This window comes from Dama dama, chromosome 1 (genome assembly GCF_033118175.1).
Source record: "Dama dama isolate Ldn47 chromosome 1, ASM3311817v1, whole genome shotgun sequence".
Lineage (NCBI taxonomy): Eukaryota > Metazoa > Chordata > Mammalia > Artiodactyla > Cervidae > Dama > Dama dama.
The window spans coordinates 42,029,953-42,102,041 of record NC_083681.1 but is presented as its reverse complement, the minus strand read 5'-3'; the positions used below and the strand labels follow the sequence as shown (position 1 = coordinate 42,102,041).

At 40.2% G+C, this 72,089-nt stretch overlaps 1 protein-coding gene across 4 annotated transcripts; it reads right to left on the bottom strand.

Moving 5' to 3' along the window:
* Positions 1 to 19,807: 19,807 nt before the first annotated feature.
* Positions 19,808 to 25,505, bottom strand: ZBED5 (zinc finger BED-type containing 5). 4 transcript variants are annotated; one of them, XM_061147750.1, is made up of 3 exons: positions 24,914 to 25,505; positions 23,183 to 23,294; positions 19,808 to 22,132 (listed from the first exon to the last, which is right to left on the bottom strand). In XM_061147750.1, exon 3 carries the CDS (start codon positions 21,957 to 21,959, stop codon positions 19,875 to 19,877), a length of 2,085 nt encoding a protein of 694 aa, XP_061003733.1. In that variant the 5' UTR covers positions 21,960 to 22,132; positions 23,183 to 23,294; positions 24,914 to 25,505; the 3' UTR covers positions 19,808 to 19,874. The 4 variants fall into 4 exon arrangements, with proteins under 4 accessions (XP_061003733.1, XP_061003741.1, XP_061003720.1 ...); XM_061147758.1 differs by having other exon boundaries at positions 19,808 to 22,095; XM_061147737.1 differs by having other exon boundaries at positions 19,808 to 22,100; positions 24,914 to 25,504.
* Positions 25,506 to 72,089: the final 46,584 nt, after the last annotated feature.

The following is a 72,089-nucleotide window of genomic DNA, read 5'->3' as shown; positions in this document are numbered from 1 at the left end:
CATCTTTAATTTTTTTTAAGTGGATTAATTAAAACTTTTTTTTAATGAATTATTAAAACTGGGTTTTTAATGGATTAATAAAAACTAGGAGATGGGGCTATTGTCCTTTAAGAGCTTACAGTCTGGAGAGACAATGTATAAACACAGAAGAAATAAAAGAAGCATATTAAGAGACTATAAATTAATAAAGCCTTATAGAAGGCAGAGGAGGAAGTTGCTATGGGCAGGAATGATAAGTGATGACATGATAAAGATGTCCTAGTTTAGAACTTCTGGGTGAGTTACGACACTCCAAGACAAAGTTTGGTGTGTAAGACTGGGGACTAAAATCAGACCAGGATTTTATCAACCTTAACATATTTATCAACCTCAACACCACTGACATCTTGGGTCAGATAATTCTTTGTTGTAAGAAGCTGTCCTGTGCAGTGTAGGATGTTTAGCAGCATCCCTGGCTTCTACCTGCTAGACCCAGCAGCAAAATTCCCCCAGGTTGTGACAACCAAGAATGTCTCGTGGCATTACCAAATGTCCCCTGGGAGTCAAAAATCACCCTCCAGTTGAAAACCATTGCATTAGACCTGCCACCATGTTAAGCCTGACTAATGGTAAACGGAGGTCTGGCAATACAAGGAAGATTCAGTATTCAAAAATGAGTCGATCTACAGTTATGATGAGATAAATAGTTGGCATCAAGATGTTATACTCTGGTATCTAGAAAGCGGGGGCAGGAGGGCACTGCTGGACTCCAGAATGCCAGACAAAAAAATTCCCTTTCAGAATGAGACATATGGGGTGAGTTGTCCTTGAGACTAAATGGCCAATGATCAGGACTAGATAGCTATTTGTGGATCATTTGAATGGGGAAGACAATTCCATACTAAGTCTCAATCAAAGTGAAGATAAAAAAAATCTACTCAAAGAAGTATCCATGAGGGATCTAAGATACAGTTATGTCAACACATATGGAGATGAGTGGGTCAAGTTGTGACCAGTGGGATAGGTAGAAACAGATGTAAAACTTCACTTCTTTTAGCTTTGGGCTTATCCATGGGTATTAGGGAGATGTTCCTTCCAACTCCGAAGTTATATGTAAAAGTTGAGAGAAAACATTTTAATAGCATTGCATACTACTTATGAAGTGTGTACTATATGCTTGGTACTTTACAACATTATCTCACTTAATCCTGGCAACAATACTGTGAGGTAAGTATTACTATTGTCACTGTAGAGTTAAGTCTAAGTGGAGTTATTAAGTGAACAAACCAAAAGTCAAACCCAAATTTGTCTGACCTCCAACACCTTAACCTAATTACTATGCTGTACTCCAAGCTGTGATAAGACAGGAAATTATGTGAAGGAAGTTTTAGTTTCAGTAGGGGTAAGGGTGGAGGAGGGCGCTTCCCAGGTGGAACAGTGGTAAAGAACCCACCTTCTAATTCAGAAGATGCAAGAGATGCAGGTTTGATCCCTGGGTCAGAAGGAAAGCTATGAAAAACCTAGACAGCCTATTAAAAAGCAGAAATGTCACTTTGCCAACAAAAGTCCGTCTAGTCAAAGCTATAGTTTTTCCAGTAGTCATGTATCAATGTGAAAGTTGGACCATAAGAAAGGCTGAGTGCCGAAGAATTGATGCTTTTGAATTGTGGTGCTGGAGAAGACTCTTGAGAGTCCCTTGGACAGCAAGGAGATCAAACCAGTCAATCCTAAAGGAAATCAGTCCTGAATACTCATTGGAAGGACTGATGCTGAAGCTCTAATACTTTGGTCATCTGTTGTGAAGAGACAACTGGTTGGAATAGACCCTGGTGCTGGGAAAGACTGAGGGCAAGAAGGGGGTGACAGGGGATGAGATGGTTGGATGGCATCACTGACTCAACGGACATGAATTTGAGCAAACTCTGGAAAACAGTGAAGGACAGGGAAGCCTGGTGTGCTGCAGTCCATTGGGTCACAGAGTTGAACAAGACTTATCGACCTAAGGACAACAACGGTGGAGGAAATACGTAGACTCTGCCTGAAAAAGGGATTGTGTAAGGGCAAGTCTTTACTTGGACATACAGAGGTTCTGAGCAAATATTTCAAAAAATTTTGTAAGACAGTAGTGTATTTAATTGTGAGATTATGTTTAAGAGAGGCAATGATTAATGCTGGGTACCTAAATATGAATAAAATTTAATGTCTATTTTTAAAGAACTCTCAAATATAGCAGACATAACAATTCTATATATTAATACTGTTTGATGTACACAAAATGCTATGGAAGCTGTAGTTTAATGCTCCTAATTTGAAAAATTAGATCGTAATCACTTCCCCCAAATCACTTCCTAATCTGAAAAAGCTGCATAGCTGATAAGGGGCATTTCCTAGAGTCTTTCAGTTAAGGTTCCTGATATGATTCTGTTTGATGTTATCATGTGAGAAATGAATTCAGAACTGAACCATGTGAGGACACAGGAAAGATACATGGGATCTAATCTGCTTGTGCAGATTTGACAGAGGTGGTATGTGTGATTCTGGAGCTAGCATTTCCTAAGAGTAGCAGCAGCATAGGCAGCAGCATAGGTAGTGCAGTTCTGTGTTGAGCATCAGTGGCAAGGGTTTCCCACAGCCATGTTAGCATGAGCATTTCTAATCATGGTAGAAATAAAGTGGTTGTGAGAGCTGGAGGTTGTTCCAAGGGGTTGGCTCTAGAGCTTGCCCCTCCAGGCCTTTCAGTGATTGTGTAAGTACTTGATTTCTTGTTTAAATCTCATTTTGCCTGTACTAGACTGGATTCTATATTATGCAACTGAACACTGTTTGATGAGTACTAAGAAAAGTTGTAAACAACTGAATTTCGAGGAAATGGGAATGTGAGAATTATTATCTGAACTTCAGATGTATCTGAAGGCAGTGAGGATCTGGTTACTATTAGTGGACATTGTTAATCCATTACATTTAATGGAGAAATAGTTATTTAAATCATCATCTATGGGGACTTCCCTGGAAGTCCAGTGGTTAAAACTTCACGCTCCCACTGCAGAGGGCATGGATTCAATCTCTGGTCGAGGAATTAAGATCCCACATGCCGCACGGAGTGGCCACAAAAAAAAAATTATCATCTATGGATTGCTAAGTTAATAAAATGTTAAGTCAGAGACCATTTCTGCCATAGCTTGGAGAGTTTCTCTGGGAGTAAAGACAACGGAGAAAGGTGGAGCCAGGAGACGGCAAGGGATGGAGTCTTAGTGATGAGACTTGAGTACCTGGATTCAGGTCTATCCAAAGACTTTTCAGTTACGTGAGAAAACATATTACATTTTTGCTTTAAGAAAGTTACCATCTTGGGTCATCTGGAATGAAGTGCCTATTAAAGGCAAGTCTTTGGTGGACAACTGGCTTTTGTACTAGACCACTATGGAAGGTCAAGGAATACAAAGGCAGGGATAGTGTCAGCTGCTCTTATCTGTGCTAGAAAAGTTAAAGAAAATTATAGGCTCTAGATTTCAATTTTTAGCTCAAGATATGTTTCAAAAACCATGGTTTTTCTATGACTGTCCTAAAAACATTCCTTATCTCTTATAGCCACAGGTCTAACACATCAAATATTACAAGCAGAATCTTTTTTAGTAAAATCCTGAATTACAACAGAGGTAGAATTAACAGCTTCATTTGATCTCTGTTAGGGTACTGACTAGAAAAGGGGAGTATTCCAAAAATGGTACCATATGTTGCCAAACTCCAGAGTGTTTCCCTGCCTGCAGAGGCAGCGCCCTTCTTGCACTGATGAGGCTGATCTTACCTTTCTTGAAAACACTACAGAGACCTTATGGTAACCAGTCTCCTACAATTAATAGGATATTGTAGAATTGATGGTGTGTGACTTCTGAGGCTAGGTCATAAGAGATTTTACATTTTCCACTTTGTCCCCTCTTAGATCTGAGGACACCTAGATGCTATGCTGTGAAGACACTCAAGCAGAATTACAGAGATGTCCACATGGTGAGGAACTGAGTTCTCCTGCCAACAACCAGCATTAACTTGCCAGGTATGCAAGTAAGTCATTTTGGAAGCAGATCTTTCAGAATACTGGAGCCTCATCTGACATCTTGACACTAACCTCATGAGACAACTTGAGATAAACTCCCCCAGCTACGCCATTTCCAGATTCCTGACCTACAGAAACTGTGTGAAATGCTTATAATTTTTAGTCGCTAAATTTTAGGAAATTTTTCATACAGTAATAGATAATGTAGACCTCATCTTGCACAGTGATGTCAATTCTCAATTCCCCTCTTTTCTACTCTGTAACCTCTCACTAACTCCAAACTTATAAACAGAGTCAGACCCTAGTGTGCTCTAGGGGATCAACTACAAAGTAAATCTAGGAAGAGAAGGATTACATACAAGAAGAATGGCAAGATTTTGCTAAACCGCATTAGCAAAAAGGTGGGAAGTATGTGTAGGAAGATTATGAAGATTCAAAACCAAGGAAAGAAGAATGTATCGATCTGAGAATGGTTACCAGAGATTTTGGAGTCAAAGTACTAGTTTGGGTATCTAGGAGTGGTTCTGGTTATGCTCAGTTGGTTAATTAAAAACTAGACAGGTGACTGCAACTAAATAAAGTTGGGTTGCCATAAATTTCTTGATTCAATGTTGAAGACAAGCTTCAAAGTTTTGTGAAGAAGGCAACATTGAAGAGAGCTGTTATTTGTATTAGATCAAAAGAGCTTAGAGCATATACTCTCTTCACCCAAGAATGAAGAAATACTTTGGTGACAATAGCACTAGGATCCCTGAATATAACTGTAATGGCTGTCCTCTGGGAATAAGGGCAGCATGTGTTGTCACTGAAATGCCATTGAAATGGGTTTTCTAGTTTCAGTGAAGGTGAGAGATCCTGAGGTGGCAGAGGTCAGACAGCAGAACCACCATAAACACGGCAGTCACACTCACCAATACAAAGCAGTAACAGAGGGATAACTGAAAGCATTGGTCTACAGAAATCTTTGGTGGTGGTTAACTGATCATAGAATTTCCAGTACCAAAATAGAGGAAGAAGATCCCTAAAGACTAAATATTTCTGCAATCAAAGAATTCTAGGCTGGGAAGACAGAGGCCTGACTAGAGGGACCATAAGAGTAATAGCCCTCATCCATTTCCTAGTCCTGGGAAATTCAGAGACCTGGAGGCTTTGAATACAGTGTGATAGGCACCTCTGAGAAAGGGCCTTGTTATCAGTATAACATCAAAAGTATGATGTATAAATCTTTCTCTCACTCTTTCCCCCAAAGGAATATATAGCTATTTGCTAGCGTAAAACTGTGCACAAGGGTTGAGAGGAGGAGAGAACCACCTTGACCTTTAAGGGATTATCAAACAATGGTGTTAATCTGTTAATGGTGACCCAGAATACTGTGCACACAGGACTCACTGATTTTACTGTATATCCCCATCATCCAGAAGCAGCAGGCCTTTAGAACTCTTGAAAGGTCTTTGGAAGACTCAGTTCTAGCACCAGCAAGGAACGGGATACTTTGCAAAGTTAGGTTGTTGTCCTATAGCAGGAATTAGCAAATTATATTAAAAGTCTAAGGGTCAAACCTGACCCACATCCTGTTTTTATACAGCCTTTAAGAATGGCTTTTTTTTTTTTTTTTAACTTTTTAAGGGTTGTAAGCAAAACCAAAGAATATGACAGATCCCATATATGGTGTTTAAGGCTAAAGCCTGGATTATTTACTATCTGGCCTTTTACAGGAAAAAATTTGCCAACACTTGTCCCGCAGCATTATGTGTTGTGAACTAGCAACCAAAACACAGTGCAAGTTCTCCTTTGTCAATGATTTGCAAGCTGGGGAGTGAGATGGACAACTCGCACTATTAGTACTTACTGATCCACTCACAAAATGTCTTGTGAAGTTCTAGTCCTGTGACTTTGAGCTCTGCCTATTTAAAGGTTCAAGGAAAGAATACTCTCCCCTAAAAATCCAATAATGGTTCCAATTAATTGAAAGTTTATATGCCTAGTTAATTATTTTGGACTCTTCTTGACATTGCAATAAAAGGAGGGGGGGGGAGAGTTTACAGCTTTGGTTGGGATGATTTATCTTTTTTATCAAGGGGAAATCTGATTGCTACAACATAACAGAAGCAAGGATAAGAAGGTCTCAAAGCCAGGTCACTTCCTAGTACTGATATGTTGTTGGTCACTAAGTCGTGTCTGACTCTTTGCGACCCCCATGGACTGTAGCCTGCTAGGCTTCTCTGTCCATGGGATTTCCTAGGCAAGAACACAGGAATGAGTTGGCATTTCCTTCTCCAGGGGATCTTCCTGACCCAGGATTGAACCTGCGTCTTCTACATTTGAGGTAGATTCTTTACTGCTGTGCCACTGGGGAAGCCCATATACAGTGGTAAAAGTCAATAGGAGACTACAGCAATCCAATTCAAATATTAATAGAACCACCAAGGACTCATTACTCAGGGATGAAGATCACCACATCATAAGAAAATTTCAACCAGCTATGTGTGTGTGTGTGCCCAGTCACTCAGTTATGTCCAACTCTTTGTGACCCCATGGGCTGTAGCCTGCCAGGCTCCTCAGTCCATGGGATTTTCCAGGCAAGAATACTGGAGTTGGTTGCCATTTTCTTCTCCAGGGGGATCTTTCCAACCAAAGGATTGAAGCCTTGTCTCTTGCATCACCTGCACTGGTGGGCAGATTCTTTACCACTAGCACCACCTCGTCAACCAGCTATGGATGCTGGCAAAATGAGTATGGAATAGATGATAATGGAAGAATGCTGTAAACAGAACCTGGAGATGTTATAGAAATGAGAATGTAGTAGCAACCTTTTCCTTTGTTTTATATATATTCCTTTCCTTTGTTTTGTGTGTGTGTATGTGTGTGTGTGTGTATATATATATATATATATATATATATAAATATAAATCATCAGTGATTTATTTTTCCTCCTAGTTTATTTAAAGTATATTTGTTGTTTAATGGCATTGTACTAATGTTAATTTATAAATTTTTATAATTGTACAATGATTATATAAAATGTTAACATTATGGGAATCTGGGTGAAGGGCATTTGTACCATTTTTGCAACATTTCAGTAAACCTGTTTCAAAACAGAAGGCTACATAAAGCATAATTATCATGAAAACATATAGCATATGATTTTGAAATACATGTAATAGGGGTTTCCCTGGTGTCTCAGTTGGCAAAGAATCTACCTGCAATGCGGGAAACCTGGATTCGATCCCTGGGCTGGGAAGATCCCCTGGAGAAGTAAATGGCAACCCATTCCAGTATTCTTGCCTGGAGAATTCCATGGACAGAGGAGCCTGGTGGGCTACAGTCCATGAGGTCAGACAGGACTGAGAGACTAACACTGGGAATTAAGCTCCCACAAGCTGTGAGATTCAGGGCGGGGCTGGGGTGGGGAAGGACATATAATAAAAAGTGATAAAATTTCAGATGCAACTGGGAAAATAAAAATAAGATGCACTTACATAATGTTTGATTTTTAAAAATAAGAATGGCATTTAACATTTCTCCTAAACTACACTAGTCATACAGGTATTTTTCTCATCTTTTCAGTTATTGTTGCCTTATAATTCTGTTATCTCTTCTTTGGAACTATAAGAGAAATACTGAAATCTCAGTACTCATCTTGCAGGTTTCTTAAATCACTGTTCCCCCATATCTTTGTTCTTTTGGGATGACTCTTCAGCTTATCATTTCAGTTTTGTTCTTCATCAACGCCCATTTACTGTTTAGATCATCTTTTAATTTTTTTAAATCGTCTTTAACTACTTCTTTTTCATCTCAGTTAGATGCTATTTCTCTCATAGTCTTCTGGGGATATTCAATGTAAGTACTAAATTAAAAAAAAAAATGAGAACAATGCCTGATACCACACCCAGTATGCACTAAGTAAACAGTAATAGTTATTGTTTCCAAGATCCTCCTTTGTTTATTCTAATAACTACCTGCTTGAGTGTTAGTTCTTTTGTTTGTTGATTGGTATCACCCTTCATGGTTATTGGTATTCCTTGGGTATTTGATGGTTCGTGATTTTGTTCTCATCTTGGTATTCCTTGTTCTCGGTGCCTGAGGTTGTTTCTGTTTATCACAGTTTGCTCTGATGATTGTGAGGAAGGGATAAAATGCAATCTTGGAGAGTGCATATCAGTGACTGATATTGTGGGTGTGAAATGAGGTTTCCTTCCCTGGACGTAGCCACCTGAGGTACTGCCTGATTTATCTGCCCCAAGTTTCTGGAGTCACTGTGACAGTCTAGGGGAAAATACCATTTCAAGATAACCTGAGCTTTGAAAGTGAACTGAGAAGCCAAGCCAACCAAAGGTTTCAAATTCTGTTCCCCAGTTACCCTTTATGGTTGCTCTAGGATATTGCTCTAGGATTCCCCCACACCACCCCTCAACTCCTTATATCCTTTGGCTCTGAGACTGAAGTCTGACTCTACCTCTGCCATTCTGACCCCTTCTGACCTCTGACTTTTGGGGAATCCCTCAGATTCCAACTCTGCTTATAATCTTAGGTCATGCTTTTTTTTTAAACAACTCTGCCTGGTTACCTTGCAAACTCAGGCTCATGCTTCAAGACTCAAAACTGTTTTTTCGTCTTTGAATCATACTTCTTTAACTGTATTTCTTTTCTGAACTTACAGAGCCCCTGGTATACACCTTTAATGTCAATTACAAATGTCTAAGTCCTCTCCCACAACTCTCTGAATAACCACCGAAAGATACTCTCTCCAGAGGTCCACTAGTAATCGTCCACCAGATTATTTTTCTTAGATGGTCTTGCTGAGAGGTAACTTATACTTCGTAGGTTTTTTAAAAAAAATAATGAAAATTCTTATCACTAAAATTTTGAGTTTAAGGTACCATGGGGCAAGAGTGAAAAAAGGTTTAACTTATCCTATTATAACAAAAATGACTAGGATGAACAATCCTAGAAAGAACAATTAGTATGGAGATGACTTTTTCTATCTTAGAGAACAGATTTTTTTTTTTCTTTTTAGAGAACAAATTTTTAACACTTTAGAAAGATTCATTTCTAGACAAGTTTATGCTAACCTTGTATTATTCCTATGTATTCACTGGGAGTAGTAGATGTAGTAGATGGAAACACTATGGGGTTTGTAGTCAGGCAGATGTGATTTGGAATGCAACTTGAACACTGAGCCTGCAGAAGGCAGCCTTCTAAAATGGCTTGAGGTGATCTCTGCCTGCTGTTATTCATGCCTTTGTGTAATGCTCTCTCTTTTTGAATGTCGGCTGAATCTAGTTAACTTTCTTTTTTTAAATAATCAACAGAAATTTGTATCTCACAATTCTTCTGGAGGCTGAAAGTACAAGATCAAGGTACTAGCAGATTTGGTAGCTCATGAAAGCCTGTATCCTGGTTCACTAGTGACTTGTTTTAATGAATACAAGAAAAGTGATGGAATAACACTTCCAAAATTAGGTTATAAAAGTCTGTGACTGCTGTGCTGCTGGCCGTCTCTCACTTGCTCACTTTGATGATGCCAGCTGGCATGTTGTAAGCAGCCACAGAACGGACCATGTGCCATGGCGTTGAGGGCAGCCTCCCACTCAGTCCAGCAGCCTGTTGAAAACTGAATCCAACCAACAGGAATGAGCCTTGGAGTGGATCCTTCCCCAGTGGAGCCTTGAAATGACTGTAACCCTGGCCAACTATCTTCTTTGCAGCTGTGGGAGACCCTGAAGCAGTTTGAACCTAAAACTGCATGTGGATTCCTGATCTACAGAAACTGTGAGGAAATAAGTTTTTTAAGGTTAATAAATTACTGTATTGTTCAACAGATAACTAATACTGATGGCAAACCTCAGAAATATCATAATTAAAAATGAGTAAAAAGCATCTATTTTATATATATGTATGTATGTGTATGTAAGCAACAGAACTGGACATGGAACAACAGACTGGTTCCAAATAGGAAAAGGAGTACGTCAAGGCTGTATATTGTCACCCTGCTTATTTAACTTACATGTAGAATACATCATGAGAAATGCTGGGCTGGAAGCAGCACAAGCTGGAATCAAGATTGGCAGGAGAAATATCAATAACCTCAGATACGCAGATGACACCATCCTTATGGCAGAAAGTGAAGAGAACTTAAAAGCCTCTTGATTCTTGATGAAAAGTGAAAAGAGGAGAGTGAAAAAGTTGGCTTAAAGCTCAACATTCAGAAAACTAAGATCATGGCATCTGGTCCCATCACCTCATGGGAAATAGATGGGGAGACAGTGGAAACCGTGTCAGACTTTATTTTTTTGGGCTCCAAAATCACTGCAGATGGTGATCACAGCCATGAAATTAAAAGACACTTACTCCTTGGAAGGAAAGTTATGACCAACCTAGATAGCATATTAAAAAGCAGAGACATTACTTTGCCATCAAAGGCCTGTCTAGTCAAGGCTATGGTTTTTCCAGTGGTCATGTATGGATGTGAGAGTTGGACTGTGAAGATAGCTAGCGCTGAAGAATTGATGCTTTTGACCTGTGGTGTTGGAGAAGACTCTTGAGAGTCCCTTGGACTGCAAGGAGATCCAACCAGTCCATTGTAAAGGAGATCAGTCCTGGGCGTTCATTGGAAGGACTGATGCTGAAGCTGAAAACTCCAAGAGTGATGTGAAGAGTTGACTCACTGATGTGAAGAGTTGACTCACTGGAAAAGACCCTGATGCTGGGAGGGATTGGGGGCAGAAGGAGAAGGGGACAACAGAGGATGAGATGGTTGGATGGCACCACCGACTTGATGGACGTGAGTGTGAGTAAACTCTGGGAGTTGGTGATGGACAGGGTGGCCTGGCATGCTGCGATTCATAGAGTCACAGAGTCGGACACAACTGACGGACTGAACTGACTGATACGTATGTAACTAGGGATCTCTACCAGACAATGTTTTATTATAGCATTGTTGGTATTACAATAATGGTTTTTAAGTAATGCTATACAATTTTACAGTGACTTTACATACATATCTTATTTGACTCTCAGAGCAGAGCTGTAAGTAACAGTGTGATATAATGATATATGTGGTCTTAGTGCTGGGTTTCTGGCATAGAGGAGAGCCTTTTGTCTTTCAGCAGAAGTCTCTTTTGAGCATTAAAGCTTATGCTAATGAAGTGACCCAGGGTGAGGTCCCTAGATAACCTCAGGATGGGGCACTAACCTGTGGGAAAGGGAAAGTAGGGGAGGCTACAGATTAAGCTCTGTAGAAACTCTTGAACAAGAGTTGAGCTTCTGTGTTGGTGAGCACAGAGAACTTGGCAACTCCACACTCTTTCCCTCCTTCCTACATACTTTACCCTATTTCTGAGTTAGAGCCTTTTATAACAAACCAGTAAATATGAGTAAATGTTTCTCTGAGTTCTGTCAGCCACTCTAGCAAACTGAAGAGAGGGTCATGGGGCCAGCCAATTTAACCTGTACTTGCTACTGGTGCCTGAAGAGGGTTGGTGGGGAGTCTTGTTGGACTGAGACTTTAACCTGTTGGAGCTGACACTGTCTCCAGGTAAACAGTGTCAGAACTGAATTAAATTGTAGGACACCACAGATAGTATCTGCTGAGAACTGGAAAACTGCTTGGTGGTGTTTATAAAAAACATACTGGAAAAATGGAGACTAAAATATCATTCCTCTTTTACAGAAGAAGAAACTGAGGGTCGAGAGAATTTAAGTGACTTGTCCAAGGTTCTACAACTTTAGAAGTGTCAGAGTGGAGATTCAAACCTAGACTTTCCCCATCTCTACCATGTTGACATTTAACACTTATATAAGCACTAGGTGTCAGACATATTTGAGGCTCTGAAAATAGAGGCGGATAAGAAAAACAAGGTCTCTGCCCCCGTGGAGCTTACATTCATTTTTATACAATTGGAAATGAAAATATAAAGGTTTTGTTTTAATCTTTTTAAGTAGTGTGTTTTTAGTATTTTATGACTTGGAAATGTGATTACTTTATCATCAACTTCCTTCTGATTTGAGTGAATTTCACTGGCAGTGATGTAATACAAAGCTGAAGCATAGCTGTGTTTCAGTATTTGACTAGATAAAGAGACCATCTCAGATTAACTCAATTAACATTCTCCTTCATTAACCTGTTTTATTTACCTAGTAGCACTTAACAGTCTTTTCCACTAGAATGTAAATACTTTGAGAGTAATGACATCTTTACTCCTTTTTGTTTCTGTGGATTCTGACTAAATTTGGTATTTCTTTCATCGCGTCTATGGACTTTTAGGAAGGTAAGAGTCAAATGTAAGCATTTATTTATTTTTAAAAGGGGCATAACTGCTTTACAATGTTGTTGTTAGTTTCTGCTGTACAATGAAGTTAGTCAGCTATAGATACAGACAGACAGACAGACAGACAGACAGACACACACACACACACACACATCCCTTCCCTCCTGAACCTCCCTCTCCCACCCTCAACTCACCCATCTAGGTCATCACAGAGCAGTGAGCTGAGCTCACTGGACTATACCACAGGTTCCCATTAGCGATGTTTTACAAATGGTAGTATATTCATGTCAAACCTATCTACCAATTCATCCCACACAATCCCTTCCCCCTGCGTCCACACATCTGGTCTCTATGTTCACATCTCTGTTCCTGCTCTGGGACTAGATTGATCTGTACCATTTTTCTAGATTCCACATATTTGCATTAATATATGACATTTGTTTTTCTCTTTCTGACTTATTTTATTTTGTACAACAGACAAATGTAGGCATTTAGATAACCACCTTAAACCTGAAGTCCCAGCCTGTTTGGGGAAAGGTTTATTTTGCTCAAAAGTATTTGTCAAGAAAACCTTGCGAACTGTCACGTAACAGATTTTGCTTTGTCAGCACATAACTTTTCTGAGAAGTTAAAACAATCTTATAGGGAACTTGTTGACAACTTTGAAAGAAAATTATTTCTGGATGATCATTTCCCCTACAAAACATGTGACTTATTAAACCTTAAAAAGTTAAAAAAAAAAAATCCCATCACATTTATCTTCAGCAAATTAAAGGCAAACTGAAGATGTTTTCAAGTTTAATTTCTAATCTGAATTATATACCAGATTCCTTACTAGGCCAGCCTAAACTAATACATAAAATCCATTTATTACCAAGTTGTCCCATTAAGAGAAACAGCATTTGATAAAATCTCATAATGTCAATATACATGCCAATTTAGTTTCTGACCTATAAAATATAACCAGTGACAGAGTTTTGAGTAATAGCACTATGGTAGATGGCATAATAACCAGAGATCAGATTACTTGAGTTGGGATGGAACTAATCATTGCAGCTAAGTTTATCAATAAATTCTAGCTTTATATTGTTTTCCCTTTAGACCACTATATGTTAAGAGGATTCTGTCTATAGTAATGGAAAACCCAATGTAAAGGGTCTTAAACAGTAAAGAGTTTTATTGACCTAGGTAACAAAAAAATTAAAGGCAGCAAAGTGATCAAGTTTGGTTCCATCAGGGTTCTGATTTCTGATTTTTTTTGGCTGTGCCCTCTTCTACATATTGGCTTTATCCTCACGCTGGTAGCTAAAGAGTTGCAGCAATTCCAGGTCTCCCAAGCACACAGGATATTTATCTTTCTTAAGAGTGAGGAAGCATCTTTTGTCAAAGCCCCTGTAATACTGCTCTTGCCTTTCACTTGCTTGTATTGGGTCACAAGCTATTCCTGGGCCAATTTCTGTGGCCAGAGTAATAGTATGCTTCAACAAGCTTAGAGGCAGGTTCCCTGAACAATTTTTTTTAAGAGCAATGGCATTACATTCACTGATATTTTTCAAATGATGCATTATGACCTAAGAATGGATCAAGAAATTAATCTTTTGAGTCCTCATCATTGAAAAAGATTAAGTATATTTGCAACTACATTGCGCATATGAAGGATTAGTACTGTTTTATGACACTTTGGTGCTTACACATACTCACAACTAGATTATAATGTAAAATCTGTTTCCTATTGTGAACTGGGGTGAAAAAAACTATCTTAAAACAAGTTCATACCTAAAGCTGAAGTGGGGTCAGCTTTTACTTAAGAATATGGATTATGTAGGGGAAAAGTAGGTACCTGAAAGAAAATCAAGAGTACAATCTGGGAGAGAAAAAAAAAGATGCAGGGGATTAGTCAATAAATTCCACTGCAACCTGCCTGATGCATAAGTTATTCCTTAAACTATATTAGATTCCAACATAGTCATAACCAAACATATTTTAGTTTTTCCAATGTTTTCTAAATTTCCCCTTCCAAAAAAAAAATTTCATTCCTTTCACTTAGTAAGCATCCCACAATGGAGCAATTTATAAATTTCATCATTTGGTTGTTGAAAAGCATTATAGTTTAAGATTCATATAATAAGCTTGGTTTATGGGAATTCCCTGCTGGTCCGGTGGTTATGACTCGATGCTTCCATTGCTGGGGGCACAGGCTTGATACCTGTCAAGGAACTAAGATCCCGCAAGCCAAGTGGTTAGGTCAAAAAGAAAAAACCTGTCTTAAACAATAAGGTCCTACTATCAAGCACAGGGAACTATATGCAATATCCCATGATAAACCATAATGGAAAAGAATGTATATATGTGTGTGTGTGTAACTGAGTCACTTTGCTCTACAGCAGAAATTGATACAACACTGTAAATCAACTACACTTCAATTACAAAGAAAAAAAAAAAAAGCTTGGCTTCCAAGGGAAAAAACCTGTATTTCAAATAACTGAGCACATCTTTTCATAACTCTAGTCTTTATTTAGGTTAAAATTTTTATCTTATTTGACAAGAACCTTAGAACTCATTCTAGTTCAACCCCTTTCATTTCCTAAGCGAAGCAACCAAAGCCTAGAGGATGAACTTAAGGCAGTTAATTAGTTGCAGAACACAAGTCTCTTGACAGCTGCTTCAGAATTCTTTCCATTGCACTAATTAACGGTGCAATTATACCAACTTTAAAAAATTAAATAACATATGTATGTTCCAAAGGCATCTAGATTTACACAGCTATGGATTCTTTCAGGAGTTATATGTGAGTTTATTTTGGAGAATAAAAAATTGCACTTTTAAGGAAATAGGGGAGCTTATTAAAGAAATGCTGCTCTGGGGAGTCAAAAGATATTTGTACTCCTATGTTCACATGGGAGTTCACATGAATATATGAATAGTATTATTCATAGTAGCCAAAGACAGATATAACCCAAATGTCCACTGATGGATGAATGGATAAACAAAATGTACACACACACACACGGACTACTACTCAGCCTTAAAAAGAGGAAATTCTGACACATGCTACAACATAGTCAAACCTAGAAGACATTATAAGCAGAATGAAATCAGACAAAGGACAAATACTCTATGATTCCACCATGAGGTCCCAAGATTAGCCAAATTCACAGAGACAGAAAGTAAGAATGATGAATGCTAGGGACTAGGGGAGGGGAATTGTGGGGAATTAGTATTTAATGGGGATAGTTTCAGTATGGGGAGATGAAAAAAGTTCTGGAGATGGATGATCGTGATGGTTGCGCAACACTGTCAATGTCCTTAATGTCACTGAACTATATACTTAAAAGTGCTTAAAATGGTTAAATTTTGTGTACTGTATATTTTCCTACAAAAAAAGAAAGCTTGTATAGAGGTAAAAAAAAAAAAAGACAAAAAATTACTACCTGATTTAAGTGAGACAAGGATTTTAAAGCTAATTTTCATAATGTTATAGTATGAATTATATTTCACTGTAATACTTGTACCTTTCAAGTTAGGGAATTCAATTCACTGAGCACTTACAGTATGATTAGAAATTTTCTAAATTCTATGAGTGATCCAAAAGAATTCTAAGCTATAAGAGATTACCATTTGTGTATTTATATAGTATATGTGTGGTACTCAGGTGGCTCAGTGGCAAAGAATCCACCTGCCAATTCAGGAGACAAGGGTTCGAGCCTTGGGTCAGGAAGATCCCTTAGTGAAGGAAATGGCAACTTATTCCAGTATTCTTGCCTGGGAAATCCCATGGACAGAGGAGCCTGGTGGGTTACAGTCCATGGAGTTTGCTGCAAAGAGACCAACACGACTTAACAACTGAACAACAACATGTGGTACTACGGCAAGACTGACACAAGAAATGATCCTCATTAAGAAATCCAGGCAGGTGGAAAGGCAGTAGGGAGGGAAGGACTGGGAGTTTGGGATTAGCAGATACAATTATCATACTGTTATGTATAGGATGAATAAACAAACAACAAGGTATAGCACAGGGAACTATATTCAATACCCTGTGATAAATCATACTGGAAAAGAATATGAAAAAGATATAAATAACTGGATCACTTTCTGTATAGCAGAAATCAACACAACACTGTAAATCAACTAAACTTTAATAACATTTTTTAAAAAGACAAAAAAAAAAATCTAGGCAATTTCAATTACAGTTGACCTTTTAACATGGGGTCAAGGGTGCAAACCCTTTACAAAGTTGAAAATCTGCATATTATTTAGTCAGCCCTCTCTAGCCACAGATTTAACTAACCATGGATAGTGTAAATACTCTAATTTACTAATGAAAAAAATCTGGGTATAAGTGGACCCAAGCAATTTAAACCTGTGTTGTTCAAGGGTCAGCTGTACTTGAAACATGTGAATTAAAAGTGGGATAATGTACATTTAATATTGTATTTTAACTATACCTCAATACAACAAAACAAAAAGCCATAGAGATGAAGAGATCCCTGATAATATCATCTAAACAGATCCAGTCATCCCTGAGGCTACTACAAACACTGACCAGTAAGTAAACTTTCTTAAGCTGATTTGGCCTTTCTTGGGCTGGGCAGTGGTGGAGGGTATGGAGGGAGATGGCACAGCCCCATGTGGGATCTAGTTCCCTGGCCAGGGTTCAATCCTGTGCCCCCTGCAGTGGAAGCATGGAGTCTTAGTCACTGGACTGGCCAGGGAAATACCTGATAAGTTTGATTTGGTTTCCTATAAATTACAATTGAGAGCCTTGTCTAATACAAAAAACAACTGTTGATATTTTAAGGAAAGTGTGGATCCAGTTAAATTAATTTCAGGAACTGGCAAAAAAAAAAAAAAAAACAAAGTGGGAAAGCCCTCTTAGGTTGGGACACATTATGGGAACTTCACTGTTTCATGCATAGGCAGGGGAGCTGTCATTTGAAGGTGCCATGTTATTTAGGCCCTAATTCTCTCTTGCAATATTAAGAATGCCATCCATTTCTTCCTATGGTTTTCTTTTTTGTGTGAAGGGGTTTGTCAATCTTCTCTCTAGTTCCAAACAGAGTTTCTAACATCTAGAACCTAACAGAATACTGGCAGAAGGGTAAACAAAGGGCATTGGAGGTACAAAAGAAAGGGAATCTCAGTGCCCAAGGCTTAACTTTGTCTACTTTGGTTGTATTTAAGGAAGGCTGATTCTGAAGGAGGTAGAGTGTAAACATAAAGGAAAAGAATCTTTTGGGATTCAGTCATGGAATTTCAGTAGGTTAGAATAGTACAGAAATTGCTGTCTGGAACAAGACTTGCCTATCATTCAACAAGTATAAGACCCACGTTTATGTAGAAAAGTTTATTCTCACTAGCTGTACACAGTACCCATAGATTAGTCCTGATAGGTTATAGAGCAGGTAAGGAGTTGACATCAAGAACCAAGATGGGTAGTGTTGGCATTAAACAGATCTAGTAGCAGTTAGCAGAGTCTCAAGTCAATAGACTTGGGCTTAAATGCAGAAAAGGAGGCTCTCAGAGGAAGTGGTTAGGGACAAAGGATTAGAAAGTGAGGCCTTGTATCTCAAGAGGCTGACATCCTGGCCAGGTAACTTAAGCAAAGGCTTGGGTTCAGAAATCACACAGAGCGTCAGGTTCTTTCTTCCACTTGAGGAACCAGCCAGATGGACACATGAAAGCATCTTACATATTTCTTAAAATAGGATACATTTAATTCTGAGATTAGTACTGCATGTGTGAGTAGTTAGGATGAAATCTTTCTAGAGAATTAATTTTAACTTAATAGCAATTTAATCCCTATGCTACATTTTTTATATTAAAATAAGCAGTCATACTTTGATGTAGATGGCTATTTTGGATGAGTTTAGAGAAGAAACCACAACAGATTTCAAAGAAAGGTGCACATTTCAGTAGGGAGCTTTTAGCCGTAATCTCAAGTCATTGTCTCATGCTCTTAGAAACGTTTGAAATGCAATGATGGCTAAAGTACTGCCAGAAAAGACCATTTTAAACTAACCTCTGCTACTTATTGTGTGACTCTAGGCAAATTAAAAAATTACCTTATCCCACAGGATTGTCATAAAGATTACTGATAACATAAAATCACCTAATTGGGTGACTGAAAGATAAATAAGTGCTTAATGATGTGACAAAGGAGAAAAGAACCTGCGCTAAAAATACTCAATCTTGCTGTCTCAGATTAGGTCAGGTCCTATAGCCTGGTGTGCTGTTGCGTCTTCACAGAGAATAAACATTTAGACTGGAAGAGTCAGTGTGGAGTGAAGTTTGACTGGGACATGGTTGAGTATGGGAAGAACTAATGTAAGACACTTATCTCACTATCTACTGTTAGATTTATATACATACTCATTTCATCTTACTAATTCTTCAGAGAAGATGTAATTAAAATTTTACAAATGAGATAATAGGTTCAGGAAGGCTCAGACTGAGCAAAGTTGAAAAGCTAGTTAGGGAATTCCCTGGTAGTCCAGTGGTTTGGACTCTGAGCTCTCACTGCTGCGGGCCTGGGTTCAATCCCTGTTCAGAGAATTAAAATCCTGTATCATGTTTCACCTTGAAAGGGGAGACACTCCTCTTCCTCAAAATGGGAAATAAGTTTGAATAATTGAGATTAAATAAATAATGGCTATCTGTAGCTATCTAGTAGCCTACTACAGGAATAACACAAAATACTACTACAGGAATAACACAAAAATACTTAACCCTGAGTTGCTGACCTGAAAATGTTTTTCATACTCCATCTCCCTTAGTATTCAGCTTGAATCAAAGCCCTGACATTCTCCAGTAACTTCTGCCTAATGGCCACACTAAATTCTAGGTAACCGAATAACTGAGCCAAGACCACAGAGAGTAGTATCAATACGTAAGAACAAACAAATATAACTACCATATCCTATTTCATTTTTCACTGATTCACTTTCACCAACGATTTTTCCTTTATTTAGCCTCTACTTTAGCAAGGTCTTCTACCAGATAATGGAGACACAGAGCTAAGACCATATAACAGCTCAGTCCAGTAACACTGGGAATTATGAGAACACCAAGAGGATCACAGTTGAGACATACACAAAAAATAGATAAAGAGAATGCAAATACCGAAGATAAATTAAATCAATGGGTTGAAAAGCAAATATGAGTTCTTCAGGAATCAAGGAGAAGGAATGGTTTTTTGACACTTGAAAGCATGAAACAGTGGTATGTTTAGGCAAGAATGTCCCTGTGACTGGAGAGCTACAGGGTGGCATGGTTAGAAAGATTGGCACTGATGAGATCCTAAAAAGGAATGTCATGCTAAGGAACTGTAACTTTATCCTGTGAGTCAATATTTTCCACAGCCATCACCATGGAACCCTTTGAAATTACAATGTGAAGAAGAATCACCAACAGTAGTACATGTTTAAATCTGTGATTCTTTACCTTTCTTAAAATCTAAAGTGTAAAAATTTGAATAATTTTATTTAAAACCCCGAGATACCATCAGTGAAGTAAATCATCTTTTATTTTCATCTTATATTTGGCTATCCAGAGGCATGCATAACCCTCCAACTTTAATGAGAACAGTGTTTTTGTGTCTTTTTATCACATATTCGCTTAATATTAGGTGTAATGTTGCTAAGTCGGATCCGCATATGAGGTGCAGCATCCAGTCTTTTCCTGTATTTTGTTTTTGTGGCAGCATAATATGAAAAGCCTGTCTCACACAGGTGCATTGTAGCAAAAGGAAGAAGTACGCGAACTGCACGCCGTGCAACACTTGGGTACTCCTGAATTAGGCTACTCCAAAAATCATTTAGTGAAAGTTCACTGAAATTTTGTTTCACTTGAGAATCAGATGTTAAATCAATCAGGCTCTCATAGTCCCGTGCCACTAAAGAGGCTGGTTTAACAGTTACTGTAAATGGATTTCTAACCCAAGCATGACTGTCATTTGTTACAGGAAAATATTTTAACAGAGTAGAACGCAAACCCCTTAGGTGCTGCACAATGGCACTGCAAATATCTTTATCAACCGTGGAATTAATTTCAGTCAAAAAGTCACTGAGTGTAGGGAAACAATCAAAGTTTTCTTCTTCGACAGATGAGGCCCAAAATTCCAATTTTCTTAACAATGATGACATTTTATCAAATACTGTAAAAACTGTCACATTTTTTCCTTGCATTGACAGATTAACCTCATTTAATTTAGTAAAAATATCTGCAAGATATGCAAGTCTTAGCAGCCAAGATGAATTCGTTAAACAATCAGACAGTCGAAATGCAGAATCCATGAAAACCAACAGTTCACGACGAAGCTCAAAAAGTCTCACAAGAACTTTACCTCGGGAAAGCCACCTTACCTCTGTATTTAGAAGAAGTGCTGTATGCTGGGCACCCATTTCTTCACATAAAATTTTTAGTAGTCTGGATTGATGTGGTCGAGCTTTAATATAATTGATGATTTGTACTGCCTGATCTAGCACATTTTTCAGAGACGTAGGCATTGTTTTAACTGCTAGTGCATGTCTATATAATAGGCAGTGACTACTGGTGCTTTCGGGAGCCACATATTTTATCAAGGTGACAGCCTCAGCAATTTTCCCATCCATTGCCCTAGAAGCATCACTACAAACATCAACACATTTTTCCCATTCAATTTCATGTTTCTGCATAAAACTGTTGATGCAGTTGAAAATTTCTTCACCAGTGGCATTACTTTGCAAAGATTCACATAAGAGTAGGTCTTCCTCAATAGACTTATTAAACCTGTAACGAACAAACACAAGCAGCACGGCAAGTCCTGAAACATCAGCTGATTCATCTAGTTGCAGTGAAAACCCATCACAAATTTTCAGTCTACAAACAAGTTCCTCTTCAATGTCAGCAGCTAGATCCTTAATTCGACGAGCAACGGTACTGTTTGATAGCTGTACTGCGTCTATTTTTTTACTATACTGTTCGTCAAACATCCGCATCACGACATCTTTTGCACAAGGCTTGATAAGCAATTCTCCAATAGTATGAGCCTCTCCACTCAGGGCTATATGGTAACTTACATTGTATGATGCTTCTGTAGCACTTTCATTATCTGTATTGACAATTTTAGGTGTTGGGGGTTTATTATTTTCAGGTGAATCAAGATGTTGTTTGAAAAAACTTATGTCTTTGTCTTTATATGCAGCATGTTTAGTTTCCAAATGTCTTCGAAGCTTACTAGGGGCCAAAGAGCTATTTGATAAAATTTTCTTACATAATACACACTGAGCATGAGGTGCATCTCTATTTCCAAAGTAAGTAAATCCAAAAGACAAATAACTTTCATCATATTTTCTTCTTTTTGGTTTCTTACTAAAAGTAGTTATTTTGTTGGAATTGGACATAAATTTAACCCTGGAAAGCTCACCTTCTGAATTTTTAGAAACTGAAGGCTGCAACTGCTCATCTTCACTTTGTAATATTCCAACCTTTTGATCATGTGATTCAGACACAATTTGATAACAAAAAGATTCTACTTCTTGTTTAAGGCTTCCTTGTTTCAGCAACAGATCCATAGGCAATGAATTTGTGGTACAAAACATGGTTAATTTAGCATAAACATTGAGTATCACAAATGTGTTGACATTATAAGACAGGATACATAGAAGATGAGCAATCATCAAAGAGATGATATATAGCAACACATCAGTTAATTTGTAAATGCTGCCTATGCATCAATGCGCAGATGGAACATCACACGTTCGTGTATCAGGTGATCTCTCATTCGACTTCCTGGTGCTCTCGGGTATGGCACACCTTTTCTTAAAGGTAGATTATCACATAAAAATAAAAGCTATAGAAATGAGTTTAGTAGTCTTAAACTTACATTTTAAAATAAATTATAAAGAAAAAACTATTGATAGCATTTATCTTTTTCTCACAATGCTCATTAACTTAGCTAACACTAATACTCTATAAAACATAGTTTGGGAACCATTGGACCAAGAAATAATAAAGAGCTGATAAGTGTATTTTTAAGGAAGGGATCTTGAGGTCCCATGGCAGGGTTGGCCAATTTTTCCCATAAAGTACCATATGATAAATGTTTTTTACCTGATGAGCCATATGGTCTCTATTACAACTACTCAACTCTGTAGTTGGAGAATGGCAGCAGCCATAGACAATACATTAGAAGGGCACAGCTGTGTTCCAATAAATCTCTATTTCCAAAAACAGGCAGCATGGGGCAATAATCACCCACTGTATACTCTTTCACTGTACACAGTATCTTGGAATCTCTTAGCTTTCTGATGCCTACTGCCATTAGATACACTCATTGTTGACACTGTTTCACATCTTAAGGCTTCTTTCAGGGCTCACAACTATTCTGACCAGCTACTTCAAAAACACACAAACAGTTCAAAGTTTTGCAAGATATAGAATTCTGTTATATATAAATATTGTGTGTTAACACTGAAAAATAAAGTGTAATCCAAAAATTAGCTACTATTTCTTTGGACTTAAAATTACATAAATATTTATATTATCCCAAATTAGACTCATTCAAAATAATGCATATATTTTACTAAGTACTCAGCATCCCATTATTCTTTAGGTGAAGGCTTAACAAGGACCTAAAGAAAACATAAACTCTCATTTTAATAGGTTTATTCCTCACACAATACTTTTTAAAAAGCATCATAAAATGGAATGGTAATGCAAATTTTAGGACTTCTAAAGAATACTAGCTTTATAAGGTTAAAGGCATTCAACTTTAGTGTCTATCTAAATGTAGTTACTTTTGATTTAAACTTCATGATTTGGCTACAGAGTAATCTTTGGATTCTTTTATTAGATCCTGAATCAAAAGGGTTTTCCTATTAACAGCTAGAGGGTAAGATACCTGAAATGAGGAGCACTCTCTTCTGCAATCACTCTCCACCTTGGAAGCTTGAAATGCAGACTCTTCAAAAAAATAAAATTAAGGGATAGGGTGGAAGGGGAGTAACCAAAGCCTAGAATGAGAAAAATTAAAATTAGACACTGTAAAAATAGAACTAGCTACAAACCTCTAAGATGACCATTCTTTACAATTTATTTTAGAGCCGGGCAGTGCAAATGATTCCTCACTGAAAGGCAGATCTTAGACCGAAATAGACGTCTAACATAATAAAAGTGCTAATATTTTATCCTATTTAATACTCTGGTAATTTCATTGTTTTGAAATGCTTCCCCATCCACTGACTCATAGAAAGACATAAAACTCTCAGAAACTAAACCTAACTTTTTCAAGTATAGCCACAACTTAATGTCTCTATAACTAAGCATCTTAAGTAATCTAAAATGGAATTATACACCGAAACGTTACAAGAACTATGCCTTTTTGTTATAACCACTCTTGTCTCAATAACCAAGATTCCTTAAGGTTACTAACATTCACTGAGTGATCATTGTTTACCATATGCCAGTAACTGCGAAATCCCTCACAGATGAGCTCATTTAATCCTCAAAACGAACTTGGGAGTTAGGGGCTATTATTAATAATCCTTTAAGGATGAACAAATGGGAGCTTAAGTCCCCTGCTAAGTTAACGCATCTGTGAAGAACTAAGAACATACCCAGAAAGTTCGACTGCAGATCCCAAGTGCCTAGTCATTGCTTGTGTGTCCCCAAATATCTTAATTTCACAAGCACTAAAAATCTGGGACCAGGAGTTGGATGGTGCACAGATAAATGAATGATCTATACAATGGATTACTATTGCCAGAAAGTCGAGGGTCTCAAACTGGCAGCAGAATGCCGTACACCTTCATTATTGGCAGCAAAAGAGCAGACTGTTCTACCACAGTCCTGAATGGCCCTTAGTTGCAGAGAACTTCGTGGAGTCAATGGGTGACCTAAAAGTTTACAATCCCTCTCCCTTGCTGCTAGGGAAGGGCACAACGGAGTGGTGCGCTTTGTTTTCAGGAAGGAGGGCCTAATCTCCACCTTTTCAGAGGTGCTCGCCTGAATCTCTCAAGGACAAAGAGACTGGACTCCCTAAAGAGTAAAGTTTCTATTTGACTCCCTGAAAAGGACCGGGGGGGAACCCTCATCTTTTGTCTCTTCTGGCTAAACTGACCGGTAACACCATCCATTCACCCCCTCCCTCGGGTGGTTCCTGCTCTGAACAATACCCTTGGGGCAGGAGGGCTGGGGTGGAGTGCAGACTGTTCAAAAGGCTGAGGTAGGAAGTGGGCACGGACACCCCATCGAGTACCTAAGTGCTTTTTAAAACGGTCACTTCGATGGGCTGCCCAGCCAGCTATATCCCTCGGCTCCTCCTTGTCACAGGTGCGCGCTGCCAGCCACAGCTGGGGCTGGCTTCCTGTGGGAGTCCACCCTCGCCTACGGAACTCCTCTCGCGTCCCCGGGCGGTCGCCTTAGCTAACAACCACAGGAAACCGTCTCAGAACCCGACACTATCTTTCTCTTTCATCTCTATCAGCGATGAAGAGAATGGTCTCTGCTGCGGCTGGGCTGCAGAGCAGCGCCGCGGTCCCCAGCAGAGCCGGCGCCCGCCATTTTACAAAGCTCACAGCAGCGGCCATTTCAGAGCGCACCACTCAGCCGCCACGGCGGCTCTGGTCCTCACCTTCACCGAGGCCTGAACGGGGTCAAGAGCCAGTCGTCGCGGACTGGAGGGGGGAGGGGGGGAGGAAGGGGGAAAATGAAAAACAAAACAGAGGGAAGAAGGATTCGGGGGGCCGGGCGATGCTCTCAGCTCAGGGATATCGCCTATGCCACCTCCATAGACATCCGATTCGCGGCTGGCGCGGTCGCTTGTCTGAAGATAAATTTAGCACGCTAGGGCACCCCCACTTACAGTCTCCATGAGCGACTTTGCCGCCGCCCAATCAGCGCCAGAATTGCTCCCCGCCACCTATCCGCGCTGAGCAGTGGGGCGGGACCAAGGGAAAGGACCAAGCTCGGTTGAGGAGCGAGCCGGCCGCAGCCGCCGCTAACGCTCCGGATTAGGGCGTTCGCTTGAGGCTGAGCTAATACCCGACGAGAAGCGATAGTTTTCAAATGTCCCTGGGTTCGAGCAGCCCGGGCGTTTGTTTACAATGCAGAGTCCTGGGTGCTGCGAGATAGCACTTGTGATCCTGTAGCGCTGGATTGGCTTCGAGAAACCTGCGTGCCCTTATGCAGTAGTGCTCAGCCCCGGTGTTGATTTGGGTGCATTTGCAGAGCCTCGGCTGTTCGCGCTCTTTGTTTCCGGAGCCGCACCCCAAGCCCAGGTTGCGCAACCGCCTCCTCTTTTCCTTGTTTTCCCACTGGAATCCGGGCAGAAAACGCCCTCTCTCTTCCCCGCCCCTCCCAGAAGCTGGCGTGTCGGGGGCCCCTAGTGGGCCGAGCTGGGAGCTGAGCGTGATGTCCCCGGGGCGCTTCTCTCTCCAGAGCTCCCTGGTGACCGCACACGGGGTCGGGAGCCACGTGTAGGAATATGTAGGGATGGTGGCGTCTCAGCAGTGTCAATGGGAAAGAGTCCGCTTGCTGTGTCTTTGCACCCTCCGCTAGTGGCTCCCTCCCCTAGGAACGCCCAGCGCTCTAGAACACTTGTTTGATAGCTGCTACTTCGGGTGTTTTAAGCTTAGTTCTCCTATCCCCCTCCTCTGGTTTAAAAACAGCACAGCAAAAGGCTTCGAGCCGTGTGTTCAATTGCATTTTGTGTAAGATCCGTCTCTGTTTTTCCAAATTGGCATCTTGAAATATGCACACTTCTTGGAAGGAATTCGTTGAGGTACGGGAAGAATTAAGCAGTGAGTCCAATTGTTTGCAATATTTTAGATTTTCAAGGCCCCGTAGAAATAGCCAAGTCAAGAAAGTTGAATCTTGTTTTCACGCGCTGCACCAATGATAGAAAATTCCTAACTTGTGGTCAAAAGCAAGGGCAGCTTTTGTTTTTCCTAAATTTGCTCTTCTTGGACATATGAATAAATTTCTTCGGCATTGAAGGACGTCTAACATCTTATTTAACAGAATCTTTGGGAGGACTGAACTAAATGATTTCCTAAGATTGATAATAGATGTCAACATTTGGTTCTTAATGTTTTACAGTCATTTCAACATCTTCAGAACTTTGCCCCATGGTAGACTATCCATATGTCTTCATTATTATTTTAAAATTATTCCTGTTAAATTGGTTTCATTTGAGCTTTTGAACCACCAAGGGGGAAATCACTTTGCTGAAGAGGCGAAATTTTACTTGAAGAGGAAAGATCGTATTGTAACTGAAGGAATTGTCTAGCTCTTAACAGTGTTGGAAAAATATCCCACATTTTCATAAATTTTCTAGTTCAAAAAGGCCTTTTACAAATATGCTCCCAATTTAATCTTCACGCATCTGATTTACGTTTTCATGGAATGAAATCATTCAAAACATTCAGCTGATAACAAATTGAACTGAAGTAAAGTCTCAAATTTAACCTTGGTCCGAAAATCTGCAGTCTTTTTTTTAATCTGCAGTCTGATCAGTAAGGGGTTTGAAATACAAGAACTTTTTCTATAGTTGCTTAGTCAATAGATTATTATAGAATGTTGGTTGCCGAGACAGATAAAATATACAGGCAATGTGAAACTCTGACCAATAGTGGTAATGGGTAGCATTTACTGAATACACAATATGGGCAGGGGCTGTTCTATCTACACACTTTCTAAAGTATTAGCTCATTTACTATTTACAACCCTACCAGGTGTTGTTTAGTCACCAAATTGTGCCTGGCTCTTGGCGACCCCAGGAACTGCAGCATATCAAGCTTCCCTGTCCTTCACCATCTCATGGAGCTTGCTCAAACGCATGTCCATTGAGACAGTGATGCCATCCAGTCATCTCATCCTCTGTCGCCCCCTTCTCCTCCTGCCCTCAGTCTTTCCCAGCATCAGGATATTTTCCAATCAGTCAGTTCTTCAGATCAGTTTGTCAAAGGACTGGAGCTTCAGCTTCAGCACCAGTCCTTCCAATGAATATTCAGGGTTGATTTCCTTTAGGATCGAATGGTTTGATCTCCTTGCAGTCCAAGGGACTCTCAAGAGTCTTCAGCACCACAATTCGAGAGCATCAATTCTTTGGCACTCAATCTTCTTTATGGTCCAACTCTCACAACTGTACATGACTACGGGAAAAACTACAGCTTTGACTCTACAGACTTTTCTTGAGAAAGTGATATCTCTGCTTTTTAATATGCTGTCTAGGTTTGTCATAGCTTTTTCTTCCAAGGGGCAAGAGTGTTTTAATTTCATGGCTACAGTCACTATCCACAGTGATTTTGGAGCCCAGGAAAAGAAAATATGTCACTGTTTACACGTTTTCCCCTTCTATTTGCCATTAAGTGGTGGGACCAGATGCCGTGATCTTAGTTTTTTGAATGTTGAGTTTTAAGGCAGTTTTTTTTCACTCTCTTCTTTCACCTTCATCAAGAGACTCTTTAGTTCCTCTTCCCTTTCTGCCGTTAGAGTGGTATCATCTGCATATCTGAGATTGTTTATATTTCTCCCAGCAATCTTGATTGCAGCTTTTGATTCATCCAGCCCTGCATTTCACGTGGTGTACTCTGCATATAAGTTAAATAAGTAGGGTGACAGTATATGTACTTGACATACTCCTTTCCCAATTTTGAACCAGTCTGTTGTTCCATGTCTGGTTCTAACTGTTGCTTCTTGCTGCGTACTGGTTTCTCAGGAGACAGAAAATGTGGTCTGGTATTACCAACTCTTTTAGAATTTTCTGCAGTTAGTTGTGCTCCACAGAGTCAAAGGCTTCAGCATAGTCAGTGAAGCAGATGTTTTTCTGGAATTCCTTGCTTTCTCTATGATCCCACGGATCTAAATCCAGTTTGTGCATCTGGAAGTTCTCAGTTCATGTACTGCCGAAGCCTAGCTTGAAGCATTTTGAACATTACCTTGAGAGTATGTGAAGTTCAATTGTACGGTAGTTTGAGCATTACTCAGCATTGCCCTTCTTTGGGATTGGAATGAAAACTGACCTTTCCCAGTATTGTGGCCATTGCTGAGTTTTCCAAATTTGCTGACCTGTTGAGTTCACTACTTTAACAACATCATCTTTTAGGATTTTATAGCTCATCTGGAATTCCATCACCTCCACTAGCTTTGTTTGTTGTAATGCTTCCTAATGCCCTCTTGACTTCACACTCCAGGATGTCTGGCTCTAGGTGAGTGATCATGCCATTGTGGTTATCCAAGTCATTAAGACCTTTTTTGTACAGTTCTTCTGTGTGTTCTTGCCTCCTCTTAATCTCTTCTGCTTCTTTAGGTTCTTGCTGTTTTTGTCCTTTATTTTGCCTATCAGATGACAAACCCTATTTTACAGATAAGGAAACTGAGCATGGATTGGTAAATAAATTGCCCAAGTTCCCACAGCCAATTGGCATCTGAGTGGCATATTTCCATGTCTGCCACAATGTGTCACCAAGATTAGGTGCAATGAGGTGGTGGAAACTATAAGCTATGTGTGTCTAAGTGGGGTGTGTTCATGCATATTAATATCAAGCAGAAAATGGTTTCAAATAAGATTAAAATCAGCCCTGAATATTCATTGGAAGGACTGATGTTGAAGCTGAAACTCCAATACTTTGGCTACCTGATGCGAAGAGCTGACTCATTTGAAAAGACCCTGATGCTGGGAAAGATTGAAGGTTGGGAGGAGAAGGGGATGATAGAAGATGAGATGGTTGGATGGCATCATTGACTCAACACATCATGGGCATGAGTTTGAGTAAACTCCGGGAGTTGATGATAGACAGGGAGGCCTGGCATGCTGCAGTCCATGGGGTCACAAAGAGTTGGACATGACTGAGGGACTGAACTGGACTGAATATATTGGGTAAGCAGGTAGAGCTTCACCATTAAAAAGGAACTCAGTTAGTTACTTGGAGCTCAAGGAAAATCATCTTGGGGAGTAGTAACAGGATTTATGACTGATATACCAGATTTGAAGTCTTAGGTGCAGGAAGAGGTCTGAGATAGCAATTCTGTTCATGTTGGTTGTGTGAGTTAATTTGCACTGCAGTTAGGTTTGCTGAAAGCAGATGATGAGACAGGGAGGTCTGGAGTCAGTATTGTAGGATGGAGTGTCCCACTCTGCCCTTTGTACTTCTTCCTCCCTCAGATAGTATATGGCAGCCATGGGCAGGGCAGGACCCAAAGCTGAGGCAGACCCTGAATGTGCTGACAGCTGAAGGCCATCTGCTTATCATACCTCTGGCCCCTGAGCAGGGAGGCAAGTCCTTTCTTGAAGAAGGATCTGAGTGGCACATCTCCATGCCCGCTGCAACATATCACCTTTGATATACAAGTGGTAAATTAATACAATTTTCATTATTTCACAGTTAATAACTGTGGTGTGTACTTTGTGAACTTTTGAGATCTTTTTGGGGGAGGGTCTGGGTTTAGGGGGTTGGGGGAGGGGAAATTGGATGAAGGCAGTCAAAAGGTACAAATTTCCAGTTATAAGATAGATAGTATGAAGGATGCAATGTACAATAAAATAAGTGTAATTAACACTGCTGTATGTTGTACATGAAAGAGTAAATCCTGAGTTCTCATCACAAGATACACTTTTTCTTTAACTTTGTATATGTATGAGATGATGGATGCTCACTAGTGAAAACCACTTTGTGATGTACATAAATGAAATCCTAATGTTGTACATTTTAAACCTGTATCGTGTGGTATGTCAATTATATTTCCATAAAACTGGAAGAAAAAATATATGTGGAACTTTTAAGAGAATTTTGTTACCACAAGTAGGAGATTTATTTATTTAAAATTAAATTTATTTATTTTTATTGTGTTGGGTCTTCATTGCTGCCCATGGGTTTTTTTCTAGTTGCAAAGAATGGGGGTTACTCTCAAGTTGCGGTGTGTGGGCTTCTTAATGTGGTGGCTTCTCTTGTTGCAGAGTACACACAGGCTCTAGGTGCATGAGCTTCAGTAGCTGTGACACATGGGCTTAGTCGCTTTGTGGCATGTGGAATCTTCCTGGACCAGGGATCAAACTTGTGTCCCCTGCATCGGTAGGCAGTTTCTTATCCACTGTGCCACCAGGGAAGTCCGAGATTGATTTATTGCTATTAGATTTAAAGAGTTACGTAAGTGCTTATAAAATTTCACTGGCTAGATGTTGGATATGTTACATTTGTAATTGTAGTTTAAAATATCCAAGAACATTTAATTATTTAAATTATTTAAATTTTAATTAGTTAAATATTCAAGAAGTATTCAGTGCGTTAAGCTTGTGAATTAATTAAATCATAGAGTGTAAGTGAAAGTTATTGTCCAAATTTCTGTGCAAAGATTATGAGATTTATAAATAGACTAGCAAGATTTATAAATTGAACTTTTTAAAGGCTTAAGAAATGTTTATAATTTTAATTTTTGCTTATTAATAAACTAATTAGTTAAGTCAATTATCAGTTTTTACTGTAGCTTCTATTCACTCCCAGGACTTTGCCCATTCCCTCTATGTTAAATGATTCTCAAAACTGTAGCATGAGTCCTGACTTCCCACTTGAACTTCAGTTCTAGATTTTCAATTCTGTATACTTTCTCTTTGAATACATAACAACAGCTCAGATGCAGTGTTGTCACATAGGAAGTAAAGCCTTGTCTACAAAATTCTGACAAATACTAGGACTGTTATGGAGACGGCAATGGCATCTTATTTTAGTACTCTTGTCTGGAGAATCTTAGGGACGGGGGAGCCTGGCGGGCTGACATCCATGGGGTCGCATGGAGTAGGACACGACCGAAGTGACTTAGCAGCAGCAGTAGCAGGACTTTTAAGCATAACTTGAGGTAACATAGTCTATTGAAATCTTTTATGAGGCCCAATATGATTAGGATAAGGGAGAGAGAAAGTGAATCTCTGCCGGTCTAAAGGGTGTAAAGGTATATTTAAAAAGCAATCTTGTGAATCAGTAATAATAATGTGCCAATTTTGAGGAACAGTAATTCCTTTAGAAGTCAGACTAGATCGGCCAAGCAAAAGACCAAAAGTTTGTGGGGGCAGGGGTCCAAAAAGTCTGGTAGGCACTCTAGTAGGGACTGCTTGAGGGTAAAGGAAAAAATCATTTAGGGCTGTTATATCGACGGCAGCACTGCTGGATGTTGAGGGTTTGAGGGAAAAGATAGAATTTGTTCTTGTTTGGAGTTGTGACTGTTGGCAGAGAAGCATTTGGAGCAGCCGGGGCAGGGCTAGTAAGAAAATTTTGCGATATTTTGTATTGTTTTAATTGGGCCTTTTGTAAAGTTTAATCATTTAATTTATATTTATGTAATAAGTGTTCTGTCTGTTGCTGAATATTGGAAGGGCTAGAATGTACCTTGAAATGGCAGAATTATAGCTTTAATAAGAGCCCATAGGGGCTAGAGATCAATTGGAATATTTTTTCCTTGTTTGGCTGCTCATTTAACATTTTCTTTGACCTGGAGTCAAATTTCTAAATCAAAACTGCATTTATCAGGAAACTAAGGATTATGTTCAACTACTGTTTAAAGGCAAGCCTCTATTCATTGCCGTGAAGCCAGAAGTCCCTGAAATTTAAACAAATGGTGAAGTAAAATAGAAAAATAATGGGGCTGGCCAGTCGTTTAACCCATGCCTTAGTACTTACCGACCTCAATAGGTCCCTGAGTCACTCCGCCCGATATGCCACGTATACCAGTGTCCCTGTTCTTGGCGCCATTTGTTGGGGTCCTTTAATGGACCGGAACCTTGTGGTGCGGAGTCGACGATAAGAAAGTGAAAGAGAGAAAGAGAGAGAGAGGAAGAGAGAGAGAGAGAGACAAAAAAGACCCGGGGACCTAAGCTCTGATGGAGCAAAGGTGCTTTAATGATTTTTTTTATGGGTATATATAGGCTGCAGTACAAGAAACTTCTTTCGGGAATGATAGAAATCAGAAAACCAAATGTACAGCAACCGTTACCAAGGGAACAAGGGGTAATGTTAGTCACAAGGTCAGGAGACAATCTATATCTCAAGTAAGGGGAAGGAGATTAAACTGTTTTGTCCTAAGGAGAATGTTTACTAAAGGAGACTCATGCTTGCCTCACACAATGACCTCAGTCCCTGGGAGCAGCGTGCTGTTCCGCTTGAAGAGGGACAAAGGACTCATGAGAGACAGCACGTAGGAATCCTCCCGTCAAACATTCCCTGACATGTTAAATGATTCCCTCTATGTTAAATGATTCTCAAAACTGTAGCATGAGTCCTGACTTCCCACTTGAACTTCAGTTCTAGATTTTCAATTCTGTATACTTTCTCTTTGAATACATAACAACAGCTCAGATGCAGTATGTCCAGAACTGTATTAAATTTCTCCTAATGCTTGTGCTTTCTTAAAGACTTCATTTTTGTTAAAGATTTTATTGTAATATCCCAAACTAGCAAGCTTTTGGAGTCAGTAGCCACTGTTGACTCATCTTCATATTCCACATGTACAGGCATTAGATTATTTTTTTCTTCTAAATATTTCTTAGAATCATCCATATCCCTTTATCAGTACTTGCTTGTTCTCCAGACAAGTCTCAAGAAATGTTTCTTCTCAATTATCACCATAGTCTTTCTAGCTTCCAATTTTTTCCCAGTTAATTGATTTTGCATACTGAGCTTTTGTATTTTAGAATCTTGGAGTAACTCACTAGAGTTACATAGACTTCTTCTATGTCATGGCTTAGAATCATAAAACTTTAGAGCTGAAGAAAATCTTTAGTAAACAAGACAGTCTTCACTCAGTACCTGAAGGAGATTGGTTCCAGGACTCCTAAGCCTGGATACCAAAAATTTGTGGATGCTCAAGTATTTTTTCTAAAATGTCATAGTATTTGTATATAACTTACATACATCCCCCTGTACACTTTAAATCATCTCTAGATTACTTGCAACACCTAATACAATGTAAATGCATGTAAAAATTATAAGTACAATGAAAATGTTATGAAAATAATTGCTGATACTTGGCAAATTCAAGTTTGGCATTTTGGAGTTTCTGGATTTTTTCCTGAATATTTTTGATCCGAAGTTGGTTGAATCCTCAGGTGTGGAACCTGGAGATACATAAAGCCAAACGTACAATATAATCCCCCCTTTCCTCGGCCTTATGGAAGGGAAGACTGAATCCTAGAGTTATTGAGTGTCTTTGAAGTCAATACTAGTTACAGAGCTGAAATAGATTTCAAGGTGTATGGGGCATGTTTTAGGATTTTTTGAAAGATTAATTAATATGTCTTGCTGTGGTGGGTCTTCTGGGTCTTCATGGCTGCTTGCAGGCTTTCTCTGGTTGTGGTAAGCAGGGGGGCTACTCTTCATTGTGATGCACATGCTTTAGGGCTCGTGGGCTTCAGGAATTACAGCATAGGCTCTAGAGTGCCCCCCTGTAGTTGTGGCGCTTGGGCTTGGTTGCTCTGAGGAATGTGGGATCTTCCCAGACCATGGATTGAACCCGTGTCCCTTGCATTGGCAGGCGGATTCTTATCCACTGTACCACTAGGGAAGTCCAGGATTTTTTTTTTTTTTTAATCTCCCATTGTACTGGAACATTTAACTGTTCATTTGGCAGCTATGCTATAAATATTTTTTCGATATATAAATTAAACCATTTTTGACTCTTTGTTAATAAATCCTTTTTCTGTTGCAAGTGATAGAAATCCAGTCCATAAGCAAAAAAGTTAATATCTTGACTCACTGAGAAGTCCATCAGTATAGGTATGGATGGGTTCAATAACAAATGATGTCAGGGCTCTGTTTGACTCTCTGTCATGATAGGCCTTCTCTACATGGCAGGATAATGGCTTCTGTACTGTGCGTAGTCGCTCAGTCGTGTCTGACTCTTTGCAACCTCATGGACTGTAGCCCACCAGGCTCCTCTGTCCATGGGGATTCTCTAGGCAAGAATAGTGGAGTGGGTTGCCATGCCCTCCTTCAGGGGATGGGGTCTTCCCAACCCAGGGATCTCGCATTGCAGGCGGATTCTTTACCTTCTGAGCCACCAGGGAATAATGGCTTCTGGCATTCCCAAACTCATGGTAGAAGAGAGCATCTTCCCCAGTAACACTGCGGAAGGGTTCCCAGAAAGGTCTTTCATTCACTTTGGGTTATGCCTGTGAACCAAATACACCGTCCAAGGAAGGAGTACTCAGTATGGTCAACTTGGGACACATTTGTTTGGGGAATACAAGTTTACTCTGATTCATCACCAGAATCTCATGGAAAGGGTGAGGGACCATTCCTAAAAGGAAGGGATTCTGGAAAAGTGGAATATATCCACCAAATTTACTCTCCTCACTCCCCATATCTGATCAGCTACCGCAAAGTCCTCTACTGTATATCTCTTTGTCCAACTTTTTCTCTCCAATTCCACTGCCATTGATTCAATCCAGGATCCTATTAGTAATCTCCCAATCAATCTCCTGGCTACTGCCAATCTCTCTATCAAATTTATCCTGTGCACAAAGAAGCACTCTACACACTAAAGTCATTCCCTTATTCAAAGCTATCCCCATTGTCAGAGTGATTAACTCCTTGGCTTGGCATTCAAGGTTCTTGCTAAATTAGTTTTGGTTTTTCAATTTCTTTCAACTTGGTGGCAGTGGAGGTGCTAAGGTGGGAAGTGAGGCAAGGGAGGACTGATGGTCTGGCGCTCTCTGTCTTCAGCTGGTGGTCCTGTGATGTGTGGGTTAGTTGTTCTGGCTTAAATGCCCAAGTTTGGGGTATTCATGTTGCTGTTGACTGAAATGCCAGGGGATGGAGTTATTTATGGTGCATGCATGCTAAGTCACTTCAGTTGTGTCTGACTCTTTGCTACCCTATGGACCATAGCCTGCCAGGCTGCTCTGTCTGTGGGATTCTCCAGGCAAGAATACCTTCTTGCCATTTCCTTCTCCTTGTTTATAGTATTTTTAAAAATTATTTATTTATTTGGCTGTGTCAGGTCTTAGTTGAGCATGCAGGATCCTTAGTTGTGGCATATGGGACCTAGTTTCTTGACCAGGGATCAAACCCGGGTCCCCTCATTTAGAGTGCAGAGTCTTAGCCACTAGACCACCAGGGAAGTCCCTGGTATTTTTGATATTAATTTTTATCCTGGTAATACAAGCAAAAGGTTCAAAAATTCAAGTACCACTAAAAGAATTATAAACATTAACAACAAAAGAAATTCCTTTGCCCCTCCTTCTGTTGCAACCACTTGTAACATTTTGTTCCATTCCTTTTGGTATTTACCTCTATATTTCTCAATGAATATGTGTATAATGCTATTTGCTCACACATGACTCATTATCATTCTGACTCCAAATCTACTTAACCTCATGTCTATAAAGCCCTTCAGTTCATTGGCTGGGTCCTTCAATGCCCTAGTTCCAAAATCCTGAGAAAGGAACCTAGTCCCAAATTATATTTTTACCCACCACTGACCAACCTTGGGCTGGGCTGTTCTTGAGTCCCTACTTGGAACTATGTCAGGAGTGGGGTGTGGTGTGGTGTGGAATGGAACTATGTCAGGAGTGGAGTGTGGAGCCAGCCAGCTCTGGGCTGGCTGTCATAACTCAGGGTCTGACTGTAACTGAGGTCACAGATCGATACACTCAGCTTAATTACAACTCTTTGCTAGCAAATCTTATTGCTTTAGGCTGCAAATCTAGAGACTCTGTTTCCCAGACGTCCTTACAGCTTGGATTAGTGAAACCTCGTTTCTAAAAAATAGATGTAACTTAGCCAGTTAAAAGTGAACGTTCTGAGGTGGAGGCTGTACTTCTGCCACTTCTGTTATTTCTGCTGGCACATGGTTGCTTTTTCTGGGACAGTTCCTGTGGAGGTACCAGCATTCAGCCCCTGATTTTCGTGGGTGATAAGAGACAGAGAGCAGGGCATCCATTCTGCTGATTCAGATTATGTTCAAGTCAGCAGCTACAGTGATGGCCTCATTATTCCCCAGCTTCGTAAGTATGGGAGAAGCATGGTGCCCATAATGACGCAGTTCTGTAATATTGCTCTGGATGTCACGCCTGAAAGCACAGCCTCAACTCTGTTCTACTAGCCCTTTTAGTGATTTAATGAATCCTCAATTCCTCCTATTAATAGTAAATCCCTTTCTGTTTAAATTAGCTAGAGTGAAATCTGTCATTTACAATTGAATTGTAATGCACCTTTCAAAAGTGTTTTTTAAATATTTGTTCAACAATTATTTGATGGGGACAACAAGAAACAATTTTCAATCAGTGAAAGTTATAGACAGGTCCCTAAGCAATGTCAGTAGTTTGAAACAATTTGGCAATATATTTTACCATAAAAATAGTTCTATTATCTTTTCACTTTTCTTTTGTAATTTTTCTGAACCAGGTATGTTCTTTGAAGGCATATCAAAAGGTTTGAAATTTGTATTTTAAAATCGATCACGGGTTTGTGGCCAACAGCACTAACTATCCATGAATTCTGGTTTCAGATTTGATCTGCCTGGTAAATTTCATCTAATTGTTCCTGTCTAAATACAAGATACAGAAACATATGATAGATTTAGCTAGAGTTGGGAAGCACTGGGAGGCAGAGTGAATACAGGTCTTGGAGGAAGACTAGTTTCAAACTGTACCTCCACTGTCTGCTTCTTGTGCCGTCTTGTTCAGTTCAGTTCAATCACTCAGTCGTGTTGACTCTTTGTGACCCCATGAACCACAGCACACCAGGCCTCCCTGTCCATCATCAACTCCTGAAGTCCACCCAAACCCATGTCCGTTGAGTCGGTGATGTCATCCAACCATCTCATCCTCTGTTGCCCCCTTTTCCTCCTGCCTTCAATCTTTCCCAGCATCAGGGTCTTTTCTAATGAGTCAGATCTTCGCATCAGGTGGCCAAAGTACTGGAGTTTCAGCTTCAACATCAGTCCTTCCAACGAACACCCAGGACTGATCTCCTTTAGGATGGACTGGTTGGATCTCCTTGCAGTCCAAGGGACTCTCAAGAGTCTTCTCCAACACCAGAGTTCAGAAGCACCAATTCTTCTGCGCTCAGCTTTCTTTATAGTCCAGTTCTCACATCCTTACATGACTACTGGAAAAACCATAGCCTTGACTAGATGGACCTTTGTTGACAAAGTAATGTCTCTGCTTTTTAATATGCTGTCTAGGTTGGTCATAACTTTCCTTCAAAGGAGTAAGTGTCTTTTAATTTCATGGCTGCAATCACCATCTGCAGTGATTTTGGAGCCCAGAAAAATAAAGTCTGACACTGTTCCCACTGTTTCCCCATCTATTTGCCATGAAGTGATGGGACCAGATGCCATGATCTTAGTTTTCTGAATGTTGAGCTTTAAGCCAACTTTTTCACTCTCCTCTTTCACTTTCATCAAGAGGCTTTCTAGTTCTTCTTCATTTTCTGCCATAAGGGTGGTGTCATCTGCATATTTGACGTTATTGATATTTCTCCCGGCAATCTTGATTCCAGCTTGTGCTTCTTCCAGCCCAGAATTTCTTATGATGTACTCTGCGTATAAGTTAAATAATAGGGTGACAATATACGGCCTTGACGTACTCCTTTTCCTATTTGGAACCAGTCTGTTGTTCCATGTCCAGTTCTAACTGTTGCTTCCTGACCTGCATACAGATTTCTCAAGAGGCAGGTCAGGTGGTCTGGTATTCCCATCTCTTTCAGAATTTTCCACAGTTTATTGTGATCCACACAGTCAAAGGCTTTGGCATAGTCAATAAAGCAGAAATAGACGTTTTTATGTAATTCTCTTGCTTTTTCGATGATCCAACGGCTGTTGGCAATTTGATCTCTGGTTCCTCTGCCTTTTCTAAAACCAGCTTGAACGTCTGGAAGTTCACGGTTCACATATTGCTGAAGCCTGACTTGGAGAATTTTGAGCATTACTTTACTAGTGTGTAAGATGAATGCAATTGTGCAGGAGTTTGAGCGTTCTTGGGTACATCTTAATTTCTCTACCTGAAAATAAGTTTAAAAACAGCAACATACAATAATTTCTGGGTTTAAATGCAGTCATACATGTGAAATACTTGGTATAGGGCCTAGTTATGTAATAAACATCCAATAAATGTCACAGTAACACTATTGTTTTTAGTTTTGACTTCCCTGTATTGTATTTCAAGCAAGAGCAAATTTATATTCCTCTGCCTGTTTATGAATTTCCCTGTAGAAGCCTTAACTGTTTCTATCGTTACTAATTATTCCAGTGACATTTCAGTGTCCCTTACAGATTAATAATTTTGGTAACTGCCCAACTCTTCACCGTTTAATCCGGCTCTGGCTGTGGTTAAGGAAGTATCACGTTCCTTGAGGAGGAGGCAGTTCAATCAGAAAGAGGAGGAGGAGGCAGTTTAATCAGAAAAGGATCACAGCAGATATTGCTGTGAGAATAGGTCACTTTTTGTCACTTTAAATCATGACACATTTCACAAATAAATGCTGCACATTCCTTTTCTAAACACTGCAGTTGAGACCTGTTGGTCTAGAAAAAATAAATGATTGGGCCCCAAAGTGTGGTATATCAGATGTTGTCTTGTATTTGGGAGTGGAGGGGCAGGTAGTATTCTTGTATCAAGAACTCAATTTAAAAAAAAACTAAGGTTTTATACGTTAAGAGTAATTTATCTGTAACTTCATACCTTATAGAGCACCTTCACAATCTCTGTTATTCCAACTGTGAGACAATCCATATAGTTAAGCATGGTGGTGTTCTCATTCATACTTTACAAACAAGGAGTCTGAGGTTTCCAGAAGTTGATGGAGTCATGCATGGTCACACATATGTTTGTTGGCAGAGGCAGTGCTTGGATCAATTTTCCTGATTCAAATCAATGTCTTTCATACTTCTTTTCCTTTAGAAAGTTTTCCAAATTAGGATAACGCACTTGTAGAGTACTCCTGCTAAGTTATTGATTTTTGGCTAAATAATATGATCTGAACTGTCATTTGAAGGAGCATTATGTTCTGGGGTTGTTCTCTTATTGAAGGTGAAAACTAATCTTACTCTCTTACTTTCTTTGGAAGGTCAATGTTAAACTTTTAAAAGATATCCCTTTAAAAAGAATGCCAGAGTGGGCATTTTTTAAAAGCCAAAGTGAAGGTTTGCAAGTAATTTAAACACTCAATTACTTGGGGAGAGTCTAAAATGCCAGGGGCTGGGGTGATTTATGGTGCTGCTGAGAGCCAGTATATATTATTTATTTGTACAAGAGTGGAATCCTGGCTCTGGATCATTTCTTGACTTGTTTGAGAATCTGGGCAAGTCATTTATTATGTCTGTATTTTAAAATTATAGCCTTGCTTCAAAGGTGTGCTCTGTGAATAAATGAACCTTTATTTGTAAATCTTGTTTAACTTTCTCTGATGAAAGGCACATCAGTGTTGATAGTTGTGAAGGGTAAGAACACTGTAATAACAATGAAAATATCAGTTGTCCTGAATTTATGAAATAGCATTGCTCTGAGAAGCTTTGAACGCTTCCCAGGTGTTTATGTATTCTTTCAGTTCAGTTCAGTCACTCAGTTGTGTTGACTCTTTGTGACCCTGTGAACCACAGCACGCCAGGCCTCCCTGTCCATCACCAACTCCCGGAGTCCACCCAAACCCATGTCCATTCAGTCGGTGATGCCATCCAACCATCTCATCCTCTGTCGTCCCCTTCTCCTCCTGCCCTCAATCCTTCCCAGCATCAGGGTCTTTTCCAATGAGTCAGCTCTTCGCATCAGGTGGCCAAAGTACTGGAGTTTCAGCTTCAACATCAGTCCTTCCAGTGAACATTCAGGACTGATCTCCTTTAGGATGGACTGGTTGGACCTCCTTGCAGTCCAAGGGACTCTCAAGAGTCTTCTCCAACACCACAGTTCAAAAGCATCAATTCTTCTGCACTCAGCTTTCTTTATAATCCAACTCTCACATTCATACGTGTGGATGGAATTCATATGGAATTCATATGGAATCCACATTCCATTCATATGGAAAAACTATAGCCTTGACATATTGATGTCATATTGACATAGCCTTGATGTATTCTTTAAAAACCTGTAATTACAAACATTTCTTATTATAATTTTTTATAGAATTGAGCAAAAAAGATGTAAGTATTCTCTCATTTTATCTCCTCCTTTCCTTCACATTCCCCTTACTCATCAAAGTTCATAGTTTTTTGTATCTACAGATACATATGTTCACATACAAATGTATATAATTGTTTAATGCCGGAGACCTGGGTTTGATCTCTGGGTCAGGAAGATTCCCTGGAGAAGGGGATGGCAACCCACTCTAGTATTCTTGCCTGGAGAATCCCCATGGACAGAGGAGCCTGCTGGGCTGCAGTGCATGGGGTTGCAAAAGAGTCAGATATGACTGAGCGACTAAGCACACACATTACCAATTACTCTGCAACCTGTTTTAGCCTAATAAATATTTCTTGGAGACACTTTCATGTTAGCATATAAAACTCTTTTTAACAGTTGCAAAATATTCTACTTAATTTATTTAATCATTCTCTAATGGAAAGGTTTTTAGATTGTTTCTATTCCTCTAGTGTTAGAAACAAATGCTACAATGAATGTCTTTATCTTTATGCATCTATGTGTGTACCTCCTAACAAGGAATTGTTGGCTTAAACTTTAAACCTTTCAGCGTATATGTTAAATTGTGCCTCCCTAAAGCGGGTACCTATTTCCAAAAATAGCACATAAGAGTACCTATCTCCCATACCTGTGAGAACATTGTTTTGTATATTATCAATCTTTCTAAAATTTGAAATTTAATTGATTAAAAAGTCTCATTTTATTTTCCATTTTCTTAGCTATGAGTGAGGTTAAATATCTTTTTATAACTTTATCAACCATTCATATTTACTCTTCTGTGAATTGTCCATTCATTGGCTTTCTCATTGTCCCTGTTTCTTATTGCTTGATAAAGTCTCTGAAAATGCTATGATTGTGAATGCTGAAGAAGCATATTTCTTCTAACTTACTGTGTATCTTTTAATACATTGTTAAGTTTTTTCCCCTGAGGAAAAGTTTTTAATATTTATGGAATCAATCTTTTCATTTATGGTTTATGGGATTTGTGTCTTGCTTAATAAGGAAATTCTTCCATCACTTCTATCCCAAGAGTATAAAAAAACATTCTTTTATTTTCCTATTGTTTTCAAAAGCACCAAGTCCTCTTTTATTCTTGTGGTGTGTATTATTCTGAATAGCTGTGACAAAGGGACCTACATTCATATTTTTCCAAATGTTTAGCCACTTGTTTCAAATCAATCAAAAATTGTTCATTTTAATCCCAATGATATAAGATACCATCTTTCAAAAATACAAAAATTCATAATTCTTGATTCTCTTTCTGGATAGGGCTATTTGCCTATTTCTGCATTAACGTCACATTATTTTATTTTTACTATTTATACAGCTTTATAGTCTATCTTGATATCTAGTATGGCAAGTTCCCCCTTCTTAACATCCCCCCCAAATTGCAGTGCTGTATCTTGTTCATTTTTGCTTTCATAATAATATTGGAATACGCTTTACAGATTCTACAAATTATAATCTTTGGGTTTGAATTGGACTTAATTTATAGATTGAATCTTGGTGAGTTGGCATTTTTATAGTGCTGAGTCTTTTCATTCTGGAATATTGTGTGTTTTTCATATAGTATTTAGGCTCATTATTTAGGCCTTCTTTAGGATTTAGAGTATGTTTATATAGTTTTATTTATCTAAATCTTACCATTTCTTACAATGTTTGCTATTTATAGTTATATTTGCTATTATGAATAGTGTTTTTTCATTCTGTTTACTATTGTGAAAGTGAAAGTGAAAGTGAAGTTGCTCAGTTGTGTCTGACTCTTTGCAACCCCATGGACTGTAGCCTACCAGGATCTTCTGTCCATGGGATTTTCCAGGCAAGAGTACTGGAGTGGGTTGCCATTTCCTTCTCCATTACTATTGGAAGGAGAAGAGTTATTAATGTATTTAGTTGGTTGACAAGTTTATTAAATCTCTCCTCTCTCAGGGTCTCTTTTATTTTCCTTTCAGTATGGAAGATTTCAAACATAAAAAGTTTATAGAGTAATTATGATCCTCCATGTACCCATCTCCAAGCTTCAACAATTACCAACATTTTGCCACTTCTTCATTTCTTGTTCCTTCTGTAAACCCATCCACTTACCCACTTTCCACTACCCAAATTAATTGCTGTTACTTTTCACAGTTCTTTTTTTTTTAGATTAAAAAAATTAAGTTTCTCAGGTAATAGTTATAGATTCACATGAAGTTATAAAAAATAATACAGAGAGGTCCCATGTACCCCTTATCCATTTTCCCCTGTTGGTAACATCTGGCAAAACTGTAGTAAAATACCATCACCAGGAAATTAACAGTGATTTAGTCAAGTTAAAGTATTTCCACCCCCACAAGGACCCTCATGTTGCCCTTGTATAGCCATGGTCTTTTCTCTCTACATCCTGCCACTAGTGAGCCCCTGGCAACCACTTATCTCTTCTTCATTTCTGTAATTTTGTCATTTCAAGAATGTTACATAAATGAAATCATACAGTATGTAACCTTTTAGGATTAGATTTTTTCATTTAACATTATTCTTCAGAGATTACCGAGAATATGTATCTATCTTTTGTTCTTTTTATTGCTAAACAGTATTCCATGGGAAAAATTGCACTATCATTTGTGTAATCATTCTGAAGGACATCTGGATAATTTCCAGTTTGGGATGATTATGAGTAAAACTGGTATAAACATTAATGTACAGACTTTTGTGTGAACATGAGTCTTCATTTCTCTAGGATAAATGTCTAAGAATGCAATCATATGTATAGTATTCAATGTATAGTATTTACATATCTAGTTTTTTAAGAAACTGCTAAATTGTTTTCCAGTTTAGCTGTACCATTTTACTTTTCCATTAGCAGTATATGAGTGATCCAGTTTCTCTGCATCCCTGCTAACATTTGGGGTGATTTCCATTTTATATTTTAGTCATTCTGATTCGTGCATAGTGGTACCTCATTGTGGCTTTAATTTGCATTTCCCCAGTGGCTAGTGATGTTGAACATCTTTGCATGTACTTATTCGCTCTCTGTATATTCTAATTGGTGTAATGTGTCTTCACTTTTTTTTTTTAAACTACTGTTGAGTTTTAGTATTGAGAATTCTTTATATATTCTATATACTAGACCTTTGTTGAATAGGTGGTTTGCAACTATTTTCTCCCAGTCTATAGTTCATCTTTTCATCCATTACACATGGGCTTTCCCAGAGCAAAATTTTTAAAATTTGAAGTCCAATATAACAAATTTTCCTTTTATGGATCATGTCTTTGTATGGCTTAAGAACTCTGCCTAGCCTTAGATCCCCAAGGTTTTTTTTTTCTTTTTTCTTTACCTGTTATCGCTCAGCTCCAAATTTACCTTCTGTACCCTGGGATGCTAGGGCTGTGAGCATGTGCTCAGTTGCCAAGTCGTGTCCGACTCTTTGAGACCCCACGGACTGTAGCCCACCAGGCTCCTCTGTTCATGGGATTGCCCAGGCAATAATACTTGAGTGGGTTGTCATTTCCTTCTCCAGGAGATCTTCCTGACCCAGGGATCTAAGCCATGTCTCATCTCTCTGCACTGGGAGGTGGATTCTTTACCAATGAGCCACCAGGGAAGCCCAAGCTAGGGTTATTATTTCTCTACAAACTGTTTACCAGACCTCTGTGTCAGCTTGCCTCTTGTTGCTCAGTCATGTCTGACTCTTTACAACCCCATGGACTGCAGCACACCAGGCTCCCTGTCCTTCACCTGGAGCTTGCTCAAACTCATGTCCATTGAGTCGGTGATGCTATCCAACCATCTTGTCCTCTGTTGTCCCCTTCTCCTCCTGCTTTAAATCTTTCCCAGCATCAGGGTCTTTCCCAATGAGTGGGCTCTTTGCATCAGGTGGCCAAAGTATTAGAACTTCAGCTTCAGTATCAGTCCTTCCAATGAATATTCAGGGTCTATTTCCTTTAGGATTGACTGGTTTGATCTCTTTGATGTCCAAGGGATTCTCAAGAGTCTTCTCCAGCACCACCATTTGAAGGTATCAGTTCTTTGGTGCTCAGCTTTCTTTATGGTCCAACCCTCACATCAATACATAACTACTGGAAAAACCATAGCTTTGACTTTATGGACCTTTGTTGGCAAAGTAATGTCTCTGCTTTTTGATACGCTGTCTAGGTTTGTCATAGCTTTGTGGGTGGGATGTTATCTTATGATTGCACTAGAAAACTGACAGAAAATGACAAAACTCAAGGCTTTAAATATGTTCAAGTCACATTCAGACATCAGAGAACTTTTATGGCAACCCTAAAAAAGTCTCATTTCTGGTAGCTTTAAGACTATCTTTATTAAAAATGTGACTGGGTGAGTTGCAGAATCATAACAAGATTGAATTCACAGACTCCTCATATTGTTTATGTGAAGTCAGGGCATTGGGAACAAGTGGGATTCTGAGACTTAGATTAGACTTGCCTGTGAGCTCAGCTGCTTTAGTCGTGTGGACTGTAGCCCATCAGGCTCCTCTGTCCATGGGATTCTCCAGGCAAGAATATTGGTGTGGGTTGCCATTTCCTGCTCCAGGAGATCTTCTCGACCGAGGGATGGAACCATCGTCTCTTGCATTGTCTCTTGTATTGTAGGTGGATTCTTTACCACTGAATCAGCAGGGAAGACTTGGATAAACCTAAATGCCCAAGTCTGTCTGAACAAGCAGAAGCAGCGCCTCTTCTTTGTTTTTTTTTTTTTTTTTAGCACCTCTTCTTATGACTAAGAAGACGGACCTTTCCTTCTTTTTTTAAAAATTAATTTTGATGAGAGTATAATTGCTTTACAACATTACGTTAGTCTCTGCTATACAGCAAAATGAATCAGTTACACGTACATATATATCCACTCTTTTTTGGATTCCCTTCCCTTTTAGGTCACCACAGAGCTTTGAGTAGAGTTCCCTGTGCTACACAGTAAGCTCTCACTAGTTATCCATTTTATACATAGTATCCATAGTGTGTATATGTCAGTTTCAATCTCCCAATTCATCCCACCCCTGACCTTTCCTTCTTGAAGATTCAGGGATCATCCTTCTTGAGGCAGCAACCTTCCAAGGGGATGCTATTCTCATTAAGACCCATCTTCATTGTCCATTATTTTCTACTCTGTATGTAAACTAGAGTCAGACCTTAGTATGCTCAAGCAGAACAAATGAAGATTCTCACCTGGGAAGAAATTACTTATACTTCACAATAAATGTAGACGTTTGATTAGTTTGATTAGTAGAGGCCCAGGAAATATGTTTGAGAATAGATTTGAAGGGTATTACACCAAAAAGAACAGAATATAGTTTTGTATCAGGTTTAGCATATTAATATGTGTACATTTAACATATATTCTGAATTTAATGTTTTAGCTAAAGCTAGAAGTGGTTCAAATAGCTTGCTTGGATAACTAAATTGTGGACTCAGTGATGACCTATGTTCAATGAAGTTTGATGCCAGAACTTCTGTAGCATAATATATGGAAGGATTCTGAAAGATAAGTAGGTAGGAATGTTGGAATAGATTTTCATTCATGACCTACTGTGATAGTGTGACTTTAAAAAGATTTATTTGGCTGTGCTGAGTCTTAATTGTGGCACACAGGATCTTCGATTTTCGTTGAGGCACGAGGGATCTTTAGTTGCAACATGTGGGATCTAGTTCCCTTACCAGGGATCACACCTAGTCCCCCTATTTTGGGACCACAGAGTGTTAGGCACTAGACCACCAGGGAAGTCCTGATATTGTGACTTATAATAAGAAATATTCACAGACAGTTCCTGACTTAAGATGATTAGGCTTATGATTTTTTTTTTTTTACTTTAAGATGATGGGAAAGCAATATGTATTCAGTGAAAATCTGTATTTATTTCAGGTTTTGAATTTTGACCTTTTCCTGGGCTAGTGATATGTGGTCTGATAGTGTCTTGTGATGCTGGGCAGAGGCAGAAGCCACAGCTCCCAGTCTGCCATGTGATCATGAGGATAAACAGCTGGTATGCTTATCTCCATATGACTGCTCTGAATTTCACTTTTAGTGTAGTATTCAGTAACTTACATAAAATATTTGATACTTTACTACAAAGTAGGATTTGTGCCAGGTGATTTCAACCAACTGTAGGCTAATATAAGTGGTCTCAGCATGGTTAAGGTAGCCCAGGCTAACCTATGGTGATTGGTAGGTTAAGTGTATTAAATACATCTTCAACTTACGATAGATTTATTGGCTCTTCCCTGAAGGCTCAGTGGTAAAGAATCCACCTGCTAATGCAGGAGACTCAGATTCAATCCCTCGGTCAGGAAAATCCCCTGGAGAAGGAAATGGCAACCCACTCCAGTATTCTTGCCTGGGAAATCCCATGTATCAAGGAGCCTGGCGGGCTACAGTCCATAGGGTCAAAAAAGACATGACTCAGAGACTAACACAAAACAACAACCCCATCTTAAGTTGATGAAGATTTGTGTTTGACCTTTGTTCCCATTTCCAGCACAGAGCCCCTCAAATCCATGCAATTTCCTAAGTGATAAAAGCAAGAAAGTTGTCTCGGTATCTATAACAAACCCCTTTCCACGACTGAGTTTATGTTAATGAGGGGACTTTTGGAAAGCCCCTAGGAATGGGCACCAGTTGCCAGGGTATCTACCCAAGTGATTAGAGGATTGAAACTTTCAGTTGCACACCCTCTGACCTCCAGGGAGAGAAGAAAGACTGGAAATTGAGCTCAATTACTAATGGCCAATGATTTAATCAAGCATGCCTGTATAATGAAACCTCTGTAGAAACCAGAAGATGGGGGTCAGGGGGCGTCCTGGTTGGTGAACACATTCACATACTGGGAGGGTGATGTCCCACGAAGACAGAAGCTCTGTGCCAGGACCCTCTCAGACTTCACCTTATGTGTCTGTTCATCTGTATCCTCTACTGTAACCTTTGTTGCATAAGAAACTAGTAAACTTAAGTGTTTCCTTGAGTTCTGTGAACTGTTCTAGCAAATAATCAAATCCAAGTAGGGGAGGTCATGGAAAACTGTAACTTAGAGCCAAGGCTGACAGAAATTGTGGAAAACCTGGGGATCTTCTACTTGCAATTGACATTTGAAGTAGGGTGGGGTCAGTCTTATGGGACTGAGCCCCTAACCCGTGGGATCTGATGCTGTCTCTAGGTAGCTAATGTCAGAATTGGGTTCAATGGTAGGATACCCAGGAAGTGTTGCAGAATTGCTTGGCATGGTGAACCCCACACATCTGGGGTTAGAAGTCTTGTGGGTGTGGAAGTAGTGAGAGTGAAGGAGAAACAGAATAGTTTTTTTTTTGCTCAGTTGGTATTACTTCCTTCTTACCTCTCCCAAGGGATTCCAGAAGACAGTCCCTTCCCTAAAGGATTAAATACATTAGAGAGGAAGACCCAAGGTTTCATGACAAGCTCTATACTATGGTGTCTCCTCTGTAGCCCAAGAATGATAGTGGAAGATATGGCATTGAGATGGACACAATACCATCTCTTCATCCCATTTTATTTATCTCTCTCTGACTCTTTCTTTTTTCTCTCATAAACACTCATGTAGTCTTCATTTCCTAGAATACACATGTAATCTTAATTTCCTGGAAATGCTCAAGGAAGTAAGACATATTTGCCTTCTAGATCTGATAATTCTATTGCTGACTGCTATATAACTCTGGTGAGTCCCTTTAGGTAGGGATGGAATTTCAAAGACTGCTAAGGATAATAGCAAACCAGGACCCAGGGGTTCTCAAAACTTTACTCCTAGTTACCAAAAATAAAAATGAGAAATGGGGGTAATTATGCAGCAACTAAGATGATGTGTTACCAGTTAAGGTTGTTAGCCATTTTCCAGTTCTCCCAGGACTCATAATTCCATCAGTGACATGTTTTTTAAAATTTCAAATTAAACCACAATTGACATATGAAAAGCAATTAATTTTATCACTCTCCAAAGAAAGTATATTGAATATTTTTGGAAAGTGAAGTCATTTCACTGATAATTTTAGTAGAATGATATTTGTGTTTCCAGAATTATTGAAACTTTATAGATTTGCTGAAATGCTTTACCTTATCACTGATTTAGTAATACTTTGTTTTCTAGACTGAGAATAGCAATCATTTCTTAAAAAAAAGAGAAAATTTGCAATAGTCTGAAGGAGAGTATATCTGGTAATAGATCTGTATATATCTACTTTTTAAAAAATCCGATACCAAGTTTTTCTTGGTTGTAATGCACCAAGCCTTGATTCATACTATTAGCTCTTGGCCTGACCTGTAATTCCTAGAGGAAGAAAGTGCTTACCGTAGCATACAAACTTGTAGTATGTTCACCTGAAGGTGGGGAGTCATCAACTGAAATCAGGTGATTTTTTTCTTCTTATAGTTTATTTGTTTGGTTGCCTCACTTTTCTCAGACCTGTATGGGACCAGGCCAGCAGCTCTATGTATGAATGGGTTGTATGGAAACCCTTTCATTTACTTTCCCAAACCTTCTCTCAAGCTGTCACTTTTCCAGCATCTATTGATCTATCTCAGGGTATCTGTGCTCCTGTAGGATTCTAAGCCTCATAAGAGGTATGAGGAAATTTATCCAAATAGCAGGTAAAATCAGAGGGCTTCACTGCTTCATCCTCCCTTCCACTCTGGTTGCAACTGGGACACTATCAGTGTTCACTCTTCCCCCGCTCTTTTTTTCTTAGCTCAGAAAGTAGAAACCATCTATGGCAACCATGAGAATGAATACAGCATTGATTCTCCAAAATTTTGGTGTCAAGAGTGCTTTACACTTGCTGTGATGGTTTTCTTTTTCTTTTTTTTGGCTGTGGGTGTTACAGGATCCTAGTTTCCCGAACAAGTATTAAACTCCAGTCCGTGGCAGTGAAAGTGCAGAGTCCTAACCACTGGACAACCAGGAATTCCTAAAGTGTATTGTTTTGACTGAAGCAGATAAAGAAAACCCAGAATCACACAGATGCGTAATTGGAAAAGGGAGGAGAATTTCAATAACTTTTTTCAGATAAATGTAGATTATATCCTTTGATACTGCACTGAAAATTGACCAGTGCAAATTTCTTAAAGATGGTTCAAATGTGGAATCTGAAAATTTAGCTGTGAATGCTTTTTATTCTGTTACATTAAAATCAAAGGATCTATTTTGCACTTTGAAATTTTTAATTGCCCATGCATGATTTTATAACATCATTCTTTGGTTATTTGGACAATACTGGTTCCCTGAATTATGAAGATCTTTCAAGTGTTGGTACATTTAGTAATACAACATCAAAAAATTATTTTTAAAACCTCTGGTATCATAAAAGTGTCTTAAGTTATATTGGAATGATGTCATGCTTATACTGATGAAAGTTTGAGTAAGTTTTTAAAAATTCTGATATTTTCTATTGAAAGTTAGAATGTTATTTTTGGCAACAAATACTGTCAGCTGTTTACTTTGCTGTGACAGGCTCACTTCATTCATTTTTGAGACAGTGTCTGCCAGATATGTAATAGTTTGCCTATTATTCTTTTAAGAAATAATGATGTTCCATGAAAAAAGCAGCTAAGTCAGCTTGCAACTCAAACAATTGTAATACAAGTGCTTTTTCTCGAGACAATTCACCATCATATTTCAGTATTCAATAGAAGTGCTTTATATATACTTCCCATTTTGTCAGACAGAATATTAAAAAGATATAAAGGTTGATATATTAATACCATTAATAACTTTTACTGCTTCATTAAGGCTATTATGTGAAACTCACTGTACCCCCACCCCCCCACCTCCCATCTGTGTCTGGTGATGAAGAATATAATGGATGCAAGTACCAGTTAGGTGCCCAAGGCATCAGGAGTGTCATCCACAATTATTTTTGTTCTACCAGTGCAAATGTCAACATAGTAAAAAAGGCAAATAGCCTGTCGGTATTGTTTTGAAAGTAGTTTTTATCTCACAGACCTCAAAATGAAAACAGCTAGTCCAAGATATGAGACAGTGACATAATTCTAGAGCTTAAGTCTTTGTGGTATCTGGGATCTGACTTTCCCAACCAGGGATCAAACCCTGGCCCTCTGCAGTGGGAATGCAGGGTCCTCACCACTGGATTGCCAGGGAATTCCCTGAAGTCTTTTAATATGATTATTTTGAATTCCCCCAGCCTACTCTTCTTTATGTCCTTGTTGTGCTGAACTTGATATTTTTTTTCTACCATTTTTTTTTTTTTTTTCCATACACTTATATCCCCAACCTCTTCTGCCTGTGGTGGGTGCTCAAGTTTGTCATTAACTGCCTTATCAGTTTGATCAGTAAGGCAAATGTTTATAATTTGAAAAAATTTTAAATGTATATCGAGTTATACTTATCCTATCTGCTTCATATCTTTCAGGAATCAACATTTCTTTGGTGGTAACAGCGTTCCTCTTGATTTTTCTAGTACTCCTGTTTGTGTGTGTGTGTGTGTGTGTGTGTTTCTGTGGCTCAGTTGGTAAAGAATCTGCTTGCAATGCAGGAGACCCAGGTTCTATGCGAAGATCCTCTGGAGAAAGAAGTGCAACCCACTCCAGTATTCTTGCCTGGGAAATCCTGAGGACAGAGGAGCTTGGCAAGCTACAGTCCATGTGGTGGCAAGAGCTGGACACAACTTAGTGACTAAACCCACCACCACCACCTTTTTCTAGTACTGCTATTTGTTTGCTTGTTTGTTTTTTCTTTTTATATCTTTGTTATTTCAATGGCATTTTTGGAAGGAGAAGTGGAAAAAACTTTGATTCCATTTATCAATGTTTTAAATCTAGAGGTATTCATTGTATTTGGAAATACTGGGAATTTGGATTTTCCACTAATTTAGATGGATCTTTCTCCCAACTCAGTTAAGTCAGTTCAGTTCAGTTGCTCAGTCATGTCTGACTCTTTGTGACCCCATGGACTGCAGCACGCCAGGCCTTCCCGTCCATCACCAACTCCCGGAATTTACTCAAACTCATATCCATTGAGTTGGTGATGCCATCCAACCATCTGATCTTCTGTTGTCCCCTTCTCCTCACGCCTTCTATCTTTTGCAGCATCAGGGTCTTCCAAAGAGTCAGTTCTTTGCATCAGGTGGCCAAAGTATAGGAATTTCAGCTTCAGCATCAGTCCTTCCAATGAATATTCAGGACTGATTTCCTTTAGGATGGAATGGTTGGATCTCGTCCACTGGAGAATGTGGTCCACTGGAGAAGGGAATGGAAAACCACTTCAGTATTCTTGCCTCGAGAACCCCATGAACAGTATGAAAAGGCAAAATGATAGGATACTGAAAGAGGAACTCCCCAGGTCGGTAGGTGCCCAATATGCTACTGGAGATCAGTGGAGAAATAACTCCAGAAAGAATGAAAGGATGGTGCCAAAGCAAAAACAATACCCAGTTGTGGATGGGACTGGTGATAGGAACAAGGTCTGATGCTGTAAAGAGCAATACTGCATAGGAATCTGGAATGTTAGGTCCATGAATCAAGGCAAATTGGAAGTGGTCAAACAGGATATGGCAAGAGTGAATACTGACTTTCTAGGAATCAGCGAAATAAAATGGACTGGAATGGGTGAATTTAACTCAGATGACCATTATATCTACCACTGTGGGCAGGAATCCCTTAGAAGAAATGGAGTAGCCATCATGTTCAACAAAAGAGTCTGAAATGTAGTACTTGGATGCAATCTCAAAAATGACAGAATGATCTCTGTTCATTTCCAAGGAAACCATTCAATATCACAGTAATCCAAGCCTATGCCCCAACCAGTAATGCTGAAAAAGCTGAAGTTGAACGGTTCTATGAAGACCTACAAGACCTTTAAGAACTAACACCCAAAAAAGATGTCCTTTTCATTATAGGGGACTGGAATGCAAAAGTAGGAAGTCAAGAAACACCTGGAGTAACAGGCAAATTTGGCTTTGGAGTATGGAATGAAGCAGGGCAAAGGCTAATAGAGTTTTGCCAAGAGAACTCACTGGTTATAGCAAACACCTTCTTCCAACAACACAAGAGAAGACTCTACACATGGACATCACCAGATGGTCAACACCGAAATCAGATTGATTATATTCTTTGCAGCCAAAGATGGAGAAGCTCTATATAGTCAGCAAAAACAAAACCGGGAGCTGACTGTGGCTCAGATCATGAACTCCTGATTGCCAAATTCAGACTTAAATTGGAGAAAGTAGGGAAAACACTAGCCCATTCAGGTATGACCTAAGTCAAATCCCTTATGACTATACAGTGGAAGTGAGAAATAGATTTAAGGGACTAGATCTGATAGACAGAGTGCCTGATGAACTATGGACGGAAGTTCATGACATTGTACAGGAGATAGGGATCAAGACCATCCCCATGGAAAAGAAATGCAAAAAGGCAAAATGGCTGTCTGAGGAGGACTTACAAATAGCTGTGAAAAGAAGAGAAGTGAAAAGCAAAGGAGAAAAGGAAAGAGATTCACATTTGAATGCAGAGTTCCAAAGAAGAGCAAGGAGAGATAAGAAAGCCTTCCTCAGTGATCAGTGCAAAGAAATAGAGGAAAACAACAGAATGGTAAAGACTAGAGATCTCTTCAAGAAAATTAGAGATACCAAGGGAACATTGCATGCAAAGATGTGTTCGATAAAGGACAGAAAGGGTATGGAGCTAACAGAAGCAGAAGACATTAAGAAGAGGTGGCAGCAATACACAGAAGAACTATACAAAAAAGATCTTCATGGCCCAGATAATCACGATGGTGTGATCACCAACCTAGAGCCAGACATCCTGGAATGTGAAGTCAAGTGGGCCTTAGGAAGCATCACTACAAACAAAGCTAGCAGATGTGATGGAATTCCAGTTGAGCTACTTCAAATCCTGAAAGATGATGCTGTGAAAGTGCTGCACTCAATATGCCAGCACATTTGGAAAACTCAGCAGTGGCCACAGCACTGGAAAAGGCCAGTTTTCATTCCAATCCCAAAGAAAGGCTCAATGCCAAAGAATGCTCAAACCACCACACAATTGCACTCATCTCACATGCTAGTAAAGTAATGCTCAAAATTCTCCAAGCCAGGCTTCAGCAATACATGAACCGTGAACTTCCAGGTGTTCAAGCTGGTTTTAGAAAAGGCAGAGGAACCAGAGCTCAAATTGCCAACATCCGTTGGATCATCGAAAAAGCAAGAGAGTTCCAGAAAAACATCTATTTCTGCTTTATTGACTATGCCAAAGCCTTCGACTGTGTGGATCACAATAAACTGTGGAAAATTCTGAAAGAGATGGGAATACCAGATCACCTGACCTGCCTCTTGAGAAACCTGCTTGAGGAAGCAACAGTTAAAACTGGACATGGAACAACAGACTGGTGCCGAATAGGAAAAGGAGAACATGAAGGCTGTATATTGTCACCCTATTATTTAACTTATATGCAGAGTACATCATGAGAAATGCTGGGCTGGAAGAAGCACAAGCTGGAATCAAGATTAGCAGGAGAAATATCAGTAACCTCAGATATGCAGATGACACCACCCTTATGGCAAAAAATGAAAAGGAACTAAAAAGCCTCTTGATGAAAGTGAAAGAGGAGAGTGAAAAAGTTGACTTAAAGCTCAACATTCAGAAAACTAAGATCATGGCATCTGGTCCCATCATTTCATGGGAAATAGATGGGGGGACAGTGGAAACAGTGTCAGACTTTGTTTTTTTGGGCTCCAAAATCACTGCAGATGGTGATTGCAGCCATGAAATTAAAAGACGTTTACTTCTTGGAAGGGAAGTTATGACCAACCTAGATAGCATATTAAAAAGCAGAGACATGACATTGCCAACAAAGGTCCGTCTAGTCAATGCTATGGTTTTTCCAGTGGTCATGTATGGATGTGAGAGTTGGACTGTGAAGAAAGCTGAGCGCTGAAAAATTGATGCTTTTGACCTGTGGTGTTGGAGAAGACTCTTGAGAGTCCCTTGGACTGCAAGGAGATCCAGCCAGTCCATTGTAAAGGAGATCAGTCCTGGGTGTTCATTGGAAGGACTGATTCTGAAGCTGAATCTCCAATCCTTTGGCCACCTGATGCGAAGAGTTGACTCATTGGAAAAGACCGTGATGCTGGGAGGGATTGGGGGCAGGAGGAGAAGGGGACGACAGAAGATGAGATGGCTGGATGGCATCACCTACTCTATGGACATGGGTTTTAGTAAACTCCGGGAGTTGGTGATGGACAGGGAGGCCTGGCATGTTGTGATTCATGGGGTCACAGGGAGTTGGACATGACGAAGTGACTTAGCAGCAGCAGCAGCAGCAGCAGCAGAGTGATTGAACTGAACTGAACTGGTTGGATCTCCTTGCAGTCCAAGGGACTCTCAAGAGTCTTCTCCAACACCACAGTTCAAAAGCATCAATTCTTTGGTGCTCAGCTTTCTTTCTAGTCCAATTCTCACATTCATACATGACTACTGGGAAAACCATAGCTTTGACCAGATGGACCTTTGTTGGCAAAGTAATGTCTCTGCTTTTTAATATGCTGTCTAGGTTGTTCATAACTTTTCTTCTGAGGAGCAATTGTCTCTTAATTTCAAGGGTGCAGTCACCATCTGCAGTGATTTTGGAACCCAAAAAAATAAAGTCTGTCACTGTTTCCACTGTTTTCCCATCTATTTGGCATGACGTGATGGAACTAGATGCCATGATCTTAGTTTTCTGAATGTTGAGTTTTAAGCCAACTTTTCCACTCTCTTTCACTTTCATGAAGAGGCTCTTTAGTTCTTCGCTTTCTGCCATACGGGTGGTATCATCTGCATATCTGAGGTTACTGATATTTCTCCCAGCAGTCTTGATTCCAGCACAAGCTTCATCCAGCCTAGCATTTCTCATGATGTACTCTGCATGTAAGTTAAATAAGCAGGGTGACAATATACAGCTTTCATGTACTCCTTTTCCTATTTGGAACCAGTCTGTTGTTCCATGTCCAGTTTTAACTGTTGCTTCCTGACCTTTATTCAGATTTCTCAAGAGGCAGGTCAGGTGATCTGGTATTCCCATCTCTTTCAGAATTTTCCACAGTTTATTGTGATCCACACAGTCGAAGGCTTTGGCATAGTCAATAAAGCAGAAGTAGATATTTTTATGAAAGTCTCTTTCTTTTTCAATGATCCAACGGATGTTGGCAATTTGATCTCTGGTTTTTCTGCCTTTTCTAAATCCAGCTTGAACATATGGAAGTGCACAGTTCATGTACTGTTGAAACCTGGCTTGGAGAATTTTGAGTCTTACTTTACCAGTGTGTGAGATGAGTGCAATGTGCGGTAGTTTGAACATCCTTTGGCATTGCCTTTCTTTGGGACTGGAATGAAAACTGACCTTTTCCAGTGCTGTGGCCACTGCTGAGTTTTCCAAATGTGCTGGCATATTGAGTGCAGCACTTTCACAGCATCATCTTTTAGGATTTGAAATGGCTCAGCTGGAATTCTGTCACCTCCACTAGCTTTGTTTGTAGTGATGCTTCCTAAGGCCCACTTGACTTCACGTTCGAAAATATCTGGCTCTAGGTTGGTGATTACACCATCGTGATTATCTGGGTCGTGAAGATCTTTTTTGTATAGCTCTTCTGTGTATTCTAGCCACCTCTTCTGAATATCTTCTGCTTCTGTTAGGTCCCTACATTTTCTGTCCTTTATTGTGTCCTTTATTTGCATGAAATATTCCCTTGGTATCTCTAATTTTCTTAAAGAGATCCCTAGTCTTTCCCATTCTATTGTTTTCTTCTATTTCTTTGCATTGATCACTGAGGAAGACTTTCTTATCTCTCCTTGCTATTCTTTGGAACTCTGCGTTCAAATGGGTATATCTTTGCTTTTCTCCTTTGCCTTTCGCTTCTCTTCTTTTCACAGCTATTTGTAAGGCCTCCTCAGACAGCCATTTTACCTTTTTGCATTTCTTTTCCTTGGGGATGGCCTTGATCCCTGCCTCCTGTACAATGTCATGAACCTCCATCCATAGTTCTTTAGGCACTCTGTCTATCAGATCTAAACCCTTGAATCTATTTCTCACTTCCACTGTATAATCATAAGGGTTTTGATTCAGGTCATACCTGAATGGTCTAGTGGGTTTCCTTACTTTCTTCAATTTAAGTCTGAATTTGGCAATAAGGGGTTCATGATCTGAGCCACAGTCAGTTCCCAACTAGGTGGGTTTAAATATTGAAGTTTGGGGGAGCTTTGTGACTTGGAGATGGACTTTTCACTTCATTGTCAACTTTGGCCATGCTGTTCCCTTCTAGAGTTTATTTCAAGGTCAGGGAGGTTATATGAGTCAGAGATGCCCTGGTGTATCAGCCTTTCTAGTTGGCTCAATCCGAGAGCAATGTTCTATTTGTACCCCAAACAATTCTTCATTGAGTTTGGCAACAGGCACTGGGCCTGGCTCTTCAGGTCCCATTAAAAGAATGTCTATTTTTCATGACTTCATATTTTCTGGCATGAAATTAAGGTAAAAATATCTTTCTTTCACTAGTTCTAAATCAAACAAAAGAATGGAAATCTTTGTGAGAGAGATATTTATTGGAAAGGGGATTATAAAAGGAGAGGAGGCATGTATCATCAGTTGTCTGAGTAATGCAGAGTCCAGGATAATGTCATTATTCATAATCAGTTTTTCTCCTTTGTGTGAAGATACTAGCACACACCAAAGTCTTGTAGGCCAGGGAAGATTAGGCTCTGTATTGGATATTTTTTACTTTAGCCGAAATAAAGTTCTCTAAGATTACATCTGAGGGTTGAAGTTTTCTACCATAAATCAAAAATTCAGATGTCAGAGGGATTTTTCTTTTAGGAAGATTTTCAGGAAAGGTCTGTTAATTCAGAGTCTATTAGTGGTGTCACTAATAGACTTTTTGTGCTTTGGTACCTCATGCAGACATTTTAAAATGTACCTACTCCAATACAGTATATTAACACATATATGTGGAATTTAGAAAGATGGTAACGATGACCCTATATGTGAGACAGCAAAAGAGACACAGAAGTAAAGAACAGACTTTTGGACTCTGTGGGAGAAGGCGAGGGTGGGATGATTTGAGAGAATAGCATTGAAACATGTATATTATCATATGTGAAATAGATTGCCAGTCCAGGTTCGATGCATGAGACATGGCACTCAGGGCCGGTGCACTGGGATGACCCAGAGGGATGGGATGGGGAGGGAGGTGGGAGGGGGGTTCAGGATGGGGAACACATGTAAACCCATGGCTGATTCATGTGAATGTATCGCAAAACCCACCACAATATTATAAAGTAATTAGCCTCCAATTAAAAAAAAAAAAGTTCCTACTCAGCACTTGAATAGAGATGGTGTCTAAGCAAAAGTTCTTCTTGAGGTGATGATGTTGCTCAGCTAAGAATAAATTAATAAATCAATACTTGTTGACTAGGTAAAATAGTTTTAAAGAATTTACATTTCTGTATGGCTTTTAATAATTATAAACACAGTGAGAAGATTAGTCTCATTCATTTGTAATACAATCAGCATGGTTAATAAGAAGACATTATTGTTCAGCATCCATAGTAGTAATAACAGCATCATTATTCAAAGTTCTTCTCCAAGGGGGCTGGGGAAAGTAGGTTATTGTTGGGCAAATATTCATTCCCTCCCCTCCAATCCTTACGATTTGGATGAGTATTCTTCCCTTTCCCATTGATGTTGGACTTGGCTGTGTGATTTGCTTTGGCCAATGGTATATGGGCAGAAGTGATAACATACAATGTGTGAGCCTAGGCCTTAAGAGGAACTGTGTGCATCCCTTCATTGCTCTTAACAGCTTTTGTCCTCTGGCACGAGAAGAAAATGCTTGCCTTGTTCCTTCTGCCTGAACATCCCAGCTTCCCTGCAGACCTGTAGCCTAAAGCAGGATGTCCCACTCAATCTGAAGATCTGTGTGCATTAGAATAAATGCTTATTGATATGTTGATTGTTAATTGCAAGATATGTTAATGGCTTGACCAGAGGAATAATAGTGGAGATGGAAAGAAATGTAGACTTTTGAGATATATCTTAGATTTAGAGTGGACTTACTGATGGGCTTATGTAGGGAATGGGAGAGAGGACTCAAGGATACTTTTTTAAATTTTTTGCTTGCATACCTGGATAGCATTTCCTGAGACAAGGAGCAGAGAAATAGAAGGTCTTTTTTGTTTGTTTGGTTGCTTGGACTAAAGAATAAATCAAGAGTTTTTTTGTTTGGCTTTGTTATTTTGAAATACCTATTTTAGGCAACCTTTTAAGAAGGAAGGTATGGGCAGTTGGGTTAAATGTGTGATACTAAGTAAGATAAGGATCAAGACATGACCACTGGATTGGCACTGTGGGAGTCCTTCATGATTTGGAAAAGAGCAGTCTCTGGGACGGGGAGGGGGCAGAAATGTGATTGGAGTGGGTGGATAAGAGATTGTGAGATGAAGAAGTGGAGACAGTGTATATAGATAACTCTACCAAGAAGTTTCTCTGTGGAGGGTTTGAGATTTGGTTGGTAATGATTGATGGAAATTGGGAGTTTTAAGGAAGTTTTCCTGTTTAAATAAGATAGAACATAATTAGCTTCCCTAGCCCCTACCAAGTACCACTAGGGCTCCCCTGTGACTGTGACAGTCAAAATGTATTCTCATTCATTTCCTAAATCTTCCTGGAAGGGAAAATTCTGCCTTCCTCCTTCCCAACTACAACTTGTGTAACTATGCAAATGATTTAGTAGGGAGGGAAAATGCAGAAGGGAAAAAGGATAGTTGTAGAAGTGAAGACTGAATACAAGAGGGGGTGGAATCAAGAGGTTGTCCCTATAACAGTGAGGAAACAGTGAGAGAACGTGTACTGAATAGGTAGGTGGTATGAGGGGAGGTTACATGTTGTATACAGGCGCAGGAGTGATGGGTTAATGGATTTAAAGAGGGAAAAGAGGGAAATAGTTGTTTTGGATGGTAGAAAGTGAACATGCTAGGAAAGTGTTATCAGATTGAAAGAATGTTGAGTATCCGTTTGAAATTCCCTTGCTGTTGAAATTCCAATGGTCTGTTTCTACCATTCAGCTCTGAGCTCTGTGAGTGTAGAAACTGTGTCTCTTTTGTTGTGCACCAATGTACCTGTAGCATGTGGTGTAGGACCCAGTGCCTAGTAAATACTCAGTAAATAATCAATGATTTAACGTTGTTTAACTCTGTTGAAATGGCTACCTTATATGACAACTGTATTCTTTACCAGTATTCCATAATCCTTGCTATTCAGGTATCTTTAACATTCGTTCATCCATCCATTCATTCATTCTATCCCTCCATGCCCCAATTTTGAGAGCTCTGTGCCTTCTGCTGGTCTTGAGCAGATCTGCTTTTCCAAGTGGCACATCCTGGGCATGACTTTACTTGCTCATCAGCTTGTCGTTGGCACTTTTCTAGGGCTTTCATCGTGGATGTACTTGTCATCTAAATACTTCCCTTGCCATTTCCTCCTTTAAACTCACACATTCTTTGATGAGCTCCTTGATTTTTGCTTTCTTCTCTCCCCCAACTTCCATCAGCATACCTGCTCTCCTCTTTCCAAGTATCAGATTGCTCCCTCCTCAAGGATTCCAATATCTACATGATACACTAGCATTTTTCAACTTTTAATTTTTTAAATTACATATATATCATAGAAAAAATTAAGAAATCAGCCATAATATCTTAATACTGAAAGTATCTTTCTCAAACACCATCTGGTAGATTGCATTGATTGCAGATTTTCACTTCCTCCTTTCCTGTAAGAAAATTATATATCCCTTCCTTATTAACTTGGGACTTTGTCATATGGCTGATTTTGGCCAATGAAATGTGAATGATATGACATGCTATGTCTGAGCAGAAGTTTAACTTGAATGTTTAATTTGGCTTGGCCATTTGAGTTTCTGCTCTTTGCTCTGAGCATAGCATGTCCAAAATAAGGGCTGTTCCTTCTGCCTGAGGACTAAAATGAGAAGTAACGTGGAGTAGGCCCTATCCAACCCATAGTCTGACCCTCTGTGTAATGAGAAATAAGTGTTTATGTTTATAAGCTACTGAAAGCATGTTTTTTGTTGTTTGTTACTGAAGCAAGAACTCATACACATTTCTTCCACTAAGATTTGACTTTCAAGCCCAGTCTTCTCAGTCACTACAATAGAGATGTCACACATGGTAACAGACCCTCCCTCCTCTCGTATCACTGATACAAGATCGTTGGATCATTGATCCTCAATGATCAGGGAGTTCTTTCCCACTGAACCCAGATATGAGCCCAGATATGACCTCAGAGTGCTTTTGAATACAGTGTTCCAGAGAGCTACTATGAATCATGCAGAGACAGCTGGTGAGATGAAACCTTTTTGGCATGCTTCTACTACTCTATTCTGCCCTCTGAGCTTATTGATAGCTTTTGCTTAGATGAGTCTTTCAAAGCAGGAATGCCCTTGGAAATACTGATCAGAGATGCCTGCCTCTCAGAATCATTTTTTCTTTTTAATGCTTATCGTATCATCAGCGTCTTGGAAGCAATAATACTAGATGAGAAGGAAATGCAAAGTCATAAAGATGTGACTTGCTCAAGGTCATACACTAAGACTTGAACTTGGACTGTTTGTCTCTGATGCTCATAATCTTTCCATTTTACACATAGGGTCCAGGTGTGGCTGAAGTATTCCTCTGGCTAGAGCCTTTGGATTTCTTCTCTTGCTGGGCCCCAGCTTTTTCATTTTTGAGACTCTAGAGACACTGAAGCAAATGGCTACTTTAGATCTCTCTTTCTCCCATCAAGTTGATATCCAAGTGTCTTCTTTGTGAATAAAGAGAAGTATGGTAAAATTGTATATCAAGGAGTTATTAGTAGGATTAGGAGAGACACACAGCTGTCTCAAAAGGCCTGTCTTCCTTGTGCCAAATCCTCAGTCCTGAACTTCACCCAAAGCAGTAGCTGAGGCATTATGGAGGAAGCCAACGGGAAAGCCAGATATCCTTAGCAAGTCATTGAAAGACAATCTTTTAATTAAAAAAGCATAGTGGAGACTCCATTGAAACATGGGGTTGGTCCTGTGTTCATAGCAACACCATTTACAATAGCCAAGACACGGAAGCAACCTAAATGTCCATTGATAGATGAATGAATAAAGGAGATATATACAATGGAATATTACTCAGTCATAAAAGGAATGAAATAATGCCATCTGCAGCAACATGGATGGACCTAGAGATCATCATACTAAGCAAAGTAAGTCAGAAAGAGAAAGAGAAATGCCATATGATATCACTTATATGTGGAATCTAAAATACAACACAAATGAATATATTTATGAAACAGATTCACAGATATAGAAAACAGACTTGCGACTGGCCAAGTGTGGGGGAAGAAGGATTGAGATTAGCTGATGCAAGCTATTATATATATAATGGATAAACAACAAAGTCCTGCTGTATAGCAGAGGGAACTATATTTAATATTCTGTGATAAACTATAAAGGAAAAGAATGTGAAAAAGAATATATATATATATATATATATACATATATATGTATAACTGAAGCACTTTGCTGTGTAGCAGAAATTAACACAACAATATAAATCAACTATATGTCAATATAATTTAAAAAACTAAACAAAAATCCACATGGGCTTGGGTGATGAGGTAACTAAAGTCTGTACTAATAGAAAACTATTTGTTTTCTCAGTCCTAGTTTTGGGCTGAGATTCACTGGATTAGAGGTCCATGGTTTTGCCTGCAAGGTGACTCATCCATGGCAAAGCCAGTCATTATCATGGGGGTTAGCCAAATATAAAAAAAAGTTCTCTGCTAAGATATAAGGACATCAGCTTCAATGTTCTTCTAAAGCACTTACAGTTCTGCGATGAGGTTGCTATCGTCCCATTTTATGTTTATCCTTCAACTGATGTCATTTTTTTCAAAGTGGTTATGATTTTAGCCTTGTCATTTCTGCCACTAGGCGGCTTCCAAATTGTCCATTCTTGGCGATGTTTAATGCCTTGTCCCTTGTCCTACTGTCAGGGGCAGCTCATTTCAGCTGCCAGGAGGGCCTGCTTTATTGCTCAGCCAGTCGAGGCCTAAGCGGCTTTATGACATTTCAAAGTGAATTGATGATAGAAATTTCAATTTGTTTCAGAAGAGAGTTGTCAACAGGCCCAGAGCTCAGAAAATGAGCAGCCAGTTCTTCTGGAGGCATTGAGTGTCCATGGGTTAAAGTCAGTCTTATTGCTATTTTAGCAAAGAATGAAGAAACTTATCCTTCTTTTATGTGGTAAATGCTGTTTCTGAAGAATGCTTGGCAGTCTACCACTTACTGATGATTAAAACTGATTAAAATTCCTTCTTATCTACTTTGCTAAAAACACTGATCAGAAGTTGTTTTTGTCTGTTCTTTGGCGGTTGACCACCTCTTCCACTCCCAGTACCTGTGGTTTAGATGGAGCTGATTTCACACCTTTGATTCAGGGGTAGGCATGAGACCCAGGCCTGTCCAATGAGAAACATGAATTTGGTTTAGGGATGGGTGTGTTAGCTGTATCAGTCAGGATCATGGGAACAGATGAAACTCTTAAATGATCTTCCCATAGAAGTAAAGCAGAGTATAGGGAGACCTTAAGAGGCAATGTAGTTCCTGGGGTTACTCATAACTGGTCACTGGTACCACTAATAGCTTGTACAGGTAAGACTGAGAAGGCACTACTGATCTCAAAGAGGAAAAGATGGATGCAGAGAGCAGGGATAGGACCTCTGCCTATTGGCCAAGAGAGACAGCTACCCCATGCTGGTCCTTGCAAAGGGACCTGGGGGAAAATGAACATTCTGACCTTACTCTTCTCTCTTCCTCTAGCCTTCTGCTGGTCTTCCCACTGACAATACACTAAGGAAGGAGCCATTGGAACATCCGTACAGGCTAGTCTCCTAGTTACTGAGCAGGAAGAAGGATGGAGAATGGATTTGAAGATCAAGCTGAAGGTGTTCACCACCTTCAGCCAATTTGGGCCAATGGAGAGCCAGTCCTGGGACTTTTAATGGGATAGTTGGGTAATACATATTCATCGACTGCAATCTGTGTGAAAAACAAGGCTAGATCTCCTGGTGGTCACCTTGTCATCCCTCTGAAGAGAAGAAAGCAGAGCAAAGAGATGGGGATGAATTCCTGGTGACATTTAAGCACTTGGATCCAGTTACACTTGAAGACTACCCTCTGAATTTTCAGTAAAGTGTTAATAAATTCCCTCTGCTTCCACTAGTGAGGTTTCCATCATTTGTACCTGAAAGAGGCCTGAGGCCTGCATAGTGTGCACAGGTCAGCATACCACAGCACTCAGCTCATGGAGCCATCTGGATGATCCCTGCTACCCCAAGCAGTGCCTCCTTAACCCATTTGTTTCACTAAATATGAGCTTCTTGATCTGTGCAGGTCCTAGCCCCTCTCTTTCCACAAATTCTATCCAGCTGCAGCTTGTTCCTAGGTAGTCCTAACTATGACAGCCAGAATATCAGTGACCCAGAGGCATCACTCATTGAGCAACATCTGGAATTTCATGAATTCAATGTGTTTGGGAGAGACAGTTTTCTAAAATATGAAGGAAAAATAACACAGCCCCTCCCCACCTCCAGATAGGGGAGAAAAAGGCTAGAATGAATATATTCTGAGGTTAGATGACTTAATTCAGATATTAAAATGCAGGCAAAGTTGGTAAATGTTGGGGTAGATCAAGTAATTCCATTGGAGAGCTATTGTAACATAAGGATAGGCCCAATCCCTAGTCCATGTACTCAGGTTCAGTAATTCCTGTTCTGAGAGGTACTTAGCCTCAAAGGACGTTTGATAAGTCTTTTGTCAGCATCTCTGATAAGTGGTTGATCCTCTATATACAGTGAGCACTCTCCTTGGAGTGTGTGTATGTGTGTATATGTGTGCATATAAAACAAAGTCACCTATAATATCATGCTTTTCATCAGCAAGAAAGAAAAGGGAAAGAGTTTGTGGGCAGAAGGCCAAAAGGTTTCAGTCCTCTGCAGAGAAGCCCTGTAGCTCACCCTTCCCCTCAAGCCCGCATCTCTAGCTTTCACCTGGCAGAGGGTGAAAATCCCATCTGTAATTTCAGGGCTGGGGGAAGGGCTGGAACACGGTGTGATGGAACAGACAGAGTGTAAGGTTGGACCCAGTTTCTCCCGTTTGTTAGCTGTGCGACCTTGGATGAATCTGAGTTCCTACTTCTTCCTTTATAAAATGGGGACAATAATCTTCCTCAGATAATGGCTGTGAGGATTAAATGAGATCAAGTGAATAAAGCTTCTAGCATACTGCTTGGTGAATGTTTTCATAAACGGCCAAAACAACATCAATGACAACAAAATTGGATAGGCTGGATCGCAGCCCGACAAGGATTCAGTTTGAAGTTAGCATCATGCCTAATACTCAACAGCATATGCTAATTCCTTTCTCTTTCTTCCTGTTCCCACCTCCATCCTGGGAAACAACAAGAAAACTATTTATGATTTAATGTTAAATCAAAAGATACATACAGAATTACAGTGCCTAGACTTTGACACACTATGGCTTGTATCCATACGAGGGGCACCCTTGGGAGTCTCTGACCTCTAGGTGCTTTGTTTTTATTGTCTTTGCACACAGGCTGAAATAGTGTTTCGCGTAGTATATCATCTGGGTAGTCGGAATATCGTTGTGGTATTCCAGATGGCCTAGGAAGCATTGGGTTTTTGTTCACATGGGGAGAATTTGCTAACCTTTTACAACTTAGTTTATTTTTTGACCAGATGTGAATATTTATTACACATAAACCTTACCAAGACCAGTAGAGAGGGCACTACAAAATGAAGACAATTTGATTCTTTGGAGAAACAGGAATGTACATTTCAACTCCTGTTGATGGGCACAAGAAACATTAGGGATAATTTAAATTAGAATTATGTAATGATCCTCCATTCTTGTTTTACTTTGCTTAGGAAAAATGAATTATTGGAACATCACATATTTAGAATAAGGCCTGACATAGAGTAATCAATAAATGTGAGCTTGTAGCATCAACATTTATGACACAAATGGCACCATTCCTGCATGAATAAACTCATAGAATCCTCCTAACAATGCAGTGAAGGAGGGGCTATTAGCCATATTCCAGTTTTGGAGATGGGGAAACAGGCATTGAGAAGTTAAATCACTTGTCTGGGCTCATGTCACTGTGACAGAGTGGCAGAGCTGAGGTCACCCTGGGTGACCAGTCTTGCTCCTCAACATTCACCCTTGTGTGTGCTCATGAAGCAGAGAGATGCTACTGTAGGGCTCGTGGAAAGGAAAACTGAGTGGCTGGCAGACCTTTTAATGGAAGATGGTCTTTGGGTTCCTGGGCTTCCAGAGAACGAGATGATGAAGGCTGGAGAGGAGAAGGAGGGGAGCAAGGGCTGGTTTTGGCCCTGGTTTCCGCACCTTCTGGAGTGGAGGGAATGGAGAGGTTGGGAGTGGAGGAAACTGGGTGGACTCCTTTGTTCTTTGGTGGAGAGGCTGGAGGGTCAGATATGTCCTTAAAGTCAGGCATGGGATCTGGCAGACAAGGAAAAGGAATGAACCACATGGGGCCATTGTTAACTTCCAGAATCTTACAACCAGAAGGCTAAGATATCTGGAACAACACACTCCCCCAGCTGGTGCACAATTTAGAGGGTAGGAAGCAAGGGCCTGAGATGGCAAGGGCCTTGTGTTCTACTGCCTCATTAGGCTTCTCCTATGGGTAATGCTCAGTCTGTAAATGGAAGTGTTCCCAGATAGAGGAGACAGAGGCAAGACTCTCCCCAGGCTCTGCACCCCATCTGGGCTCCACTTGAGGCAGTGCTTCCCTCTCCTCTCAGACCCCCACTCCCGCCAAGAACCTCCCCTACTCTGATCTCAGTGAGATTGTGGGTGGGAGTTGGGGTGCCTGGTGTAGCCCCGGCAAGGCCAGGATGTAATCAGATGCTAAGCTCAGGGTAGAGCTATCTCTGGTGAGGGACCTAAGTGGGGGCCAGCAGCCAGAGGCATGATTAGGGAGCCCCCCAAGTGCTGGAATTGGAGGGCAAAGAAAGGCCGAGGGCAGGGAAGCAGGCAGGGACCTTAGGAACAAATCCTGACCCTCTGCCTTTCCCGGGAGCCATCCTCGCTGAGGGGGTACCCGGAGGCTGGGGCTGACTCATGGGTGCTCACCTGAGACCAAGAGCGAAGCCAGTACTGCAGAAGCAAGTTGAGTCAGAAACATGTGAGAGGCTGTGGTCTAAAAAGGGAAATCTGAAGGGTCACCAGAGTGAAGGGGCCAGAGGCAGCTGTGGTAGTTGGGGTAGGGAGCCAGGAATCTGAGAACCAGAGAGGTGAGAACAGAAATAGTATGTCCAGAGTAAACAGGATCGGCCTAGAACAGGTGTTGCTGTTCTACCGTAGTACGGTGGGCCAGCTGGGCACGGCGGGCGCGTGGGCTGCTGAATTTAAAGGGCCAGAACGGACACCAGTGTCCAGGAGATCTTGAACCCATCTCAGCCTAGGAGCCTCTTATAATATTGATCTCAGCTTGGGTCTGAGATGGTCTAGGCAGTTTGCCCTGGCCCAGGAGCTGGCAGACCAGGATGAGGGTCTGGGGCAGAGGAAGGTAACCTGGAGATAAGGAGTGATCTTGATAGGTTGGGCCCTCAGCACCATGGGGCCTGCACGCTTAGGCCCGCATGAGAATGTAGGGCTGCAAGAGCATGTGATGAGTCACAAGTCCCAGACGTGGAGCAGATGCTGCGGTGGGCAGCTTGAGGCTGCTTGTCAGTGAATCTGACCATGCCTGGACCAGCTGCCGGGCTTGGGCCACTGGTCCCGTTCCTAGCACAGAGAGCCTAAGAACTTTCTCCCCTGTGAGCGTTCCCTCTTGGAAATATGCTGAAGCCTCACAGAACCACGTTTGGGTGAGCAAGAATATTCTCAGAGCTAGGCTTTACAAGTTGATTTTATGACGCATCCAGGCAGAAGGCGGAACGCCCCAGTCATTAACTCACTTCCCTTTGTGGGTGAATTCCGCAATGAGTTGCTCATCTGAGCTGCGGAACGGGCTTCTCCAGCTCACACAGACCTGTCTGTCAATGTACATTTGGCTGCTCAGATAAATCCTTGGCACCTCACAGGGTGTCCCTGGTTCACCTCTGAGACCATGTGCTCTCTCTCGCAGGCAACTTCCCAGGCCGCTTTCTGGAACGGGCCAGGACACAGGGATGATGTGCTGTGAATAAGGCTACGCTGTGTCAGGCCAGGCCCAGACTCACATCTGGATGCTTAACCCTTAGCATACCATGGCAGCCAGATGGCTTAACCTGTCCTCTGCTTGGGTCTGTCCCTTTGTCATTTTATTGTTATTATTGTTTTTTAGTTCTTTGGTTTTAAAAACTGAAGTATAGTTGATTTCCCAGGTGGTTTAGTGATCAAGAATCTGCCCGCAGTGCAGGAGACAAGGGTTACACGGGTTCAATCCTTGGGTCAGGAAGATCCCCTGGAGAAGGAAATGGCAACCCACTCTAGTATTCTTGTTTGGGAAATCCTATGGACAGAGGAGTCTGGTGGGCTACAGTCCATGGGGTCACAAAAGAGTGGGACATGACTTAGTGACTAACCAGCAACAATGTAGTCAATTTACAATATTGTGTTAGTTTCGGGTGCACAACAAAATGATTTAGCTTACATATATACAGATATATATTCAGATTCTTTTACATTATGTTATTACAAGATAATGCATATAGTTTCCTGTGCTATAGAGTAAATCTTTATTGTCCATCTATATCACATATAGTAGTATGTATCTGTTAGTCTCGTACTCCTATTTTATCCCTCTTCCCCCACCCCTGTTTTCCCTTTGGTAACCATAAGTTTGTATTCTTTGTCTGTGAATCTGTTTCTGTTTTTTAAATAAAAACATTTGTATTACTTTTTAGATTTCACACGTAGGTGATATCATATAATATTTGTCTTTCTCTGTCTGACACTTCACTCAATATTATACCCTCTAGATCCATCCGTGTTGTGCAAATGGCAATAATTCATGTCCTTTTAAATTGTAGCTGAAAGGCCACAGGTTTTAGGCTACTTCTGTTGTCTTAAAATAGGGCTCTGACCATGTCTCTGAAGGAGGGCCCCTGGAGCAAATGCGGTGGGCCAGCTGCCAAGGCTGGCAGAAGGAAAGTCAGAGCTGGAAATAACGCAGGGTGTTTGCTTACAGATTCTTCTCCACCACATCATGGGTGAGTCAGATGACTTCTCACCCCAGATTCTGTTTTTACCCACTTTCCTACTCAGAGGCAGGGTGGGAGGATTGGATAAAGCTTAAAATATATCCCCCAGTTATCTCCTTTTGTCTTTTGGGTTTTAATGCAGAATCAGGATTCTTTCATTCTTTGATGCAGTCAGGAGTTATGTTCGACTTTCTCACTGGCATTCTGTTTTAATTCACACTTGGTTGCAGAAGGAGCACTATGGAGTGAGTCAAGAAGCTTCAGTCACATGTCTGCTCTGAGTGCCCATCACTGGGATTTGGGGCAAGTCAGCCTGCCTCCCTGAGCTTCAGTTCCCTTGTTGGCAATGTGAGGTGTCAGTTCCTCCAGGAAGCTGTGTGCATCCATCAGGCAGGACCAATTCCCTGTCTCTGTAGCCCTGGAGTCTGAACCCCGACTCTTCGCCCTTTACCTCCCAGCTTGTTATGACAGCAAGTTAGATCACTCCTGGAAGTGCTTGGAAAACTAAAATGCTACATTCCTGACAGCAATAATTATTACTTTACACCATGTTAAAAAAAAAAAAAAAAGAAAAAAAGAGAGTTTCTCTTCTCTTTAGTCCTCAGTATCTCAGGCAAATCACTTTACTTTGGTCTCCCGAGGCTGCACCAGCCTCTTACCCTCCTTTATGATACTTTTGGATCTTTTTTTTTTTAAGAGTGATCTATGAGTTCTTCTATTTGTGTTGTGGTGAAATAGACATAACATCAACTTACCATTCTAACCATTTTTAGCTGTAGAGTTCAGTGGCATTAAGTATGTTCATACTGTTGTGTCATCCTCTGCCTCCAGAAGGTCTTTCATCTTCCCAAACTGAAACTCTGTTCTTATTAAGCAACACCTCCTATCTCCCTTCCCTAGCCCCTGGCAACCACCATTCAACTTTCTGTCTCTGAGTTTGACTACTCTAGGGACTCACACGGTATTTGTCCTTTTGTGTCTGACTTCCTTCATTTAGCACAATGTCCTCCAGGTTCATCCATGTCTGTTTCTTTATGTATAGAGAGATAAAATTTTAAGCAAGAGAAAAAATTTTTTTTCTCCAGAAACCATTGTAAATGGGCATATGTACTTATTTGTTTGCTTGTTTTGTAGCTGTGAAGTTACTTTCTTAAACAGGGAATAAAATACGTTGTGTATGGGGGCTTCCCAGGTGGCTCAGTGGTAAAGAATCCACCTGCCAATGCAGGAAACTCGGGTTCAGTCCCTGGGGTGGGAAGATTCCCTGGAGTGGGAAATGGAAACCCGCTCTAGTGATCTTGCCTGGGAAATCCCATGGTCAGAGGAGCATGGTGGCTACAGCCCATGGGATGGCAAGAGAGTTGGATACTACTGAACAACTGAACTCGCATCTGTACCTGAGTCTCAACTGGGGTGGGGCTAAGTGTGAGGGCAACACCTGGTGTGTGTTTCTGGGCAACGCCCTTCCTCCTGAGTGTTAATTTGTATCGGATGATTCATCTGGGAAGGGAAGAACTGAGAAAGAACACTTAACCCATGCTCACTAAAGGGCTTCAGGCCAACAGTGTCACAGCTGATCGTTTGCAGGGTTCTGACTGAAGCCATTTTTCAGAAAGGTTTCTCCCCTCCAGGGAGAATTCGCTGAAAGGGAAGAACACAGGCTGGCATGGTGAGCCAGATCCAACAGTGGGGCCTGAGCATCTGAGGGGAACAGCTTGGGAGACTCCTGAGTACCCTGGGAGGTGCAGAGAGATGTGAAAATCAGAAGGCCCATTTAATTAAACTCTGTAATGCTTTGAGACCGAAAGCAAACCTGGGGGGAGTTACAGCAGGATGAAGGCCATTTTCTTCCTATGGACAACACAGAAGCACCTCATGGGCATCAATGCTTCAGCAATCTGGGCTCAGAGATAGGGTCTCCATCCAGGCTGGCAGAGTCAGCGCAGTGACAGTGGGCTAAATCTGTGACGATGGGATGGGGGCAGGAATCCCAGAGGTCAGGTCTGGTGGAGGGCGCATTAGCAGCTGTGTTTTGCATGAACAGAGGCTGCAGCCTGGGGAGGCCAAGCTGATTCATGTTCATATGCCAGCCCCCTTAGAGACTCTGGAAAGTTCTGGAGAGAACTTTGTGCTGTGCTGTGCTTAGTCGCTCAGTCGTGTCCGGCTTTTTGCGACATTATGGACTGTAGCCTGCCAGGCTCCTCTCCATGGGATTCTCCAGGCAAGAATACTGGAGTGGGTTGCCATGCCCTTTTCCAGGGGATCTTCCCAACCCAGGGATCGAACCCAGGTCTCCTGCATTGCAGGCAGATTCTTTACCATCTGAGTAAGACATTGCAATTCTTGACTGACTGGCTAGGGGTTCAGGCCATTGGGATTCAGATATTAACACAAGTGCAACCTTAGGTGTACCTCCTGGCTGGTGAGACTTTGGGTTACATGTGTTTTGATTTGTTAATAGCACGATGATGATGTGGTTTATTCCAACAGATTACCAATTTAACAATCTCATCTAATTTAAATGTTTGTTTTAAATTATGGATGGACGACGCCTCTTAACTTTTGGCTCATTTATGAAACAGGGACTTTGATTTACACGTATTTTATATGTGTAAATCTATGGCTGATTCATATCAATGTATGACAAAACCCACTGAAATGTTGTGAAGTAATTAGCCTCCAACTAATAAAAAAATTAATAAATGCAAAAAAAAAAAAAAGAAACAGGGACTTTGAGAACAGATTAAATCATCATTATTATAGCCTGATTTTTGGAATTAGTCACATTTTCAGAAAACAAAAAGACACTGAGAAAGTAGGAGGCAAAAGAGTCTTGAAACCTATGGAATATAGTTTTTCTGTGTGGAAGTTTGTCAAATCATTCTCTACTGACGGCTGTACCATCAGTAGTTTCTGCTTCTTCCAAGGGCCCATTTATCATTTTCTTGGACTGCTGGGATCTGGAGGGTGTTTGCTCAGAAGTGACAAGGTGTTTTTTTTTTTTCCAGGAATGTGTTTGGGGATTTCTACATGTCATGTCGGCGGGTTTTTAACAACTCCTGATCACAGAAGAAATTGAGAAATGGTTCTAGTCAGTTCTACCCAAGCACAGGCACTGGAGGCCAGGATGTTTTAAATCCCCATCCTCCCCTCAGTGGGGTTTATAAGTGTCTTGAGCCACTGAAAATAGGATCTTTCTCATTAAATAGGTCTCCTGGGCTAAGAAAATACCAGGGCATGTGTGGACATTGTCCCTGTTGGACCGTGAAGAGCCACACAGAGGCAGCTCCTAGGGGGATGCCCTCCCCTGGGGACAATGAAAGTGAAAGTGAAAGGGGCTCACTGGCATAGGCAACAAATGTTGGCTGAATTCTGGTCATTGGCTGAGCGTGCAGCATGTGCCCTCGCCCCTGACAGTGCTC

Bases quoted from the DNA above. Each gene is read 5' to 3' on its own strand.
- ZBED5 (XM_061147750.1), bottom strand. From the start codon at position 21,959: ATGATTGCTCATCTTCTATGTATCCTGTCTTATAATGTCAACACATTT.